Source organism: Haemaphysalis longicornis, unplaced genomic scaffold, assembly GCF_048455015.1.
Source record: "Haemaphysalis longicornis isolate Haplotype H1 unplaced genomic scaffold, Haemaphysalis longicornis Haplotype H1 scaffold_3, whole genome shotgun sequence".
Classification (NCBI taxonomy): domain Eukaryota; kingdom Metazoa; phylum Arthropoda; class Arachnida; order Ixodida; family Ixodidae; genus Haemaphysalis; species Haemaphysalis longicornis.
Window position 1 is genome coordinate 166,663,176 of NW_027526335.1, and position 72,089 is coordinate 166,735,264.

The 72,089-nt window shown below is 45.8% G+C and overlaps 2 long non-coding RNA genes across 3 annotated transcripts; one reads left to right on the forward strand and one right to left on the reverse strand.

Moving 5' to 3' along the window:
* Positions 1 to 7,091: 7,091 nt before the first annotated feature.
* On the forward strand, positions 7,092 to 32,506 carry LOC144173513 (uncharacterized). The gene is made up of 4 exons (XR_013323304.1): positions 7,092 to 7,220; positions 7,747 to 7,965; positions 9,062 to 9,243; positions 32,386 to 32,506. It is a non-coding gene; the product is annotated as an uncharacterized LOC144173513 (long non-coding RNA).
* Positions 20,904 to 24,389, reverse strand: LOC144175537 (uncharacterized). Of its 2 annotated transcripts, XR_013323650.1 has the most exons (5): positions 24,041 to 24,389; positions 22,661 to 22,802; positions 22,313 to 22,472; positions 22,103 to 22,225; positions 20,904 to 21,614 (listed from the first exon to the last, which is right to left on the reverse strand). It is a non-coding gene; the product is annotated as an uncharacterized LOC144175537 (long non-coding RNA). The 2 variants fall into 2 exon arrangements; XR_013323649.1 differs by having other exon boundaries at positions 22,661 to 24,378.
* Positions 32,507 to 72,089: the final 39,583 nt, after the last annotated feature.

A 72,089-nucleotide genomic window follows, 5' to 3' on the forward strand; every position in this document is an offset into this window, starting at 1 on the left:
GATGTACGGTTCGGGCAGCTGGTCGACCAGCGCCTCGAAGTCAGAGCTCAAAAGTGTGACATCAGGAGGAATGTATATGGAGCATACCGTTATCAACCTATTAAAAATTATTGTGCGTATTGCTACAGCCTCAAGGACGGTGTTGAGAGCGACAGGGTGGCATGCTAGGGATTTCCGGGCTATTATGGCTACACCGCCCGAAGAGTGTGTGCAGCCATCCCTGTCCTTTCTGAAGACCATATACCTATTTCAGAAATTTGTGTGCTTGGAATTCAAATGCGTCTCCTGAAGACACATCACACTTGGCTGATTAGCATGCAGTATTTCGTATACATCGTCAAGATTTTTAAAAAGGCCTCTACAGTTCCATTGAATTATGTTTTCTCTTCCCATTATTTAGTGTGAGAGCTACTGGAGTGTGTGTGTTTGTTTATGTGTCGTCTTTCGGGGCTGTGACTCTCGCCTTTTTTGGCTTGTCGGGAGGCTTTGGCGTCGGGACGCGTTCCTTGCGCTGCGTTGCAGGCAGGAACGGCCCGACATCCATCTCGTCGTCGGATGTCCAAGGGGTGCCCGACGGACCGGGCCCCCTGGACTTGGCCCCCCCTCGGGAGCCTTTCGTTTGAGCCGCCACCGCCGAGGGCGTCCGGGGCGCCAGAGGTGGCACAGGCGGTGCGGTGGCGGTGGGAACCGGTGCGGGGCCCGTGGTGTCCATCACCTCTGTACCCTCCAACGCACTGGAGGGCGGGGAGACAGAGGCGGGAGCGGCACCGGTCCCGACGGAAGAGGTTGCCACCACAACCGCTGGTGCCTCAGCAAGCGGCGTGGTGGCGGGTTGGGCTGCCAGAGGCAACCCAGGGGGGGGGGCGGGCGAGGGACCAGGTCAGACTCGCTGAACTGGGTCCCTGTGGAAACGAGACGCCGCTCCGCCCCCCGGCGAGCCGCGTCGGCGTACCTCCCCAGGGGGAAAGAGGCGAACCTCTTTCGCGCCTCTGGGAAGGTGATGTTTTCAGTGACTTAGATGTTGATGATTTTCTTTTCTAGTTGAAATTTTTCGCACTTGCGGGAGTATGCCGCATGCGGCCCCCCGCAGTTTACACAAGTGAGAGTTTCGACTGAGCAGTTCTCGCTCGGATGATCGTGCGCCGCAGTGTTTTGCACACGTCGTTCGGCCACGGCAAGAGTTCGTACCATGCCCGAACCGCTGGCACTTAAAACAGCGCCGCGGGTTCGGGATGTACGGACGGATGGAGCAACGGATAAAACCTGCATTTATGTATTGTGGAAGAATTGCGCGGTCGAAAGTCAAGATAATGTGTTTGGTGGGAATCTCCTTGTCGTCTCTGCGGATGGTGATGCGTCTCACGGCAGTGACGCCCTGATCCTTCAAGCCGGCAAGGAGATCCGCATCCGTTTCGTTCAAGAGATCCGTCTCGAATATCACACCTTGCGAGCTGTTGAGGCTCCGATGGGGTGTGACCCTGATCTCTAGATCAGCCAGTCTAGTCTGAGCTAGAAGCTTCGTGGACTGCTGCTTGTCATTTACCTCGATTAGTAGTTCACCAGACCTTTGTTTTTTTGCACTTATATGATTTTCCTATTATGGCTTCAAGATATTTTGCGATCAAGAAGACTGACTGAGATGCAAGAGGGTGGGTTGGATTGAGGGACTCCATGACAAGAAATCGAGAGTAATGATCTGTTTCAGGAAATGTCAAAGATGGCAATGGAGGAAACGATACTTCGGTGCGGCCCCTTTTAGGGGGCCGATCACGTTTGGGGGGGGGGGTTTGAAAATGCCATATAGCATAGTATAAAAGCAGGGAGACGGGGGTACTTTCTTCTTTGACCTTACCCTGGTAGCCAAAGAGGTCCCGGAGCTCCCTGCCTGGTGAACAGACGGGAGCCCATCCGCCGGAGCTTGACCTGGGCTCCGACGGCCACCGTTCGTGGTTTCTAATCCTCCACCTATAAACACATCGCCACGGTTGGATCCAGCTTATGTTTGGGGGCTCGGGGTCCGCGGTATCGCCAGTACCGTCACCAAGATTGCTCAAGGTGCCCCGTGCGGGGTAAAAGAACATTTTAGTAAAATAAACAAAGTAAAACACAACGTACTGAAGGTGACTCGTGTAAAGGGCCAGGTTGTCAACATGCATGATAAGAAATGAGATGTACAAATTTTACGTCGGTGAGAAACTCGAAAACGCGTTTGGTTGAAAACAGGGCTTCGTCTCCTAAGAAGTATGACGGGTGTGGTGGAATATGCCGTGTGTGTAGTTGAGGGAAGTGTTTGCGTCGTGTAGTGTCGAGTGCATTACATTGTATGAGGATGTGCATCACGGATAGGGCCTCTCCGCACCTGCTGCACAGAGGTCTTGGGGATCCAGTGAGAAGGTGCGAGTGTGTTGCATGAGTGTGCCCTATCCGTAATCTAGCCAAGGCGACTTCAGTGTATCTATTGCGTGTGTCGGTGGTGTATGGTCCCAAGTGTGGTTTTATTACGTGTAAATTGTTGTCTGTTTGTTCGCTCAAGTGTGTTTGCCATGTTTTGCGAAGTTATTGTCTGATGTGCGGTTTCACGTCGGTGTAGGGTAATGTGGTTATGTCTACTGTATTCGAGAGTGTAGCAGCAGCAGCCATTCGATCCGCTGCTTCGTTCCCGGCTATACCACAGTGGCCAGGGACCCAGCAAAGGACTAGTTCAAATTTGTGGACACACAGACATAATACCCTTGACTATTAAATTTACAACGTGATTTTTTGAAGACTTTGTTGACGACAAAGCCCGCACGACACTGAGGGAATCTGTATATATAATGGATTGTGGGATGTGACTTTGAAGGATATGATTAACGACAAGAAGTACACCATAAGCCTCTGCCGTAAAGATACTGGTATTAGTGTTAAGAGTTCTAGTGACATTAAGGCCGGGCCCATGCGCCGCGCAGGACACAGAGGTGGCAGTTTTAGAGGCGTCCGTATAAAATTCAGAAAATTGATACGTCTGCTGCAAATACAAGAAGTGCTGCAGAATTGCACATGTGGGAGCTCGGTTTTTATCTACATGTGTGAAAGATGTGTCGCATAAGACAGGGCGGAGATGCCATGGTGCTATAAAATCTGTTTGAGAACTTTGTATGGTGTGTAAAAAGGAGACAGAAAGCTCTGACGCTTCCTCTCTAACTCTGTAAGAGAAGGGCGCAGAGAACGATGGTCCGTTTAGGAGTAGTGCAGTCATAGACGTATCATAAAAAGCTGATTTAAAAGGATGGTGTGGCATAGATGACATTTTAAAAGCAAAAAGGAGATCTGTGTATGCTCGCTGACGTTGTAGGTTCCACTTGTTATACTCCACATAGAGGCTTTCGACCGGGCTAGTCCGGAAAGCGCCACATGCCAACCGGAGCCCCAGATGAAGCACTGGGTCCAGCATTTTGAGGGATGTCTTACTTGCTGACCCATAAACAACACTTCCGTAGTCCAATCGTGAACCTATCAGGCTAGTAAAAACACGTAAAAGAAGTTGTTTGTCAGCACCATATGAAGAGTGGGAGAGAACCTTGAGTTTATTCATGGCCTTTAAGAATTTATGTTTAAGTTGCTTTATATGTGGACTGAACGAGAGCTTTTCGTCAAGGACCACACCTAAAAACTTGTGTTCATTTCTGACTGGAATTGAGACACCATTGAGTTTGATGTCTGGATCCGGCCGAATGCCACGCCTTTTCGAAAACAAAACACAAGTACAGTTCACTGGATTAAATTTAAAACCGTTGCTATCTGCCCAGCCAGCTAGCTTGTTAACACCAAGCTGGACTTGGCGCTCGCAGATAGACAGGTTACAAGACTTAAAGGATAATTGCACGTCGTCTACATAGATTGAGCAGGAAATGGTTGGTGGAAGAGCCTTCCGAAGAGAGTTCATTTTTACAATAAACAAAGTGCAACTCAAAACTCCACCTTGCGGAACACCGTTTTCCTGCACATGAACTCTAGAGAGTGCAGTTCCAACACGCACGCGAAACGTTCTTTCAGAGAGGTAACTGGCAAGCGTGTTCCACATGTTACCCGACATACCAAAGGACTTCAAATCGCTGAGGATGCCGTACCGCCAAGCAGTGTCGTACGCCTTTTCAAGATGAAAGAATACTGTCATACAGTACTGCTTGTGGATGAAAGCATCTTTAATATATGACTCTAACGCAACGAGTTGATCGTTCGTAGATCGCCCCGCCCTAAAGCCCGCCTGGCAGCTCTCGAGAAGACCGTTGTACTCTAAGAAGTACACGAGTCTCCTGTTTACCATCTTCTCGAAGAGCTTACACAGGCAGCTTGTCAGGGCAATGGGGCAATAACTGGCGGGAGAGGAAGGGTCCTTCCCTTCCTTTAGGAAAGCCACTACTATGGCCTCCCTCTAAGAGCGTGGGAAGTGGCCCAAAATAACCTGGGGTTGACGAGCACATACTTTTACAGACAAACAAATTGGAAATGGACACGTAAATCTCCCTACGGAACAAAAACAAACGATATTGACTTCATTTTAGGCGACAACCCAGGTATTGTGCAAGAGGTAGAGGTGCTAAGTAAGGCCTGGAGCAGCGATCATGGGAAGGTTAGATGCAAGGTAAGGCTTAATCTCAAAAGAAAAAAGAGGAATCCCGTGAAAACAAGGAAATCCCGCCTGCGGTCAGTCGGAGCCACATCGCAGGAAGTTCAAATAACTCTGCGAAAAAAATTCTTGCTTATATACGAGCACAGCAAGGTCACTGCATACAGGCTAAAAGAGAACCTAACATCGGCAATAAGTGAATCAGCATCAGCTGTGCTAGAAGCAACATGTAAGGGAAAAGTGGAAAACTCACTGAAAACAAAGGATAAATAATTGCCAAACATAAGAACCTGAAGGTGTCAAGTACGGCACATCAGATTGAACTAGCCGAGCGGTCGAAACTGATAACCATCTGTAAAATAAACGACACTTCTCATATAAGAAGGAAGTGATCGACGAAACGTTGCAAATAGGGAGAAGCTTCAAAGCAACTGAGAAAGATAGCCATTGGCAAAGACAGGATGCAGTATTTAGAGAAGAGAAGGGTAAACTAACGCACAAAGTGGGCGAGGTAATGAAGGTAGCAGAACGACTCTACACGAGGCTGTATGCCAGCGACGTTATGCCAGGGGAAACTGCGGAGGTTACAAGCTTAACTTGTGCTGTGTGACTAGTAACTAAAGGGAAGGTAAGAAAGGCTCCCAAAGTCATCAAACGAAGTAAAGCTGCAGGTGACGACGGCATAACCGTATATCTTTTGAATGAGGGAGGAGATATTCGTCTGGAAACATCTCGCTTTGCTTTTTTGGTAGTGCTTGAAGGCTCAAAAAAGCGCATAGCCTGGAAAAACACCAACGTTATTCTTATCCACAAGACGCGAGATACGAAGATCCTCAATATTTACACTCTTCAGCCTACTCTCTGTTGTGTACAACCTTTTAACCAAAGTTATAATTAGCCGCATAGCTGGCAGTCTAGATTTCCAACAACCGAGAGTACAGGCTCAGTATAGGAAAGGGTACTCAACTATGGATCACACTCATGTTGCCAATCAAGTTAGAAAAATCCGCAGAATACACTAAGTCCCTTGACATGGCATTTATATAGTATGAGAAACCGCCTCATTCCGCACTCACCACCCCCGTGCCAAAAGCACTAAAAGGCCAGGGAATAGGAGAAACCTACATAACACTTCTAGAAGACATATATAAATATTGCCACACACGATAAACCTGCACAAGCTAAGCGCTAAATTCCTAATGCGGAGGGGAGTAGACCGGGATATACCACACCGACAAAACTATTCACAGGATGCCTGTAGGGGGTGTTTAGAAATCTTGACTGGGAAAATGTATTATTAGGATAAACGGGGAATACCTCAGCCATTTCAGGTTTGCGGAGGACATAGTAATTCTAAGTGAGATTGCAGAACACCTGCAAACATGGTTGAGCAACTACAATAAGAAAGCACGGCCGTGGGCTAAAAATAAATATGAATACATCAAAAGTAATAAGAAATTAGCATGCGAAAAATGTCCTCTTCAGCTTAAGAATCGAAACGCTAGAAGAAGTTAAAGAAACAACTACCTCGGTCAGATGGTTAGTGCTGAACCCAACCTCGAAAGAGAATGCCGGCGCAGAATAGCTATGGGTTAGGGAGCACTCGTCAAGCACTCCCAAATAATGAAGCATAAGCTGTATCTGTCACTCAAACTAAAAATGTACAACCAGTGCATACTGCCCGTTAAGACGCACGCAGCTGAAACTTGCCGCCTTACTAAACAACGAGAAAATCTTACGTCGGCTCAACGGGCCATGGAATTACTCATCTTAGTATTAACACTCAGGAACAGTAAACGAGCTGCTCTCATCAGCGAGCACACTAGAGTGGAGGATATCATATTTGAATAAATTAAACAGAAATGAACTTGGGCTGGCCATATAGTGAGGCGAACCGAAAACTGGTGGACAATTAGGGTAACAGAGCGGATACCAAGATATGAGTCTGGAAGAAAAGGAAGGCCAGTAATCCTTTGTAAAGATGGAACAAGGAAAGCGGGGATAAACTGCGGATTCGAGAAGCAGAGGACAGGAGCAGTTTGAGCTCAATGGGAGAGGCCTTCGTCTTACAGTGGACCTGAGTAGTCTGATGATGATAATGATGATATATGTTCTTCCGTCTAAGTTCATTGCAACTAGAAACCATGAAATTGGTAGAACAAAGCGGTCGCCTAGACTTGGTAGAGTTGTTTTTTTTCTAGCATAAATCTCGGCATTCATCGTACACTTCATGGTGTTGCATCCTAATTCCACAGCGACAAGTACACCGATCACTGTTTAATGCATGGATGTTCGACAGTTAAGATAACACGTCAAAATAGAACGCTGATGCGGTTACATAGTTAGTCTTCAGGGAGGTGTACTGTCATCTGTCCCACCGATAATTATACGTAAGAGGTTGTTTCACAAGAAAATGATCATGAGCCGTTTTATAACGAAAGCTTCAATTTTTCTCATTTAATTTGCTTTTCTTTTCTTTCAAAGGCCGTACAACAAATTCTGCAAAACAGAACAGATATTGTTGATGACAAAAAACAAGCAGAACGTGACAGCCCTGTACATGGCTGTGTCCAAAAATCTGTACGAAATCGCAAAATCCCTTATAACTCAGGTATGCCGGTGAAGCTTATTTTGGACGTCTGCCTGTTTGAATGCAGCTACCAGTAATTTGCCCTAACGTTTAAATTTTTGATTTAATTGCACTTGACTTGCGACGTTACTAAATATTTTTGAAATTCGTAGGTCTGTGTGTGTTTCGAAAGGCAGATATTCAACCAACCAACGGTACGAAACCAACAATTCAGTTCGGAGAAATATTTCGATAGGCAGGGTACATAACCTTAGGCTGGAGGAGGAATATTCCTGTCGTTCTTTTCTTTTTCTATGCCACCTTTTTTCAGTACAAAAAGAGGTAAATAAGCCACATTACGCGCGTTTGCAAACCTTTTTTGCCATAAAAGAAGAAATTTCTCATAGTTTTTTCTTCTTTTTCTTGTAAAAAAAACTTTTTTTTAAATATTCGAGCGGCCACACTTAGGAAGCAACGCTTGTTTCCTCATCCAGCCGACGAGAGCAGTAGCAAGTGTTTTGAATTCCGGTACCTCAAACGAATTATACTAAGTTTGGTCAATCCTTAGGGTCACTGTAACGTCAACATCCAGTGTGGCAGCGGCTTGAAGACGGCTCTCGCAACTGCTGTTGCTTCCGGCTTCTGCGACCTTGAAGAGCTTCTGGTCGAATCAGGTGCAGATATCAACACGCCAGACAGCGAAGGGAATGCATCTCTGCACCTCTGTGTGACCACTACACAACCGCTAACCCTCCCGAGCTAATCCGAGGCTCCCAAAATGTCATTGGTAGGTATTTTTAAGGTTCTCAGTTGTGCCTACTTTGTGTACAAAGCGTAAATGTTTTAGCGTCTTGTAGGAGTATATACGCTTATTAGGCAGATGCCGTACTCATACAGGCAGCAGTAACGTTATCTATGTTGCCTTTACTTTGTAAGAGAGTAACAAATTGTTGCGGTTGAAAAACGTGAGAGCAGTGAACTAACTTGTGCTGCACAATCCACAGCAAAGAAAGCAAGTGAGGGAAGTTTTGCGAATGGGGAGCTTTTGTTTACATCGGCGGTTTTAGTTGTAACTAAGTCATGTTTTGCAGAGCCGAGTCTTCGATCCGGGAGCCGCGAGTTGGCTTGGAGCAAGATACAAGGTATTATGCAGACCGTAATTTTTATTAGCTGAGCACTATGCACTCGATTTTAACGCCACATTTCGTTCCCCTGTGATTACGAGCCCGACAGTTTCTCTTCGCGCACGGCGGCATCTACTGTTTTCTTGGAACCCGCCTATTCTTTTCATCACCTACTGAAACACGTCCTGTCCTCCGCTCGATCTCAATAGCTTAGGGGTAGACTCGCGGGTTTTTGAGCAAACATCTATGAGTTCGAGCAGCAACAAATATTAATTTCTTGCAAAGATCAGCATATTCTTTACTGTAAAATGCTGTCTTAGTCATTTGTGTATGCTATTTTTGCAAATAACAGTAGTTTGAGATCCCTGGATAGATCTGTGGTCGGTGCACAGCTTACGAGAACATTGTTTACCGTTCTGCATCGCACCAGAATTCCCGGGCTTGTGCTATCAGGGAATGGAATAACTAGATAATGGAACTGGATAATGAAACAGGGAATGCTATATCATCAAAACAGAATTTGTTTCTTTAATCGTATGTTCCCGCACCCGCATGTTTGAATATATGCTTTGAGAGTGATCGTTATAACACCGATCTTACAATATATCTTATCTACCAATAAAAAATGCTCCTTAATTCAATCGCTTTAATGAGACGTTACTACCTTTAAAGAGGAATATTTGATAATACCTAAAAGAACAAAAGGCATTTTATGCTTGCTGTGCGTCGGACAACGATGCGGTTCTCGTGATCACACAGATGGCGCAAAAACTTCAAGAAGCCAATTCGCAGCTTCAGCTGAATGGGCTGGCCATGGCGGGCTTACTGGCCAGTAAAGGTGGTGACCTTCAGCAGAAAAACAAGAAAGGATTGGCGCCTCCCCAATTGTGCGATGCTACGGCTCTGGTTGAAACGCTTCTGTTCTGGAACACGCAAGAAAGGTAATATTTTGGGAGCTCTCTTAGCATATTCTGGCCACATTACCTTAAAACTGCTCCGGCTGTTCAACAAGCAATTGATATAATTGGTGGCACTGACTATTTTTCACTTACTTCTTGCTTCCTCTGTAAGGCCGAGGAAACTTTAAAATTTAGACCAATTTCTGAGGCAGAGCAATGCGGTCATGTCGCTCTAAGTTCCTGGTGTCACAAAGTGGCGAGTCTGTTAAACGAGTGCTCGGCTTGTACGTTCTATAGCTGTGCGTCCTTGTTAAAAGGTAGGCTGCAAATTCAGTGAAAACAATGGGCACTTTAAGGTAAATAGCTTATCCTCCCGACTTGACTGGCCGCTATTTTGATCTTTGTGTTTTTGCCCATTTAGGAAGCTGCTTTGATCGATGCCGAAACGGATGCGCTAAACGTGGAACCGACCGTAAGGTTCGCCACAGGGTTGTTCCATGGTTGAATGCGTACGTGGAGGTCAGCAAGCACATCGCGAAAGGTCACGTTTGCCCGTACATGGATGAAACATCGTCTATCGCAAGTAAGGAGGTTGTCTAGATAGACCTGGGAGAAAGTTGTGGCACCACTAAAAACTACAGTCAGCTGCACCTAAAGTCTGTACTAGAAGGGACGATGCGAAAGATGGCAGAGTTGTAACAAGTCATTGTCTGCGACTGACGTCATCGGAACACCCTATTTTTATTCAAGAAAATGTCGGATATCAGTGCGAAATGGAGGGAATGCATCCTTACATATTTAGTCTCAATATATAGGCCAAATCTAACGCAAGCTTCCGGGCATAATTCTGGGGGGTGAGTAACATGAGTTGGATGATGATGATGATGGTTGGATGTTAATAGCGCAAGGCCTTCTAGGGCAAAGAGCGCCAAAACAGTGGTTAAATATGAGAGGTGAGAACTTAGACACTGAAATCAGTAAGCAAGGTAACATGGGTTGGTATCTGCACTCAAAGCGCTTAAAACCAAACCCTTTAACTCTTTTAATAAAAGTGAATGAATGAGAAATTCAGTTTGGCGCACATTTTTGTTCTGCACTAGTGTATGTGCCTACGGTACATACGACAAAACCATAAAGCCCTAAATAAGCATAAATGGTTCAGTATTGAAGTTTAAGCACGCACTACGCGCATTAACATGGCGCAGCAATCTTTGTAAAGTACACGTCCAGCCAAGACCGTGTAACGCCCTGCATTTCTAAAAAACTGTATAATTCACAGAAGTAAGACATTTAATCGTTATAATAGCGTAAATGGAGGAAACATTTCGAAGATAATTTAAAAAAAATCAAAATACCCGTAAATAAACAAACAATTTACCAAAATGAACATACGAAATCAAGCTATCTACCTCAGAGATCTACAAAAACCGAAGGTGAAATTACTAAAGCCAAATAAGTCAACACATGAATACAAATTGAAAACACAGCCAACCTTTTGATTTCCCGCTTTCCAATAAATATGCCCACTAATTCACGTAGATAACGCATTTGATCATTATAATAACGTAAATGAACCTAATTCATCCAACAGAATAGGGTTAAGCAAACAGAAAACAAAAATTGGAATTTTACATAAAAAATTGTAATCAAAAATATGCATCTTATACACAACATCGAAATACCGATGGCTAAAGAAAGCCAGGAAAAGGACGAAAACCAACCTTCCGCTAAGCCTTCCATCTAAGGAAGGCTTAGCTAAACAATTCTAAAGAATTCAACGAACGAATAAAACTAAAGAATTCAACTAACTGACCGAACCTATTTGGCTGCTTATACATTTACAAAAGTACTTCTGCCCCTTTTTAACTGAAAACTGATAAGTTTAACTGAGTGTTTTTTGCTTCTGGTGATTTGTAAGCAGTTACCTCGTTGTGTCTGGGTTCCCTCATCATACCTTGCGATATCTAATTGGAATTTTCGATTCAAAACGTCCTCTCGCCTCCATAACGCACCCAGCGGGTCAGTCCGCCGTGAGGCGCTTAGGGGCCCGTTACTAATTCCCCTCTAGAAAACGGAGAAATTATTTTGCTTCAAGTTTTTATTAATGGCTATATGTTTACAAGTAGTGTAAAGTGCTACTAAAATAAGGTCATAATTTTTTTTAATTTGAGCGAAATGACAATGGCATTACGGAAGATTCGTATGCAACAGCCATTTCTTCGCTTAATTTCTCTCTTGGCTTTGCAACGTTCCTACTTTTATCTGGCAAAGTGAAAACTGTTTCAACACGTCGGTAAAAGCAGAAGAATAATTTGCGCTTCCTTAAAAAAATTTGGTTTACCCACTTGTTTGTTTGCATATTACCTTCCATATTTTTATCCTTTTTTTTTTCAAGCGTAATACGCTTCTAATTTTTCGACCTGCTAAACCCTAACCTTATTCCCTCGTTTCTACTTTGTTTATTCTTGTCTCCCGACTATACTTCGTTTTTCCTCTTTTAAAACCTTCTATGTTTGTTGCCGTGTTTTCTATAAGCATATTTTTCTACTAATCTTATGTTCGCACCGCCATTCCACCTTTTTTATGGACTATTTTTCATTTTTCCATCTTATTTTTCTCTCTTTTCCCAAACCCCGTTTTTTCTGTATTGGCTTTCGCGCCATGATACCGAGATCATTGAATACCGGAGTAGTAATTAAAGAAAAATTGGAAGACAATAGAATTCACTTGAAGCAATGCTCCTAACGCAGGCATCGGAGATTTTAAAAAAAATTGTCAGTAAATTGTGTGTTGCAACGTTTATTTTTCAATGAAGGCTGTTATCGCACATGTAAAAGCTTTGATAATTTCTTAATAGTATCCTTACCAAAAATGAAAAGAAACAGCGTAAGAAATTGGGCGCTAGATAGGACTGCTTGATGCGTTGGCTTGCTTTTTATAGCTGCTTATTGCGGAGATTGTAAACACGTGTTGTTAAAGGGCCCCTGAGATGGGGTTTTTTGGGGGGTCGATGGTATCGGAGCGCAACGGCTATTTCTTGAACTAATCGTGACGTGTTTGTGCGCTCTTGATTTAATCAATTTTTTACGAGCGTAAAAACATCAGAAAGCTACAAAAACATCTTTTGTGTGTGGGTGCTTTTACACAGTCACACATATTTGTTTTATACCGGAGTGTAAAGCACTTACACACCGGGCCAAACCGGGCTTGACGCTCCTCCGTTCTCGGCAGAAGGATACAGTGAGCGCAGGAGCAACGACGCTTGCAGCCAGCGTGATCGCTCAGCTATGCTCAGCGCTCCGTGTCTGGTGTTAGAGTATCATCAGTTTTATTTGCATTTGCTTTCTTGGACGCTGTACCCGAATAGATTCTTTGCACCATCTGTGTTTCGAGCGTAGCCTCGACGTTGTTTCAGAGGTGGTAACGAACGGCGCGCCAAGGGAGCGCCGCGCCGACGACGAAGGAGGAGCTCCGCACGCAGCGCTTGGACGACGCCGGCCACTGCTCGTGATCACGAGGCGCACGCTCAAGTGCGCTCACGCGGGCTGAATAAATCAGTTCAAGCCCAAACGCTGTCGCAGCTGATTCTCTGCGGCGGTCGCGACAAGGGCAAGATCATGCTCATCCCGTCACGACAACTGCCAAAGAGTTTCATTTCATTGCTTCCCTTCAAGTCATGATCGCAGGAAAGTGTGGTTTGCTGCACCGGCCTTCTGAATGAACCTGTTGCCTAGTGTCCTTAGCGCGCTTTACCGTTTACCGTGTTAAATGAAGCAAGAGTAGCCGTTTGCCGCTGAAAACGAAAGGATTGCACTCTGCGGTTTCTGCATTCCGGCTTACCGGCTCTGCCGAGTAGCGACATCTGGCGAATTTGTCGCAAAGCAAATGACACAAACGTTTGTTGCCCAGAACTGTTCGCTTACGCTTGAAATGTCTTGAATCTTAGACGTCTTAGATTGAACTCTCACAATACAATAATTTTTTTTTTAAAGAGCCGTATACTTCTACTGTGGAGCTTAAAAAATCGAAAACATGACGTTGACGCCGCCATCTAGTGGGAAGAATTAGGACCAAGTATTCCATTAACCAGAATTCACGCCACCGCTAAATATTTCGATATAAAATGAGTAAGATATATTGTAATGATTCCGCAGTTACCTATATTACCTTGCCCAAGACGATTTTGAAAGCATAAAAGAGCTATGCTAGTTCATAAAGGCATCTGAACCATTGGAAGCGTGGGAAGCTGGAGTAGGGGCGGAAATTTTGCTCGCTCATTCTAAAAAAAATTCTCATTTATCGTGCTCCTGATCATCATTTAGCAAGAATGTAGTAAACAGCATCAACTAAGATTGCTTGCATGAAGCGCAGAGCACAGCGCATTTGCTGTGCTGTAAAGTTCCGGAAGAACGCACACCCAAATTTAAGCGATTTAAGTACAGTGATATCAAGTGAAAAATACGAGATGGGCGATATTTCGGGTCAAGCGCGGAAAGGACGAATAAGTGACCGCATCTAAACATGAAGAGATGATTAGGGTTTTTTTGTTCACTCATCGGCGCTAAAGCCATGGATTTTACGGGGTGGGCGCGCGTCTTTCAGTAAATTGAATATTTCACCCGTAAAAGGGGGTGGGCGATGTTTCGGGGGAGGGCGTTCACTCGGAACTTTCCGGTAATCTAATCAAAACGCGAGCGTACATTTCGCCGGCGCAGGGGGCTCGCTACTACAGTCGGTAGAAATTCTAGCCTCTGTATCGCTATGTAGCGACGGTAAAAACAAGTTACCGTTGACGGAAACTCTCGCGCATGCAAGGTCGACTTCCGCAATCACCAGTATCTCCTGCTCAAAGTCCGTAAAGACTGAAAACGTAGCTTAAAAAAAAAAAAGGACGTCGTCGTCTCATGTGCGACCCACTCGCTGAAGTAACCATGGTAACGACGACGCTCTAAACCAAACCGCCGCCGTCAAAAATCGCGGACATTCCGGCGGCCAACCATGAAATGAATGCTTCGCCTCGGACGAGGTCGGACTATGTCGTCATCGCAAGCCGCCGAGCCAACAAATAGTTCTGTCTCGTCGGGGTAATAACTTTTGTTAGCGTGAGCGAATATGCTTACTATTTTTGGATTTGTTTCTACAAGAACTATAGAGTAGATTTCTGACACAAACAAAAAACACTTTGAAATCCATCTCAGGCCCCCTTTAAGTTGCACCATTAAGAGAAATTAATATAGTTGCACAATGCGGTGTGCCAAAGCAGTTCCAAGGCAGTTCCAAGGCAGTTCAAGGACTGCCCTCGCATTCAGACTATTGTGCAAAACTAACACATAGTTTATTCAGCAGCTCGGGATAATTGATCCACAGATCAAATAGACCTGCTTTTCGCCGAAACCTTGATTCCCGACTTGTGAACTAGTGATTCCCGACTTGTGAACTTTTCTGATGGAGGCGAAAAGCAAAAACGCCCGTGTGTACGAGATTTCGGCGCACGATAAAGATCCCCAGGTGGTCAAAAAAATCCGGAGCCCTCCACTACGGCGCGCCTCATCGCCTGCGTTGCGTCGGCGCGTTAAACCCTACAATCAGAATCAGTGTATGAAACCGCCGTCCCTGATGTTGCATGCTTGAATTAACTTTATTGGCGCAACTTAAAGGGTTGAAACGTTGCACCATCACATTTTTCTCACAAACTGCTAAAAACACAGGCGGCTACAATTTTCATCGGATTCAAAAACGCGTGCAGAATATGTTTGAACATAATTGAAACATTGCGTGGACTGTTTTTATTTCCCACGAAAGTTGCTTTTTCCGTATCGACCCTCACGGGGCACTGAATCTTAACGACACACAGACGATTGCTCATTGTGGGGTTTAACGCGCCGACACTGCACTGGCAATGATGTGCGCCGTTATCGAGGACTCCTGATTAATTTTTACCATCTGGGGATCTTTAACGTGCGCCGAAATGGCCGGGAATGGAACACGCGCCTGTGGGCTGAGCAGCCCACCGCCAAAGCCAATGAGCCACCATGGTGGGTTTACGGCATGGAGGAAAGAAAAGCTTAGGAGAGGCCCTGACGTCACACCCAGCGCAGCCGGAAACGCCATTTCTGTAAGTCGAATGGCGGACCATTGGCCCTCCATGCCATTGGCGGACTCTTTTTGCCTCTCTCTCTCGGTGCACCTTCTCCGCCTCCTCCGTCCTGTAGCGCCTCTCTTGTCGTCTGCATCTGCCAGCGCCGAGGCGGCGGAAATCAGCTGATAGGCAGGTAGAAGGCCGTTTTGCAGCGCGTGACCGTGAACCTAAACGCGCGGTTACACTGTTACACGTCTTCAGTGTGGCCGCAGCAGGTTTGCGAAGCGGCTCGCTCTAACAATGCCGCAATGCTCGGTGCCAGGCTGCAAGTCGCGATCGGTACCCAAGGAATTGGGCGTCACTTTCCACCGGTTAGTGCATCATTCCGCTGACAAGTATTGCTGTACATTGGTGTGCATTCATCCTTTGTTTGCAATCGCCGCCGTTTATAGGTTCCGAAGCGATGGAGAACGCCGCAAACAGTGGGCGAACGCCGTGCGGCTACCGGACTGGAAAGTGCCCAAGTTTGCGTTGCAGTTTCACTGGCAATCCCAGAGATGACTAGTCAATTAAACGGCCGTTCTATATATATAGGTAAGCAGTACTTCATGCAGATTTCACGCTAAAAAATTGTGGAATGTTTTACCGTTGTTCGCGTGCCTTCGATAGAATTTTTTTGCGGAGGAAGAGGAGAAGGAGGAGGCAAAACGTTTTATTGAGTAAAAAAATGAAAGGGTGGGTGGCGTCAATAAACTTTTTTTCGCCAAGTTTCAACTTGTCTCAGTGTCAATAAATTCAAGGTGATATCAGTTGAAAACGTTCATACACTAACCTCGCAGTATGAAGCGTTGAAAAGCGAAATCCAGAGCGAGACCACAAAAAGATCCAGATTCCAGATCCAGCACTCTTCCAGTCAACAGACGGACACCTACTAAGGTAATAGGACGATGGAATTATATCAACTGGGAATCTACCTTGTAACAGTTGCAAAAGCACTGCCGCGCATTGCCGGCCTAGCAAACTATATATTGCAGCGGCGATAACCAAAAAATTGAGTTGCGAATCGTTCGGTTGCAAGTCGCCTACGTACTGCACACCGTGTATCACTTTCCCAAAATCTACCTGACGGGTGTCCGCGCGTACGACGGGACGGCGCGTTCACGATATCTGCACTTCAATAGGCGCGTCGTGATCGCGACCGGAGCAGTAGCTTGACGCGGTACAAGGTGCACTCGCAAGTAGAAATTAAATGACATATTCACATCGGCGCAGCTGTCGCAACTCGCTGCATCCTTTTCGAGTTCCGCAAGACCACAGCGCAGCAAAGCGAAGCAGCAATCTTCGCAATCGGACGACAAGGCAGGCGCTGCCTTTCCTCCATGACAGGCGAACGGCGGGCGGGCTGTTGCTAGGACGCTGTTGCTAACGCGACTTCCAATAGGCCGCCGAAAACACGTGACTTCCTCCACACTTTTGCCAATGCGCGGGGATAGCTGGGGGCCTCTCCTAAGCTTTTTTTTCCTCCATGGTTTACGGTCAGAGAATCAATTCAAAAACGTTGTCAAGTTGATTTAGTGCAAGACGTTGTAGAATTTGTTGGCGTTTTAAGGCGCAGCCCTTTGTCGGCCTTCTCTGAGCTGAGCAACGTCGTCGTCGTAACCGAGTGATTGATTGATTGCACGGTTTAACGCACCGACGCAATGCAGGGGATGAGGCGCGCCGTAGTGGAGGGCTCCGGATTAATTTTGACCGCCTGGGTATCTTTAACGTGCGCCGAAATCTCGTACACATGGGCGTTTTTGCTTTTCTCCTCCATCATAAAAGCGGCCGCCGCGGCCGGGAATCGAACCCGAAATCTCGTGCTCAGCAGCACAACCACTTAGCCACTGAGCCACCGCGGCAAGTGAACAATTTTAAGACCGAATAGCGAAATAAAGCAAAAGAGGAGAGTGTCGCGAAGACCGAATAGTGGAACATGATGATGATGATGGTTGGGTTTTTTATGGCGCAAGGCCGCCTAAGGACAAAGAGCGCCAGAGGGAAGTTTATTTAATGAAGTGGTTACAAAAAAAAAATGTCAACCGAACATAATAAAATCAGTTACAGATAATGGTGATGGCTGGTGTATAGGGCCAGATTTCATTATGAGTGATAGGAAATGAGGTTTAAAAACTTAACGTCTGACAAATACTCAAACACACGTTTAACAGAAACAATGGCTTCGTCACCTAGAAACTGCGATGGAAGTAGTGGGATATGTTGTCTGTAGAGTTCTCTGGAGTGTTTGTATCGTGTTGTGTGAAGTGCCTTGCATGTGAGTAGTATGTGCACTACGGGTAGGGCCTCTCCGCACCTGCTGCACTGGGGTCTAGAAGATCCCGTCAGCAGATAGGAGTGCGTGGCATGGGTGTGCCCTATCCGTAATCTGGCCAAGGCGACTTCAGAGTATCTATTGCGTGTGTCGGTGGTGTATGGTCCCAATTGAGGTTTTATTACGTGTAACTTGTTGTCTGTTTGTTCACTCCAGTGTGTTTGCCATGTTTTGCGAAGTTGTTGTCTGATGTGTGGTTTCACGTCGGTGTAGGGTACTGTGGTTATGTCTACTGTATTCGAGAGTGTAGCAGCAGCAGCCATTCGGTCCGCTGCTTCGTTCCCGGCTATACCACAGTGGCCAGGGACCCAGCAAAGAACCAGTTCAGATTTGCGTACATACAGAGACATAATACCCTTGACAATCAGATTGACAACGTGGTTTTTCGAAGGCACTGTTGACGACAGTGCCCGCACAACACTGAGGGAATCTGTATAGATAATGGATTGTGGGATGTGGTTTTGAAGTATATGATTGACAACAAGAAGTACATCGTAAGCCTCTGCCGTAAAGATACTAGTATGACCATTCAGTGTTCGAGTGACACTAAGGCCGGGCCCATGCGCCGCGCAGGACACAGAGGTGGCAGTTCTAGAAGCGTCCGTATAAAATTCAGAGCACTCATACTTCTGCTGCAAATACAAGAAATGCTGCAGAATTGCACATGTGGGAGCTCGCTTTTTATCTAGATGTGTAAAAGATGTGTCGCATGATACAGGGCGGAGCTGCCATGGTGCTATAAAATCCGTCAGACAACTTTGGATTGTATCTAAAAAGGAGACAGCAAGCTCTGACGCCTCCTCTCTAACTCTGTAAGAGAAGGGCGCAGAGATCGATGGTCGATTTAAAAGGAGTTCAGTCATGGACGTATCATGAAAAACTGATTTAAAAGGATGGTGAGGCATGGATGAAATTTTAAAAGCATAAAGGAGATCTGTGTAAGCTCGCTGACGTTGTAGGTTCCATTTGTTGCACTCCACATAGAGGCTTTCGACCGGGCTAGTGCGGAAGGCGCCACACGCCAGGCGGAGCCCGAGATGGAGCACTGGGTCCAGCATTTTGAGAGATGTTTTACTTGCTGACCCATAAACAACGCTACCATAGTCCAATCGTGAACCTATAAAGCTGGTAAAAACACGTAAGAGAAGTTGTTTGTCAGCACCAAAAGAGATGTGCGACAGAACCTTCAGGATATTCATTGTTTTTAAGCATTTATGTTTTAGTTGTTTTATGTGTGGGATGAATGTCAGCTTTTCGTCAAAGATAATACCCAAGAACTTGTGTTCCTTTTTTACAGGAATAGAGACACCGTGGAGTTGAATGTCTGGATCAGGCCGGATACCACGTCTCTTGGAAAACAAAATACAAGTGCACTTCCCGGGATTAAATTTAAAACCATTGCCATCTGCCCAGCCAGCTAGCTTGTTAACACCAAGCTGGACCTGGCGCTCACAGACAGACAGGTTACAGGATTTAAAGGAGAGTTGAATGTCGTCTACATAGACTGAACAGGAAATCGACGGTGGCAGCGCCTTCCTACACTCTTAATCTGGATCCACATAAGATCCACTTAGTAACTGGAACTTTTTTGCAAAAAAGTTCCACTTATATATTTGGAACCGTGTTCCACATATCCTGAAAATGTAAGTGGAACAGTGCACCACATATTTTTGCAGCTATGTTATCTGGATCGGCGTTCCAAATAAAAATATACGGATCACTGTTCCAAATAAACTGGTAGTGTAAGTTACTGGAACACTGATCCACGTAAAATGATTATGGATTTATCCGGTGCGCCGTTCCAGGTACCTTCAGACCAGCTGTTTATATAAAACGGTGTTCCGATAGACGTTGAGAAGCTGTGTATGGGACTCCACTTTTCCAACATATCTGCTTTCCTGTTGGTATAAACTGAGGTCATTTGCCAGGCTGGCGGATGCATTGGTATCAGAAGGAAACCGCAAGCACCATTCTAACGCAGCCTTGACATATGGCCCACAGTGATACCAACAATTGGAAAACCGAAACCGCCGCAGCAGTGTGGTCCCTGACAGTTCCCAACAGTTGCCTATCGGAGCACAGTTCTATATAAAAGTTGGTCTGAGATACCTGGAGCGGCACACAGAGACTTTGGCTTCATCCGCCGAATCCTGTTCTGGGTTTTGGCTGCATGTAAAAAAAACAAGACTCGCATTAAAATACACATCAAACCAACTATTAGCACTGATACAATGCTTTTAAAAACACTAAGGAAATTTTATTCGCTCGTATTATTGCGTACATTTGATACGGAGACATATCTGTTTCCACTTGGGCAGAAAATGACCAGCGTACAGGATCAAATACCAAAACGATATCAAGTGGCCAAAACGATCTAAGTGGCATTTTCCTATTTTTGCTAATAGTTACCATTTTTTTTTTGCTAAAAACACGTGGGTAATAAAGATGCCTTTAAGCGCAACCGCGTCACAAACAGACTTGTACATCTACCCTCGCAGTAACTCAAAAAGCATTACACAACAGTAAGCATAAAATATGCTGTTTTATGACATGAAATCAGGTACCGCAAATGCGGAAGTACCCACAGTGCTTGCCATACCATGTTTACGCATCCCGGTTCCAAAAAAATGCAGTTTGCTATTAAAGTGTAGGGAAAAGCCAAAAATACAAGCCATACACGGTTGGATTATCACAAGACCTGCAAGAGTGTAGGAAAAGAACACCGGAGCCAATACTAACAATTTAACATTTGCGCAGAAAAAATTACCGGAAGCATGTGGCACTATTGCACAACTAAAACATACACCATATATCAATATCAAGCTAACTGTAATATCAAGCTAACTGTAGCCAAAACCGACTATATACGCGCCCTGAAAAAGCCTTTCACTGAAGCCGCGTTCTTTCCCCGACAATTTGTAGCTATTTAAAATAACTTATCCAAAAAAAGCTCATAGCACCCAGTGTGAATCTTACAAAATTTTACAAACCAGATAGCTCGGAGCATGTTACGCATTTTAAAATTTATCAAGCAGCCTAACTCTAAAGACGTTATTAGGTCCCTCAAGAACAATTCAGACATCCCAAATAACCAAGCCAGGTAGCGTTGAAACATACAGGTGACCAATTTTACCAAGCGAACTTGGAAGCATTTTTCCAGCCGAAACATTTATCTGAGGTAAAATTCAGTTGCGTGCTATACAAACCCTACTATCATGACCACAGTATGCTTGTGACCAAAGCACTGCCTCTAACAAGCGAGAAATGCAACTTCGTCCAAAGTAAACAACTTTTTCAAGCCAAATATGTATATTTCGCATTCTTCTAGGGCTTAGGTGTCAGCTAAGATACAGTACAAAAATTGATTAATAAAACCCCAAACCGTCTGTGTAAATAATTATTCTCACGTTTGCATCCATCAACAGCAGCACTGCCATGGAAAAAAATTTCGAGCTGCACTTGAATAATAAAAACGTTACAGTGCAGTGCCATTAGCTACATTAACAGAGTAACAGAGCAGCGGCAAAGGCAGCCTGCGCTTTGTGCCAATAATGAAAAATTGCAAAGGAAAGCACGACTTCACTTTTGCAGTTGACATGCCGCTTGCATCTACCAATCATTTGAACCACGACATATCTTTCCGAATAGGCTTAAACGTCTAACAATAATTTAAAACCCCAAGTAGAGTGACCACATCAAGTCTTTCAACAGAGCTTTAAACTTAAATGACACCAGGCCACTGTTAAATGGCCAAGAACTCTCTGCAAAAGTCCCAAGAACTCTCCAAAGTCGCATAAGTTTCAGGAGATTAAGATGAAATATACGGCGAGGAGGATGACCACATCTTGATGCGAGAACGCAGGCGGAAAATCCATGACGTGTTTCTTGCAGACAATATTTACGCTGCCATTCTCTTCTCTCAAAATAACTGGACGTCGAGAATAACTGGACCACGTCATGTACCTTTAAGGAAGGAACAAGAAAATTTTGTTAGACGATGGCTTTAAATGAGTGAGTTGCTTAGGATACCCCTTTTATAGCACAGTAATTGATTGAAATATCAGCGATTTCTTGGTTTCTTTTCTGGGAATGCTGCTAACAATGTACAAAAAATATTAGCACAGACTGTCAATGGCAGTTCTCTAATTTTGGAAAGCAACCGCATTGGGCGTGGCCGTGGCGCCGTATTATCACAGCAGCAACTCTCAATGTGAAAGCAAAATGTTTGCAAAACTTGAATGCAAAATAATAGTCTTTTTGTCCACATGTTGCAGCATCCGAAACAGGCTGAATGTGAAGGTATTTCCCAATTTGGAGTTCACGATTTATTCTTAACAGTAAGATTTTGCTACAAAGAAAACTACCACAAATTCAGTCCCGCAAAAATAAAATGCCAGCTTCAATAAACACTACCATAAATTGAGTCCCACAAAAATAAAATGCCAACTTACCCAACTAAAATTAAGATGCAGGCGTTCCTGGCAGGGCCTCCTCGGAGTGATTTTCCAGGAAAGTTTTGCCAACGTGTTCCCAAAAGCTCTTACTGTCGTTTTCACCTACAGGTCAAGTTGTCACTGAAATGGTGTTCCTAAGCCATTACGTATAATGCAACTTCCTAAAAAGGGACCATCAAAGTTCCAGAACTGGGAGTGCGTACTTACTTGTAGAATGCAATGATTTCATCCCGTACAACGGCTTTCACGTGTTTCCTTTTTGTGAACACACGACTTCAAGAACGGTGAACACACGCCTTCAAGAATCAGGAAAATGGCAGTATGCATTCCTTGTTCCATTGTTTTAAGTCCCGGTCCGCCCTATTTCCTAGAAATAAAAACAGTATAAAAATATCGAAGCATAAATTTACGCTTCCCTCTAAGAAGGGAGTACTACAAGATCTCCTACAAGGCCTGATTAGTTGTGCTAAAATTTATTTTGCATCATGAGCCCTGGTAACGTTTTCAGGCGAAACAATTTTAAATATAAAAATATTTGAACATTTTTAGGCTCACCTGTCATTGCTCCATGCGGAGTGGTGAACGTCTGTATAATACGCAACACTCAAGAGGCACTCTTTCGTGGCTTTATGACTTCCACAATGCATTCACAATCTGTCACACTTGCCACGACGACGCCTCGGCGTGCTGAAGATGTCTTCAGCCACAGTGAATGCCACAGCCATGATTTCACAGGTATATGTAAGGAATGGAAATAATTCGTTTTAATTTCTGTTCTTCAGACAAAGGAAAACAATTGTCGCAAACTACCAGTGTAGAGACAAATTTCTCCACAGTCAGCCATAGTCTGCATCTGGACAGGTTACACAGATCGAATACAGAATGTAGCAATCTGCTTTCGCAGTATATTTTCTAAGTTCAAGGAAGCACAGAAATGGGTTAATGTTGGGTGCACATAGTGATGCAAGAACTTATCACCGGAGCGTTGTCGGAAATTATTTCGACTCTAGGGTTACCACCGACATTGACGGCATAAAAATGCAAGAGTGGCTTATTTATAACGCGGTTCGTGAAGTAGCAACCACTAATTATGGATATTGGATAATTATCCTGAAGTCTCAAGTTACCACTGACATTAACAGCATAGAAACGGCAGCACACTTTCTATATACCCGCTGCGTGTTTCCACATATTTCTTCCCCTCTACAAAAGAAACGTTTGTTACTGCGGTACTGCTAAGACAACCACTGTCCCTTCCATTTCTCTACACTTCAGGCAATGTAAAATAGATCATCTGAATTGGTCAAAGGAATTGGAAGAAACATGGAACTACATAACACACTGCACAGATAAACGTAAGCTGACGCCTTGAAAGCACATCAACACAACTCGAAATAGCGTCTACCTTGCGCGCAACGGGCAAGGTCGAAGACTCCCGGTCTGGTAAGCACAGTAAATGGCATTCTACTCATCAGACTAACACAACGCCGCAATTACCACGCAAGTTTTAAAAATACCAATAAATCTAAGGACGGACGCTCCGACAAACTTGCTTGGAAGTTGTACACGTGTGCACGCGCGATTATCGCGAGCGACTAACCCGAGAAGATTCGCTACCGCAGACATACACAGCTATCGTCAATATACAACTAAGCAAAGCCACACAGTAAGGGAACATCCACTCATGAAACGCGCAAACCAGGAACTTCTGACGTACGCAGTCAGAAATGTCCAGCCGACTCTGACCCACGAACACGGGAGTTTTGGTAAATTACGGCTGCAAACGTTTCTCCAACACAAAATGTTACACGCCGCGACCACAAGCATGAACGACACACGAACAACGGGCATAGACGCGGTATGTTTATCGGACGCAGTTAACAAGGATGTCACTGAACAACAACCGTTACCAGCAGATAAATAAGCAGCACTGACCTTTTTTGCGCCTCCTGGCAAAACTCCACTTCGTCGAGCAGGAAATACAGCCCAGGGATATGAAAAAATTCGCAGTTGCACGCCGCAATCAACCCAATTTAAACCGTTTAAACTGCTAACGGCGCTAACGGTTCTCGCCAGCGTGACCGAGAATTTCTTTAGTAAATATCACGCGCATCGCGCGAGCAATTGAGAAACCCGCTTGGGAGTGCCACTGGTGGCGCTGCATGCGGAAGACCGTAAAATTAGCGGAGGGAATCCTGGAAGATGGGAGCGCTGCTGTCGTTTAAAGTGTTGACGCAGTCCCGATTTTCATCCGTCGTCATCGTACCCGTTGCAGCCCCACTGTACCATGAATCAACGCAAAAACAGCTCTGCCGTGCTGCTGCTGACGCATGCGCATTGAATGCGCTACTGGAGTGGCGGTCTTTTCCTCATGGCTTCAGCGTACTTTCGTTCTCGCGGAGGCTTTGGAGCAGGCGGGTAAAGCTGGCTCAAAAATGTGTCTAAACACGGATGCCGCCATGATGCCACGCTGTAGTTGCCAGATCAGTAGTTGAAGATATGGCTAACAATTTTTCTTGAAGATGAGGCACAAATTTAGGGCCCTAAGCTAAAATTAGGCAACTTTTATGGCAATAACTGAGTTTCTTTACGAGTTTGTATGCTTTTTATTAGTTTTCTTGAAGTATTAATGCTTGACGAACAAAAATAAATGAAATTATAAGCAAAAAGAAGTCGTCGGGACGTCGGGCTGAGGCGCCAAATTCAGTTTCGGTATTTTGTGAGGAGCGTCAGTGGTGTGGGGCTAATTTACAAAGGTTCACTCAAACACGCCTTAGTGTCTGCTGTGTCACTTCGTTGCTTGCGAAGACAAGCTTGCGAAGACTGCCGACGATACGGAATAACGCCGCCGCCGCCTATCTTCAAGGACACTTTCTCTACATGTCCGTAGTGGCTGCTGCCGATTTGAACTCGCCGTCAGCCGGTCATATCATGTTACGCGAAACATGGCTGGCAGATCGGCTCCTTTTAATCGTATGTGATTCGTAAATTAAAAACAAACAAATGTACGAACCATTTTACCATGCCTAGCGTATAACTAGGCTCTTGTTTACGGGCGCTGTTATACTTTCACTGAACGGTGTTTTACTTGAGTCAGAGATAAAACAACCGCCAACTAATAATAATAATGGTAACTTTATTTGCACGATAAGGTGGTTTTCTAGAGGAGGACAAGGCGAAGCCGAAAGGTAATCCCGAATGTAGGTGCAGAAATCTCCTGTATGGGTGTGTGCGATTGGTGCATGCTCCTTCGATCGCTGAAACACGCAATCTGAAATTTTCGAGAATATATTTCATGCTTTGCATGGCACATTTCTTAAATTCGGCGGATCAGCGACGTTGTTTAATTACGTATACTTGCACCTCTGCTTTCATATGGCCCATGTATATATATATATATACCTGCACAGAGGAGGTGGAGGAGGAGTAAACTTCGTTCATGTGAGGTGGGCACCCGTGTGGTGGGGCGTTAAGAAAAATTATTCTGTCCTTCCCTGGGTGCCTTCGCCAATGAACGGAAACGGCCACTTCTGTTCACGCCCACTTATGAGGACCACCCCGCCTGCAGGCGGTTTTGCCTGAAATGCCTGCGGGTTCCGCGGAAATCTGTCTGTCAACAGAAACCACCTAGGAAGCATGTTGAGGTAACACACATGCGCTTCCTTGGGTCGCGATGGGACCGTCATGTATTTTGTGCAAGGCGAAGTCGACGAAGGATATACGTCTCCCTTGAAAAGTAAATTAATTTGAGTGCACCTATAAATTGTTATTGCCGCTCATTAGTTCAATCATTGCGGTTAATTTTGAAACAGCTGCCAAACATAACTATAGCAGGTGAATTAGACTGCCTAGCATGAGACTATCAATCGCTAATATACAGTATTCAGACACTTAATGTGCATTGCATATGGCAGTCATTAAGAAAGCCGACAATAAATTGAACTCTCAATTTTATTATTTGCGACAGTTACATCTGCACGTATCGGTTCAGCCAGGGCCATCTGGAGACGTTCTTCAGCTGTATACACTAGATAAAAGGAAGGAATGCGATATGCGAATGCGATACGCGATAGAACGAAGGGATTCGATATGTGTAGCACAGCCTTCTCATTTATGCCAACATCAAACCGGTGGCCACAAAGGTGCCACACCAGACTTTGTAGAATTTCCACGCTTCCATTCCAGCATGTTCACAGCAACAAGGATGATGACGAAGTTGCATTACCGAAGCTGGGTTCCAGTAATGCTGTAGCTGGTTATGAAAGTTCTGGCTAATGCTCGTTCAGATTGTGGTCATCAGCATGGTCATCAGGTGAGCTCTCATGGGAGCTCACCTGCATTTAACACAGTCCGGGAGCGGGAATAGTTGGGGAAATAGGATAGGAGAAAGAAAAGTAGATTAGAAAGGTGAGGAAAGAGTAGAGAAGAGTAGTTCCACTGTGGTCGATTCCGTCGCACACAACACACCACGAACACTGTTGGCTGGCGTAATGCTGCGTCTGGGAGACGAGAAACCTCGAAGGGAACAGTGAAGTGCGGAGGCGAGCATGGTGCGACGAAGAGCGAAGTCTGCGGCGGTCCCGACCGCTTTGGAGACGGGTACTGGGGGGGTGCGGGAGCTGGCACTCGACCGCCCACACCAGCAGAGCGAAAGCCGGGCGACGTCCAACGGCCCGCGCTTGCAACGGGCCGCGGAAATGAAGCCCCTCCGAAGCACAGGAGCACGAAAAAACACGTCCGCTCAACTCCGAAGCGACGACCGAACTCCCCTGACGCACCCGCAAAAGCTACCTCTTCGAGCGTACGAAGTACCCGCTAATCTACGCGCTACCCTTCTCAGTTGCGGAGAATGCAAAACTGCATCTAACGCGGCAGCATGGCACAAAAGTTCGCTACCTACCACAGGAAAAACTTCACACAACGTTTCTGCACAGCAAAGTTTTCACGGCGCACTCACAGCAACGGTGGCTGCCATGATGGAAAGCGTTGGTTACTAGGTGAATACCGACTACTGCCGCCAACTCTAGTAGGCAAAAAGGCAGCGGGCAACGCTGTGAGGGTGGCATCATGTCAGCGCCCGGGTGTAGCACGGTTTCAATGCATGGGCTGGCCGGGCAGCTTTTCCTCTAGAGTCAGTAGTATTAACTCTATGCTTTGGAGATGCGCCCGCATAAGAACTCATACAAACTCGGCCCACGTGATGGCTTTTATTGGATTCGGAAAACGGGCGTATGCCTCTAAGCGGACGTTTACGCCCGCTGAGGCCGAAACAAAGCTCAGATAATAGCCGCGTTAGCGCGTTAGTACTGGCTAAAGTTGTTTCTCGCGAAGGGCCGTGAGTGCGTGCGATATCCGAGCTTAACTTTGCATGACAATTTCTCCGTTACTGTTTACAATGAATGCAAAAGGGCGTGGCTTCATTTACTGCTTTTCTTGACAACAAGCCTTTCCTTAGTCAATAAAATATACTGCGACGCTCTTAGATACCCACGTTATATAAAGCTACTTACAACTAATTAGTAAGTAATAATACATCGGCCCGTTTCCGAGCCCTTTTCCCTCCTGAACACCAATACTACAGGAAAACAGCAACTGGGGAAGCAGCTGGAGAAGGCGGGTCATTCAATGAACTTCAATTACTATGACAAGACACAACAACAGCAAGTTAACTCTGCGTATTTTTGCCGTTACTGTACAGCATAATTAGGAATTACAATGTCATTTCAGCATTAATACATACAAAATAATGCAGGTATAACGTGGTATATCTAGGTTTAGTTCCGTTCACCCAGTCAACCGCTCTTTGCAAAGAGGCTCTTGTTTTTGCTTGTGGAAATTAAAAGGGACTCACATGTTAGCATTCCTATCGGACTCACTACGTCATGACCAACGGACTTAAAAAAATCGTGCACCAATACGAATAGGTTTACAAATACATACCGATATTCACAACGGCCTAGTTTGCTTATTTTAGATATATGTCGCTTCTCTACTGAAACAAAGAAATAAAACTCTCGCATGGTGAGACCGCTAGCACCTTCCAGTGAAGACTGGATAAACCAAAATGCGTTTCTTGTTTTTTTTTATCTCTTCAAAGAAATGATATACAGCAGACTCCCGTTAAGACGAACCCGAACGGACCGTAAAAATGTATGCGTATTATCCGAAATTCGTCTTAAGCGGAGGTGCATTGCATTGTGGACGTTACAAGAGAAAAATGTTGTGGTTCTTAATCAGTGTTCGTTTTAACCAAGTTCGTCTTAACGAGGGTCTACTGTATTTCTAGAAGAAGCAAACCAGGTCGTTAGTGTCATTTCTGTGAATTTGTAAAACTTCTTGTATCGGTACATGGTGCTTTTGAATTAGTAAGTCTCATGAATTTGCGTCATGAATTAGTGAGTCCCATATGAATTGGATCAGGTGAGTCACCCTTAATAGCATGCACGAGACGAAAAATGCTAACGAACATCCAAGCATATATAACTGCATTCGTGACTTACTGCGTGCAGTGTAAAATGCGGCACAGTCGGTTAACACTATGTATATACCGCATCAGGGCATAAATAAAGTGGACTAAGTACCTATTTTACAGCAGATTGTAGCCATTCATACGTTCCTGTAAAGCACTTAAAATTGTGCACGTACTACCACACAGCGAGCTGATGGCTGAGCATTGAGCAAAAAACAATGTTTCTGCGACGCTTTGTGAACCAAATGCAGAACTTGCAATAGTCTCAACAACTATATATATTTCTTTATGAGGTATCCACAAAAGCCCAATGAATTCTTCAGCACTACCACGGCTATATCCCAAACGCAGAAGGAGAACCTGGGGACATCTGGTCCTTCTGAAATTCAAGTCATTGGTGATTTCAGACGTACTGCGCGTCTGCAATTAGCAAAAGACGATATTCACTAAAGCGGTCTGAGCGCCGCAGACAACCTGAAAGGGGTTCGTGAAATTTCTATTTTCGCTAAGATACCCTTTTCTCGCACCTTTCATGCTTTGTACGGTGTTGTTATAGCAGTGGACATATTGTTTTCTGTCAAATAACGTCACTAAAAATACGTCTTAGCCGTCTTATATAAGTAAACTGCTCTAAGACAGTTCGATAGATATCGACAAAGTTTATTAAATTTTATGTGGTGCGTGCGTGTGTGCGTGTGTGACTGCATGCATGTGTGTGTGTATGTGTGGGTGCGCGGGTGTGCGTTCGTGTCTGTATCTATGTCTGTGGGCGTGTGCGTGCAAGTGCTTGTGCGTGCGCTTGTGCGCCAAAGCGCGTCAAATATATATATGTGGTTCATTGTTCCAGTTAATGCACGATTCAGTGCATACTTCACTGGAGCGCACAAGTTATGTGGAACAAGACACGAGCAAAAAATATACAAAAGCACTGTCCAAAATTTTTACTGGGACATAAGTGGAACAGTAACTGGAACGGCCGACAGCGCATCCCCTCATTTATTCGGTTCCACATAATAAACACAAACCTAAAGAAAACAAATGGACAGTTCCAGATAAGATCCACTTTTATCTCTCGTTCCAGGTATTTTTCGTTTGGATCCAGATAAAAATATGTGGATCGCCCCGTTTAACTGGAACTTACATGGAACCAGATTAAGAGTGTAAGGGAATTCATTTTCACAATAAAAAGGGTGCAACTTAAAACTCCACCTTGTGGCACTCCATTTTCCTGCACATGAACCCTAGACAGTGCAGTTCCAACTCGCACACGAAAGGTTCTTTGAGACAAGTAGCTGGCAAGTGTGTTTATCATGTTACCTGACATGCCGAAGGACTTGAGGTCGCTTAGGATGCCATACCGCCACGCGGTATCGTACGCTTTTTCCAGATCAAAGAATACCGTCATACAATATTGTTTGTGGAGGAAAGCATCCTTTATATAGGACTCGAGCGCGACGAGTTGGTCGTTCGTGGACCGCCCCGCCCTGAAGCCTGCCTGGCAGCCCTCGAGAAGACCATTGTACTCAAGAAAGTACACGAGTCTCCTATTTATCATCTTCTCGAGGAGCTTGCACAGGCAGCTTGTGAGGGCGATGGGCCGATAGCTAGCAGGAGAGGAAGGGTCCTTTCCTTCCTTCAGGAAAGCCACTACTATGGCCTGCCTCCAAAAGCGAGGAATGTGCCCCGAAAGCCATATGTTGTTGTATAGATGTAGGAGTGTTTCAAGAGTGTCTGGGTGTAGGTGTTGTATCATGGTGTATGTGATTTTGTCTGCACCTGGAGCTGAAGGCTTACATGTGCTCAGAGCAACCTTCAGCTCATGAATAGAAAAAGGAGAATTGTAAGAAGTGTGCGACTTGTTGTTATCACGCAGGGACTTCTTTTCTACAGATGTCTTGTGTTTCATGAAAGTGTTTGTGTATTGTGCTGAACTGGACACGTGTTCGAAGTGTTGTGCAAGTGTGTTAGCCTGGTCTTCCAGTGTGTCCCCTGTTGTACTAACCAGGGGCAGGCTGTGTGTCTGTTGTCCTTTTAGTTTTCGTATTCGTGTCCAGACTTTGTGTGTGTCAGTGTATGAGTTGACGGAAGTGAGGAAGTTGCGCCAACTCTCCCTTTTTGCCTCACGACGCACTCGCTTCCCCAAAGCCTTTGCCCCAAAGCAACCAACAACCGAGTGATTGGTTGATTGTAGGGTTTAACTCACCGACGCAATGCAGGGGATGAGGCGCGCCGTAGTGGAGGGCTCCGGATTAATTTTGACCGCCTGGGTATCTTTAACGTGCGCCGAAATCTCGTATACATGGGCGTTTTTGCTTTTCTCCTCCATCATAAAAGCAGCCGCCGCGGCCGGGAATCGAACCCGCGATTTCGTGCTCAGCAGCACAACCACTTAGCCACTGAGCCACCGCGGCGAGTGAACAATTTTAAGACCGAATAGCGAAATAAAGCAAAAGAGGAGAGTGTCGCGAAGACCGAATAGTGGAACAAAGCAAAGGAGAAGAGTGTCGCGAAATTGTGAGGGAAGGGCGGTTGTCCGTGGCAGCGCGAGCGCTCTCCAAAAGTGTGTCGCTCGGGAGGGGAGGCAGTAAACTGTAAGGACGAGAGTATCGCGAACTTGTTAGAGGATGACGGTTCGCCGTTTCGGAGCGAGTGGTCTCCTAAAGTGTCTAGTGGAAGAGGGGGACGGGCAGTGTGCTGTGCCCGCACGAGAAGCTCGTCTGCGCGACGCTGGCGAAAACGTGAGGGCGACTTCGCGCCGCCGACGCAGGGGCTTATCGCTGCCGTCGAGAGAATCCACGAGTGAGTGCTGCCTCAGCGCACTGCTGCTGCGCCTAAATATCGCATTAGAGAGTATCGTAATCGCCAGCCAGTTTTTTGTCATTTTTTCGTGGCCATGAACATTGCCATATATTAGAACAAATTTGTTTAAAATGAGCAGAATTGTTCGCACCTTGTTCTCTACCAATGTGCAAACGTCGACTGCGAATAGAAGTTAAGCGATCGTTCGCACTAAATATGTGTTAGTGCTATGGTAATTGGGCACGACTCGTGCATCTTACCTCAAAACTTGAATAAGTTCACACTACGTAAAAGTGTGCTAAGCCTCAAATTTCGAGATACGATACCCTAAAATATAGTGTGACGTCGTTGTAATGTCGTTGTAGCAGCGGCCAGAGACTGCGCAATCTTTGATCACCAGCAACAAAAAATTACATATAAACATTTTAGCTGCGACATCAGCCAGCAAGACCAGTAATAAAACTAAAAGGGCGATTGGCCTATATATTGCGCGGATTGTGACCTTTCGGAACTTTTTCCGGGAGAACCTAACGCTAAATTTCCAGTCTGTTGGGAAAGGATGCTCAACAATTCACTTGTGTAATATTGCTACTCGGCACCGCATTTTGAGAGATGGCCAATTACCTTGAATTATGCAACTTTGCAGACACTGGATTGATGACCGAATATAAAATGAATAGAAGAGGCAACCTGTATAAGCTTTGTAAATATGTCGCACTGCTTTCCGAGAGCTGAACACGAAAATAGCTGCTGGTGGAGTCATTGTTACCCTCATTCGCAAGGATAGACAAATGAATTGTTCATATTCATGCACGTTTTGCCAGCCGTTGCACTAAGTGAACATTTCGTAATATTCAATTTATTTGTAGTTAATATGGGCGTTTAGGTATACATTGTTGAGTTTAACCTCCTCTTTACAGCGCGCCATTCAGCTCGTATGACGGGCAAACTAAATTCCTAACTTAGCGTACCCTTCTTTCGCATGTTTTTATTTTTATCATTTTGCTGGCAGGGCCACAGGCCGATATTCTGAACAACTTTCAGCCCTTATAAACTCAAAGGACCAAAATGGCATGGTTCTCTTGCATCGTGAAGCAATGAGTGGAAGGCATCATATTGCTCAAATGCTTCTGGAACAGGTACTGTGTTCACAAAATGCCGTCATGTATTCTATATTGCCTATGAAATCAACGATTGTTCGTCTGTACTAAAAAAAGTCCTTGGCAGCATCGTAAACAATGATTGGGGCCGCCAAGCTGTAGACTCCTATAGTATCTCACACACTTGTCATTACTGACGCTAATACGGGTATGAACTGATTTTTAAATATTTCAAGGCCATTCCGTCTTGCAAAAGTAGTTGCCCAGCGGCGCTGAAAGGTAATTAATATTCAGTAACAACTGCCACAACAGCCTTTTTGTTAATTCTTCATGCACATACTTGAAAATGTAGGAGCCATCTGCGTACGTATCCCGTTAGGTAGTTGGTTATATACCATCGGTGTACCATCGCAGAGCAAATGGCTCTAACAGAGAACACACTATTCACTTTTGAACCCCGACTCATCCACACTGAAGTCACCGACTACGAAAACATGGGTACGAAAACCTAAGGGCTTGGGATGCCTAAGCACTGCTTTGGGGTACTAAATACGAAGCAATATATTAATTAAAAGACGGAGATGCTTCGCTTCCACCCCTCTTTCTCGGGGTGTTCGAATGGCCTCAATCTGCCCTGTACGCGTTTCACCCCTGCTGGTTCCTCTTCGCTACTGCCCAGTTAAACGCGTGCTATGTATCGCCTCACGTTTGATGATGATGGTTAGAGTTTTTTGGCGCAAGGCCAGCTGGGGCAAAGAGCGCCAACAAAAGTATCTAAAATAAAATAGTGGCCACTAAAGCCAAAACAACAATAAAATCAATTAACGGCAATGGTGATGGCTGGTGTATAGTGCCAGATTTGATTATGCGTGATAGGAAATGAGGTTTAAAAAATTCACATCTGACAAGTACTCAAACACACGTTTAACGGAAAACATGGCATCGTCACCCAGAAACAGAGATGGATGTAGGGGAATATGTTGTCTGTAGAGTTCTATGAAGTGTTTGTGTCGTGTTGTGTGAAGTGCCTTGCATGTTATTAGTATGTGTACTACGGATAGGGGCTCTCCGCACCTGCTGCACTGGGGCCTAGGAGATCCCGTCAGCAGATACGAGTGAGTTGCATGCGTGTGCCCTATCCGTAGCCTACCCAAAGCGACTTCCGTGTGTCTGTTGTGTGAGTCAGATGTGTACCGTCCCAAGTGTGTCTTTATTACATGTAGTTTGTTGTCTGTCTGTTCGTCCCAGTGTGTTTGCCATGTTCTGCGCAGGTGTTGTCTTATGTGTGGCTTGAGGTCTGTGTAGAGTATCGTTGTAATGTCTACAGTGTTCCTGAGTGCAGCAGCAGTGGCCCTCTCGTCTGCCAACTCATTCCCAGCGATCCCTGCGTGTCCTGGGACCCAGCACAGGACCAGCTCATGCTTTTGTGCATACACGGACATGATAGTGTTGAATACAAGATTAACTATGTGGTTTTTGGGGGGCTTGTGCGATGACAGTGCGCGAACAACACTCAAAGAATCTGTATAAATGATGGAATTGGGAATTTGAGTTTCAAGAATGTGTCGTACAATCAGTAAAATTCTATACGCTTCTGCTGAAAAAATTGTGTGCACGCTCATGGTTCTGGCTGCATTGAAATTTGGACCATGAGCAGCGCACGACACCATAGTGGAGGTTTTAGAAGCGTCACTATAAAATTCTGCACATGTGTATTTCAACTGCAAAGACAGAAAGTACTGCAGTATTGCAGCTCGTGGTACACGATTTTTGTCAAGTCTCATAAAAGAAAGGTCGCGCGACACAGGGCGAACTTGCCAAGGCGGTAAACTGTTAGCAAAGGATGACCTGTACACATCTAAAAACGAAGCGCTCAGATCCGAGGCTCGCTCTCTCACTCTAAATGAAAAGGGCAGAGGAACGGATGGGCGATTTACAAAAAGCACACATGTGGATGTGTCGTTAAAGACAGGATAAAAACGATGATTATTGAGTGATTTAATTTTAAAAGCATAAAGAAAGTCCATATACGTTCGTTGGTTCTCAAGGCTCCACTTATCACACTCGACATACAGACTCTCCACAGGGCTAGTGCGAAAAGCACCCGAGGCGAGACGAAGCCCCAAGTGTAGCACTGGGTCAAGCATTCGTAACGCCGTTTTGCTCGCCGACCCATCCACCACACTGCCATATTCCAAACCAGACCCAACCAAAGCAGTATACAAGCGCAGCAGGAGTTCTTTATCGGAACCATAGGATTGGTGGGAGAGAACCTTAAGGATATTCATTGTTTTAAGACATTTTTGTTTTAGTTGTTTCATATGAGGGATAAAGGAAAGTTTTTCATCAAGAATTATACCGAGGAACTTGTCTTCTTTTTTGACCGGAATCGAGGCACCATTCAGTTTGATGTCTGGATCTGGCCTGATCCCACGCCTTTTGGAAAACACAACACAAGTGCTCTTGACTGGGTTCAGCTTAAAACCGTTCTGATCTGCCCAGCCTGCTAGTTTGTTGACACCAAGCTGGACTTGGCGTTCGCAGATTGACATATTGCATGATTTAAAAGATATTTGCACATCATCTACATATATTGTACAGAAAATGGTTCGTGGCACGCCTTTCGAAGTGAGTTCATCTTGACAATGAACAATGTGCAGCTCAAAACGCCACCTTGAGGCACGCCGTTTTCCTGCAGGAAAACATTTGAAAGGGCAGTGCCAAATCTCACACGAAAGGCTCGCTCCGCCAGGTAGCTATGAAGTGTATTAAGCATATTTCCCGAGACACCGAAGGCTTTTAGGTCACAAAGTATCCCGTATCGCCAAGCGGTATTGTAGGCCTTCTCGAGATCAAAAAACACCGTAGCACAAAACTGTTTATGGACAAACGCATCCTTGATATACGACTCAAGGGCGACGAGTTGGTCGTTTGTGGATCGCCCCACCCTGAAGCCGGCCTGGCAGCTCTCGAGAAGACCATTGAACTCTAAGAAGTACACAAGTCTCCTGTTGATCATCTTCTCGAGAAGCTTGCCCAGGCAGCTTGTGAGGGCGATGGGTCGATAACTGGCGGTAGAAGAAGGGTCCTTACCCTCCTTCAGGAACGCCACTACAATAGCCTCCCTCCAAGATTTTGGGATGTGCCCCGAAAGCCATATGTTGTTGTATAGGTGTAGGAGTGTTTCAAGAGTGTCCGGGTGTAGGTGTTGTATCATGGTGTATGTAATCTTATCTGCGCCGGGATCTGAAGGTTTACACGTGCTCAGTGCAGCCCTCAACTCATAGAGTGTAAATTCAGAATTGTAACCAGATTTTGACCTGTTATTGTCATGTAGGGACTTCTTTTCACAAGTATTTTTATGTTTCAGGATAGTGTTTGTGTAGTGTGCAGAGCTGGAAACGTGTTGGAAGTGTTGTGCAAGAGTGTTAGCCTGGTCTTCGAGTGTGTCCCGTGTTGTACTGACCAGGGGCAGGCTATGTGTATGTTGTCCTTTAAGTTTGCGTATTCTTGTCCATACCTTATGTGCATCGGTGTATGAGTTAATGGATGTAAGGAAGGTGCGCCTACTCTCTCGTTTTGCCTCACGGCGCACACGTTTTCCGAACGCCTTGGCCCGTTTAACAAAATGAGGTTACCCGACGTGGGGTACCGACGAAGGATACCCCACGCCTTGTTCTGGGCCTCTCGCGCCCGCCTACAGTCCTCATTCCACCACGGCCTCCGCTGGTTGCGCGGGGCTCCAGAGGCGTGGGGAATGGACTTTTCGGCGGCGTCGAGGATGTGCGCCGTGAGGAGTTGGGTAGCTTCTTCAACGTGTAGGTGTGTTATGGATGTATGGTGTAGTTTGGATGTCTCAGTAAATGTATTCCAGTTAGCTCGTGCTTCATTGAACCTATTATGGGAAGATGGACTGCATGGGCCTTTACCTATGTAAGTTAGGGAAGTGGGGAAGTGGTCACTACCATATGGGTCCGTGCCCACGCCCCACTCAAGACATGGAAAGAGAATTGCGGAACCAATAGCCAAGTCAAGATGTGAGTATGTATTGTGTCCTAAGTTATGGTATGTAGGCTGTTTTTTGTTGAAAAGGCATGCTCCTGAAGATGTAAGGAATTTCTCTATCAGGCGACCTCGGGCATCCGTTCTGGTGGAGCCCCAAAGAGAGTTGTGCGCATTCAGGTCGCCTGTTAGAATATATGGTTCGGGCAGCTGGTCGACCAGCGCCTCGAAATCAGAGCTCAGAAGTGCAAAATCAGGAGGAATGTAAATGGAGCATACCGTTACCAACCTATTAAATATTATTGTACGGATTGCTACAGCCTCGAGGATAGTGTTTAAAGTGACAGGATGGCAGGCTAATGATTTCCGGGCGACAATTGCCACACCTCCTGAAGAGTGTGTGCAGCCAACCCTGTCCTTTCTGAATACCATGTACCTATTTAAGAAATTTGTTTGTTTAGAATTGAGGTGGGTTTCCTGGAGACACATGAAACTTGGCTGACCGGCATGCAGAATCTCATATACATCGTCAAGATTTTTAAGGAGTCCTCTGCAGTTCCATTGGATGATGTTTTCTGTTCCCATTATTTAAGTTTAAGAATAACTGGAGTGTGTGTGTTTGTTCATGTGTCGTCTTTCGGGGCTGTTATTCTAGGATTTTTAGGCTTTTCTGTAGGCTTGGACATCGGAGGCCGCTCCTTGCGCTGCGTAGCAGGCAGGAACGGCGTGACATCCATCTCCTCGTCGGATGCCAGAAGGGTGCCCGGCGGACCAGGCCCCCCGGACTTGGCCCCCTTTCGGGAGCCCTTCGTTTGAGCTGCCACCGCCGAGGGCGTCCGTTGCACCAGAGGTGGCACGGGAGGGGCGGTGGCGGCGGGAGCCGATGCGGGGCCCCCGGTGTCCATCCGGTCAGCAACCTCCAACGCACTGGAGGACGGGGAGGCAGAGGCGGGAGCGGCAGCGGTCCCCACAGAAGAGGTTGTCACCACAACCGCTGCTGCCTCAGCAAGCGGCGTGGCAACGGATTGGGATGCCTGAGGCAACCCAGAGGGGGGCAGGGGAGGGACCAGATCAGACTCGCTGAACTGGGTCCCTGTGGACACCAGACGCCGCTCCGCCCCCCGGCGAGCCGCGTCGGCGTACCTCCCCAGGGTAAAAGAGGCAAACCTCTTTCGCGCCTCTGGGAAGGTGATGTTTTCAGTGGCTTTGATGTTGATGATTTTCTTTGCTAGTTGAAACTTTTCACATTTTCGAGAGTAGGCGGCATGGGGTCCCTGGCAGTTGGCGCAGGTGAGGGTTGATGATGGACAATTGTCCGATGGGTGATCATGCTGGGAGCACTTTGCGCAGGTCAGACGGCCGCGGCAAGAGTTGGTGCTGTGCCCGAACCGCTGGCACTTAAAGCAGCGGCAGGGGTTAGGAATGTATGGCCGAACCGAACATCGAATATATCCTGCGTTAATGAATTCTGGTAATGTTGATCGATCAAATGTTAAGATGAGACGTTTAGTAGGAATTTCTTTGTCTTCTCTGCGTATCGTTATGCGCCTCACTGCTGTTACGCCCTGACTTTTCAGGCCCTCCAGCAGATCGGTTTCAGTTTCAGTCATGAGGTCAGGATCTGAGATCACGCCCTGTGAGCTGTTAAGGCTTCGGTGGGGCGTGACCGTGATGTCAAGATCTGCAATGCGTGTCTGGCTCAGGAGATTTGTTGCCTGCTGCTGGTTATTGACTTCGACCAACAGTTCTCCCGTTCTCTGTTTCTTTGCTTTGTAGGATTTTCCTATTATACCTTCTATGAACTTTGTGACCAAGAAGACGGACAGAGAGGCAACAGGCTTTTCTTTTTCAACGGATTGAATGATCAGGAAGCGGGGATAGTTGGCTGGCTTTGGGGTTGAGGTCGTTGGTAAGGACGGAAATGATACTTCAGTGCGGCCCCTTTTCAGGGACCGATCACGTTTGGAGGGGGGGTTTGATAATACCATACAGCATGTATAGAAGCAGGGGACGGGGGTACTTTCTTCCACAACCTTACCCTGATAGCTGAGGAGGTCCCGGAGCTCCCTGCCTGGTAAACAGACAGGGAGCCCATCCGCCGGAGCTTGACCTGGGCTCCGACGGCCACCGTTCGTGGTTTCTAACCCTCCATCTATAAACACATTGCCACGGTTGGATCCAGCGTATGTTTGGGGGCTCGGGGTCCGCGGTATCGCCAGTACCGTCACCAAGATTGCTCAAGGTGCCCCGTGCGGGGAGTAACCGTGTTCTTTCATATCGTAGTGTCGACCCCGTACCGGCTTCCTGTCCGCACAAGCCTACTTTCTGCTGATTTAACACTTTATTGTTTTAGTGAACCTCCAGCGGAGGAGGCGTCATTTGAGAGAAGCACAGAAGATGACACCTCTGGGGCACAAGGCGCTGCAACTTCGACGGGAAGCATTGGCGGTGAACAATGTTTTTTGCATGTCACTCCCTTAAAGGTTCTGCAATAGAAATTCGGCGTTAATTGGTGCGTTTATGCAGTCTTCTATCACACAATTACCTTAGTCAGCATTTATAAGGGCCACACACCGGTGTCGGCTGGTGGCGCTCCCTTTAGTGCATCTTAACATCGACGAGTGCTCTAAGATATAACGTATGAACGAAAACTGTAATGATATTTCAATGGGCTGAAAAATAAAAAAAACAGAACGCATACTACGAAGGTTATCTGTAAAGGCGGATTCTTATGCTTTAAACAAAGTGCGCTGTGGTCGCCAGAAATAGGCAGTCAAAACAACATTTTAAGCCTGAAACGTCGTATGGTATGGGCACCATAGCGTTTTGTTCAAATGCAACTAATTCGAAACGCAGAGGGGCGCGTACTGTAAAGGCCGACAAGAAAACCAAAAATGTCATTGCTTACCACGACGTAAAAGCCCTAACAGCTGACCATACCTGTGCAATTTTACCATTAAACCATTCAGTAAATGGCGATTTATTAGCTTCATCCAACAAGCACATGCTTACTGCATGTTCAATAGCCCCTGTCGCTTGCTCGAGCATCGCATGTAGTGAAACAGGCATGGAAACGAATACTGGAGAGCTACAAATGCTGGAAAAACGCTACTTTATGTCTGCCGGACGCAATGTAATTATGGTACGACAAAAACAGACATTAACAGCAACATCGAATGACGACGACTTATCAGGAAATACCATGCTGTTACTTTCAGCCTGTTAGGTACAACTCCAGCAATATTCTACAGGACGAGGTGGAAGAACACACAGGACTAGCGCTTTTTTTAACAGAGCTAGTTAGGCAGCGCTGGCCCCGTGTGTTCTTTTGTCTCGTGCCGCATTTCTGCGCAGTTAGGAATGAAGTCGAACAAACATGCCGTTCTGTCCCTCTTGTTTCAGATATCTGAATTATTCAGGCAAGATGTTCCAACACGGCCAATTACACTTCCATACATTTGAAAACTATTTTGAAAATTTACTTAGCAGCCGAACAATTTTTTTGATGGAAAACCGTATCTTAGAGCCCGCCGGCTGTGAAAATGTTCGAGGCGTAAGAAAATGCAGCTGCGCGGTGATGTTTCGGCGTTAGGTTTTAAGAATAGGTATGCTCTGCTAACAAAGGCGTGCTCGATGGTAAACCATTGCGTTGAAAATGGTGTTGGATTAGAGTTCTTCTAGAAATAAGGATGCGACAGGACTTCTGTATGCGGAACGTAGCCTAAGAATCACTTTGAAAATTATGCAAACCGGCGACTGTACAACGATCTCCAGAAATTTGGACTGAAAATTGTGCCTCTTGTCACTGCGTCCCATTCCACATCTAATATGTTGTTTCCCGGCCGTTGGTTGAACACCGGACGAGGCTGAACCCAGTAGAGTTTTAAACAATCAATTCTTGCTTCCTGGTAACGTGAACAACAATCTCAAACGGCACTTTCAAACGCAAGTTGGCTCTAAATAGTGTTTTCATAGTCGCCGATTTGAAAACAGTATCTATAGTCACTTATAGGCATTTATAGGCGCACACGCTTGGAGAGGCATTCATAGGCATTCAAATACACCATAAAAGCCTTTCTGAACATCAGATTCATGCTGACATATCAAATTGGCGCAATAGGGGCAGAACGAACGAAATAAAGGATGCTTTTGGACAGAGGAGTAAATTGTAATTCTTCTGCTGCCATCCGGCCAGTAACGGGGGAACGACCACATTCGCGCACATTCTACCCGTAGACCTGTGGTACTCATTTCCGATTATAGCAATCATCCTGCAATGCTACGAACCTCGCTACGAACGTCATTACCTGTTCCGTTAAAACCTTTATAAAACTGTGGAAGACAGCTTCCACCTTCCAGGCAAAATATGGCTGCTGACAACCCCAAGACATCTTGCACAAATGGCTGCACTACGGGCAGCCGTTTGTGCGAGAAAGCAAGATATGCCGATTCCCAAGACCCGCCAACATTTCTAGAAAAATTGTCTAAACATTCGTAACGATTTCAGCATTTCTAAATAAATAGCAAAGGGAATACAATTTTCAAAGGTGGCTGCCGTTCTTCGAGCAAACAATGCAAGTCTTTAATTCTGAAAGTGTATTTTCCATCCCAAGCGATACCGTCGATGCTCCAACTAGCAGACAACTTCTGCCTACAAGAAGCCTCAGGCGCGTCATGTTCGGCCACAAAAACGGACTGGCTTGGATTTTCCTTCACAGTTCAGTAACTACAAGTAACTATTCCTGGCAATAAAACAATGCCGGATTGTTTATCCAACCCACCCAAAATATATCCGTACTGTGCTGACGACTTCAAAACCGCAAAATAACTTCTGTAAGTTGAAATTGAACAAGCGCTATGCTATTCAAGGAAGCAGCGGTCGTTCACTTCGCCACCGTCATGCTACCCGTAAGACAGCAGTTGTTTGGATGACCAGTTTTTAAATGGGTAATTAACCTTTCCCCATTAGAATATGCAAATCACGTCCTTCTGGAAGCGATTACGCGAACCACTACTGCCACACCCTCATCTAGTGCAAACGAGCCTGTGATTGAACAACTATCAAATTTTCATAACTACTAACAAGAGAACACAGACAGTGAAGGCAGGTACATTTTACATTTCCGCTCAACTGTACATTTTATGTACAGTTGAGCGGAACATCGGGTCTTAGTGTTTGGCCTCCCGTTCATGTAAAGGAAGCTCTTTACGCCTCGCATAAAAGCCCTGTGTTGTAACAGGCGCCTCAGATTGTGTTGTGTAAGGCACGCAACAGGTCAATCGACCCTCCTGAGTCTCTGAATAGGAGACCGGCCAGAAGGTAGAAATATCATTTAACAGCAAGAACAAACAGGACTTCTACAAGGTCTTTGTGTACGCCACCTCGAACTAGGCTAAGTATTCCAAAAATCCCATGCAGCTGTTGGAAAGGTGCTTACACCTCAGACCATTTTACAAAGAGAAAGGCAATAAGGAAATGCTGGTTAGTTAGAACCGCGAGCGGACCTAATCTCATTTGAGATTTTTGAATGTTTGCACGAACCAAAGTGAGCAATAACAAGAGTATACTGGAATTGGCAATCAGTAGGACATGCCAACACCATTACGATTGAGAAGGCCCAAGATTGCGGCCTGTCTTTTGTTCCTAAAACCGACACTCAGCACTTTTTGCTCTAACCAACAAATGTAGCGGAAAGCCTCATCTTTCCCTTCTCCAAACCTAATGTAGACACTGGTGGCAATCCATATGACTATGACTTCTCGGCGGACGGCCACACTAGGCTTCGTCCTACCTTCTGCGCAGCTTCTCCGCTGTCAAACGGTCAAAGCGCAGCTTCTGCGCTTCTGCGCTTCGGACGCCCTCATATGATTCCCTCATTTCTCAGCACACCACCCACACTACTGCGTCCTAATCGACGCAGTTCGCAAAGAATGCGTCTTTCAAAATGTCCGCCATGTAGATTCAGATGGGTTTTACTTTAATTCTCATTCTCCGTTCGTTGTATGCAGCCTTGTCTAAGCACAGGATTCGCTTCTCTGTCCACGTTTCAGGTGCCCAGGTCCCGGCGCGGTGGTGCCAAGTTTAATTATCCATGGCAGAACCTACTCGAGTTTGAGTGAACGCGCCTCTCAATACATAGATGTCTATGTAGACTTAGCCGGACCAAACCGTGCAGTTCCAATTATCCATAAATTCGACCTATTGGACTTTGATTAATGAGCTTTTACTGTGCATGCTCTTCCGATTCTACTTCAGGGCGCAGATGAACTAACCGCAACATCATTTAATGCCATTCCACTCCACGGGACAGCGTTAAGTGTCGTGGGACCATAGTTCCTATCATCAGCGGATGAAGATTGCGATATTCAATACGAGTTTCAATTTATAACTAACCGATATTTCGACACCAGACATGATTACCCCCGCACCACCACTCCATCCGTAGCTCACCTTCAGTATCGCGGTTACATCTGATTTAAGTTCATTCTTTTTGAGGCGGGATAAGCAAAAAATTAAAACCGTTCCACTCAATGTGAAAGCTGTCGGATGTGCAGAGCTGTGATTTGCGATAATGGACTTTACCGCCGTTATCCCCTTACTGATACCACCCTATGCAATTCAAACTTCCCCCCTCGCAGTGCTCGCGCGCCCCCTGCCTGAAACTGCGCCAGCGGGAAGTCTGTTCTGTTTGTGCTTTTCTTCCCGCACGTGCCGACGTTTCACTGCTAAATTTTGCGCTGATAAAAACCAACCCCAGGGGCGTCTTAACTAAAGAAACGCGGGCGCTGCCAATTAATGAAGTATATTTTTCCTCAAATGTACCTATAGGTTTCTTTGCTTTAAACAACGGGAAGATGTATGACACGCGCCAGCGTTTCACGAGTTTCGAACACTTATGATTAGATAAACCACTCGGCTTTCGAAGCCTCTCGGGTACGCCGCGAACAACAGCGTTACCCCGGAACGCCGCCTTTCAGCTCTATATACTTGGGTCGAGCGAGCGAGCTAGGACGACAAGGCGAGCGCTTAAGTGCTCTGCCCTTAAAACCCGGTCTGCAGCCGTTTTAATTACCCACGCGATATAGCTAGCACACCACGTCTCTATTACTATCATTATGATTACTCATTTTATTTTTTAGTGATTCTAAGACCCGATCCAGAAAACGCTGGAGCCCACCCAGGAAATCCTCATTCAGTTGTGCTAAGCTTCGTTTTATCGAAAATATTTCAGTAGTTTTTTTCTAGTGACTGCAAGTCTGAGAAAAGTTCCTGAGTGTTCCAAACTATTTGACTCCTTTTCTATCGACGTAGAGGAACCTCGTTATCAAATTCCTTACTTGGGCCTTTTGATTGCCGACGTAGATGGCGTTGAACAGTGAGGGCCAGTACCATTTATTAATCCCATGTTTCTTGTAAACTGCTACAGCTGGGTATCCACAATATTGCAAGGCTCCACCACAACCTTGCAAAGAACCGGGAAGCACCACCTGTTAGCATTAAAGTTACACTGATATAAAGTCTGGGGTCATTATACGTGCAGCATGCCAATTAGGATGCAAAATCTGAACTACGTGCTCCTGTTGATTACTGAACGCGTCTGGAAGGTATTTTCAAGAGCCGTGCACATGCGGTGAAAACCGGTATTGCCTCGCGGCTGAACATTTCACGGGTTGCACAGAGCAATACTTTTGCAAACAGCTTCTTAACGGGATTTGATCCGAAACAGCCTGCATACTTAAAGTGAAGCGTCAGCCTAAGGATACAGTATTGCATAAAACACTGTTATTTGTGGCAGTTTCGCGTGACTATTTGCCTGAAGCGCGGAGCTACCTTCTAAAAACTCCGCCCCGTAACCTAGCCGATGTACGTTTCCAGAGGAAAGTACGTTCTGACTAATCAGTTTGTTTCGTTGTAGCACTGGGGCCGTCCGATAAACAACCCAGTTGCAGCCCTGCGAAGGAAGAGCCGAAGCAGGAAGACATCGACGACCACCATGCCTGCGCCATCTGCATGGAGAGTGAACGGACGGTGGCCTTCCTCTGCGGACACGGCACGTGCCAGGAATGCGCAACAAAAATTCCGCACTGCCACGTTTGCCGGGCACCCGTTGAGAAGATAATTAAGCTTTATGAAGGTTGACAAACGTAACGTACCAGCTGAAAAAAATGTACCAGCGCAATTTTTTAGTCCAAATTGCCTCAATAATACTTTTTTTTTTCATCATTCATCAAGTTTTACATATACATCAAGTTTTTACATATCATTTCCTATCACGCGAAGTTTTTTAAAGCTTTATTTCATGCCACGCACCATCACAATCTGGCCCTTTACACCAGCCATCCTCACTGTCTTTAATTATTTTACTTTTGTTCATGCTTACTGATTTCAGTGTCTACGTTCTCACCTCTCATATTTAACCACTGTTTTGGCGCTCTTTGCCCCAGTTGGCCTTGCGCCATTAACATCCAACCATCATCACACTTAATTTTTTTCGTAGCGGGTTAACTGTGTTAATGTGTAGTGAATGCTTGCAAATATATTGTTTGCCTCTATTATATCCATTCATTTGTGCACCGCATTGCAGCAAAATTTCATTTTTTTGTTCAACTTGTGTGGTTGTATGCGGATGCGCATGTTTTCAATTTTATTTGAGAATAAAGCAATTTGAAAGGAGCCAACGCCTCTTAGCGCCTTTTCCTCTTACAAACACGAAGCACGATTAGCAGTACACAGAACAAAATCGCGGCTGGAATTCGCAGGGGCGTCAGATGTCTTTTAAAAGTGCAAAACAACTGCACCCACGTGTTCAAACTTTCGCCGCGCCGTAACGATCGCCAGCTCTTCCCCGAATCAATTCGTAACACTGCTGGGCGCGCGGCCGCACAGTGCAGTTGAACCTTTGGTGTGCAAAACCTCAAGTGTAAGATGGTTGAGATACAGTCAGTACTGTGGATGTTTCACGGCTCTGAATCTGCGAAACAAACGCATGTACGTATCTACCTCGCCGTGATATGCTACTGAGGGCGGCTCAAGAAAAGTGACAATAAAAGTTGTTTAAAAGCATGGTTATTAGTGCAAATAGATATAACAGAAGAAAGGGCCCACGGAATGGCGCTTGCGTAGATTCTTGTGTTCAGTTTATTTGCCCTAACAAGCATGCTTTTAGACCGTAACCTAGACTCCCAGCAAAACGTTCTTTTAAAATGGGCGCTGTGACGTCGAAGGGGCACCCAGTCCCCCCTCCCCTCCCCCCCATCCCGATGTCGACACAGAATTCCATGGCAGGCCTCGTAGCTTTGACCGTGTTGAACGAAAACTGGGTAATTAACATCGTCGATAACATTTTGCCCAATGAAAAAACCGCCGTTTTCTCCCACGGTCAAGCGCCATTGCTTGACGCTTTGCGATAGTAATTGCTGCTTTGCACGATAACAAAATACAGTGCACACTTACCGACGTCGTGTTCTTTGTGCATAAATAGTCTTGAGCGCTAAACTAGAACCCTCTTTTTATTATCTTACCACACTTCTGTTACGCACCAGTTTTCACACACATTTAGCTTCATCCGAACATAGTTGGGGCTACACTGGAGCCGGGGGCAGTTTCCGTGATACTCTGGTGTAAAATGAGTTGAAGTTCTAGCCTGTGTTCCGACGCTGTACAGCTCTGTCGCTGTGTAATTTTTCTTGTACAATGAATTCCCTATCCTACTTTTTGTTTAGAAGCGGAATATTTACTAATGATTTATATTTATTTATAGAATTAGGAAGTGGAGAAGGTTTTAAAAAAATTAAATAATTCGGTAGTTTAACGAAGGGACTCCTTGGCTATAAGGCGCGCTGTAGTGGAGGGCTCCGGAATAATTTTCACCACCTGGGGCACGTTAACCTGCGGCGAAATCTCGACACACAGGCGTTTTCGCTTTTCCCTGGCATCTGAAAAGCAGCCACCGCTATCGGGACCGAACCCGCCTCCTTCGTACAGGCGGGTTCGATACCGGTAGTGGCCTGAGTAATCGGGGAAAGTTAGTTCATGGGGTATATATGACGAAGTAAACAACGCGCTAAGTGCATGGCTACGAAGGCTACTAAGTGCAACGAACGACACAGCAAGTAGACGGGACACTTCGTTGGGTAAACAAAGCACAACCACATTTTCATGCAAGCATTCACCCGCACTGAGTACAGACGTTTTTGTGAACATCAGAGCTCCCTAACAAAATTTATCAAGCTGAAGTGAATGAGCCAATTCTATATCCCGTCCGATATTGTGAAGGTCAAGGCGCTTGAAATACCGAACGCTTTAAACGTTCCCACTCCGTTACTACATCCAGCGAGAGCTGTCACAAATGCGTGCGTCGACTAAAGTGTCTTTTGCCAGGTATCTGGTGCCATTGATGATGATGATGATGATGGTTGGATGTTTATGGCGCAAGGCCAACTGGGGTAAAGAGCGCCAAAACAATAGTGATATATGAGGGGTGAAACCTTAAACACTACGTAAACTCAGCAAAAACAAAAGTAAAATCACACAACGACAATGAGCATGACTGGTGTATAGGGCCAGATTTCATTATGCATGATAGGAAATGAGGTTTAAAAACTTGACTTCTGACAAAAACTCACACACACGTTTTACGGAAACAATGGCATCATCACCTAGAAAAAACGACGGATGTAGGGGAATATGTTGTCTGTAGAGTTCTCTGAAGTGTTTGTGTCGTGTTGTGTGAAGTGCCTTGCATGTGATTAGTATGTGCACTACGAATAGGGCCTCTCCGCACCTGCTGCACTGGGGTCTAGATGATCCCGTCAGCAGATACGAGTGCGTCGCATGGGTGTGCCCTATCCGCAGCCTTCCCAAGGCGACTTCCGTGTGTCTGTTGTGTGAGTTGTGTATCGTACCAAGTGTGGTTTTATTACGTGTAACTTGTTTGTTTGTTCGCTCCAGTGTGTTTGCCATGTTTTGCGAAGTTGTTGTCTGATGTGCGGTTTCACGTCGGTGTAGGGTAATGTGGTTATGTCTACTGATTCGAGAGTGTAGCAGCAGCAGCCATTCGATCCGCTGCTTCGTTCTCGGCTATACCACAGTGGCCAGGGACCCAGCAAAGGACTAGTTCAAATTTGTGGACACACAGACATAATACCCTCGACTATTAAATTTACAACGTGATTTTTTGAAGACTTTGTTGACGACAAAGCCCGCACGACACTGAGGCAGTCTGTATATATAATGGATTGTGGGATGTGACTTTGAAGGATATGATTAACGACAAGAAGTACACCATAAGCCTCTGCCGTAAAGATACTGGTATTACTGTTAAGAGTTCTAGTGACATTAAGGCCGGGCCCATGCGCCGCGCAGGACACAGAGGTGGCAGTTTTAGAGGCGTCCGTATAAAATTCAGAAAATTGATACTTCTGCTGCAAATACAAGAAGTGCTGCAGAATTGCACATGTGGGAGCTGGGTTTTTATCTACATGTGTGAAAGATGTGTCGCATAAGACAGGGCGGAGATGCCATGGGGCTATAAAATCTGTTTGAGAACTTTGTATGGCGTCTAAAAAGGAGACAGAAAGCTCTGACGCTTCATCAGTAACTCTGTAAGAGAAGGGCGCAGAGAACGATGGTCGGTTTATGAGTAGTGCAGTCATAGACGTATCATAAAAAGCTGATTTAAAAGGATGGTGTGGCGTAGATGACATTTTAAAAGCAAAAAGGAGATCTGTGTATGCTCGCTGACGTTGTAGGTTCCACTTATTGATGATGATGGTTTGATTTTATTGGCGCACGGCCAACAAGGGCAAAGAGCGCCAAACACAAAGTGATTTGATGAGGAGAGAACAAGAAATAAAATCAGTTAAAAGCTATGAGCACGGCTGGTGTAAATGGCCAGGGTGAAGAACAAGAGTGGTTAAAAATAAATAAGGTGGCTGGTGTATAGGACCAGGGGTAAAAGCTATGGGTGGTATGAGATGAGTTGTAAAAAGTGAACTTCTGATAGGAACTGAAAGGTGCGTTGAACAGAAAACATGGCACCGTCTCCTAAGAAGTATGACGGGTGTGGTGGAATATGTCGTGTGTGTAGTTGAGGGAAGTGTTTGCGTCGTGTAGTGTCGAGTGACTTACATTGTATGAGAATGTGCATCACGGATAGGGCCTCTCCGCACCTGCTGCAAAGAGGTCTTGGAGATCCAGTGAGCAGGTTCGAGTGCGTTGCATGAGTGTGCCCTATCCGTAATCTAGCCAAGGCGACTTCTGTGTATCTATTGCGTGTATCGGAGGTGTACGGTACCAAGTGTGGTTTTATTACGTGTAACTTGTTGTCTGTCTGTTCGCTCCAATGTGTTTGCCATGTTTTGCGAAGTTGTTGTTTGATGTGTGGTTTCACGTCGGTGTAGGGTAATGTGGTGATGTCTGCTGCATTCGAGAGTGTAGCAGCAGCGGCCATTCGATCCGCGGCTTCGTCCCGGCTATACCACAGTGGCCAGGGACCCAGCAAAGGACGAGTTCAAATTTGTGGACATACACCGACGTAATATCTTTGATGATAAGATTTACGACGTGATTTTTTGAAGACTTTGTAGAAGACAATGCCCGCACAACACTGAGGGAGTCTGTATAGATAATGGATTGTGGGGTGTGGGTTTGGAGTATATGATTCACAACAAGAAGTACACCATAAGCCTCTGCGGTATAGATACTTGTATTACTGTTAAGAGTTCTAGTGACACTAAGGCCGGGCCCATGCGCAGCGCAGGACACAGAGGTGGAAGTCTTAGAAGCATCCGTATAAAATTCAGAATAATGATACTTCTCGTGCAAATACAAGAAGTGCTGCTGAATTGCACATGTGGAAGCTCGGTTTTTATCTACATGTGTGAAAGATGTGTCGCATGACACAGGGCGGAGATGCCATGGTGCTATGAAATCTGTTACAGAACTTTGGATGGTGTCTAAAAAGGAGACAGCAAGCTCTGACGCTTCCTCTCTAACTCTGTAAGAGAAGGGCGCAGAGAACGATGGTCGGTTTAGGAGTAGTGCAGTCATGGAGGTATCATGAAAAACTGATTTAAAAGGATGGTGAGGCATGGATGAAATTTTAAAAGCATAAAGGAGGTCTGTGTATGCTCGCTGACGTTGTAGGTTCCATTTGTTGCACTCTACATACAGACTTTCCACTGGACTAGTCCGAAAGGCACCGCAGGACAAGCGGAGCCCTAGATGAAGCACAGGGTCCAGCATTCTGAGGGATGTTTTAGTGGCTGACCCATAGACAACGCTACCATAGTCCAGTCGTGAACCTATCAAGCTGGTAAAAACACGTAAAATAAGTTGTTTGTCAGCACCAAAAGAGATGTGCGACAGAACCTTCAGGATATTCATTGTTTTTAAGCATTTATGTTTTAGTTGTTTTATGTGTGGGATGAATGTGAGCTTTTCGTCAAAGATTATACATAAAAACTTGTGTTCCTTTTTGACAGGAATAGAGACACCGTGGAGTCGAATGTCTGGATCCGGCCGAATGCCACGCCTCTTGGAAAACAGAACACAAGTGCACTTTCCTGGATTAAATTTAAAACCGTTGCTATCTGCCCAGCCGGCTAGCTTGTTCACACCAAGCTGCACTTGGCGCTCGCAGATAGACATGTTACACGATTTGAAGGAGAGTTGAACATCGTCTACGTAGATTGAACAGGAGATCGATGGTGGCAGTGCCTTCTGAAGAGAATTCATTTTTACAATAAACAAAGTGCAACTCAAAACACCACCTTGCGGCACGCCGTTTTCCTGCACATGAAACCTAGAGAGTGCAGCTCCAACTCGCACACGAAACGTTCTTTCAGAAAGGTAACTAACAAGCGTATTCATCATGTTACCCGACATGCCAAAGGACTTCAAATCGCTGAGGATGCCGTACCGCCAAGCAGTGTCGTACGCCTTTTCAAGATCAAAGAATACTGTCATACAGTACTGCTTGTGGAGGAAAGCATCTTTAATATATGACTCTAACGCAACGAATTGATCGTTCGTAGATCGGCCCGCCCTAAAGCCCGCCTGGCAGCTCTCGAGAAGACCGTTGTACTCTAAGAAGTACACGAGTCTCCTGTTTATCATCTTTTCGAAGAGGTTACACAGGCAGCTTGTCAGGGCAATGGGACGATAGCTGGCGGGAGAGGAAGGGTCCTTCCCTTCCTTTAGGAAAGCCACTACTATGGCCTCCCTCCAAGAGCATGGAATGTGCCCCGAAAGCCATATTTTGTTGTATAGGTGTAAGAGTGTTTCAAGAGTGTCTGGGTGTAGGTGCTGTATCATGGTGTATGTAATCTTATCTGCGCCCGGAGCTGAAGGTTTGCACGTGCTCAGGGCAGCCCTCAACTCATAGAGAGTGAATTCAGAGTTGTAGGAAGTTTTTGATCTGTCTTTGTCGTGTAAGGGCTTTTTTTCTGCAGATGTTTTGTGTTTCATAAAAGTGTTCGTGTAGTGTGCTGAACTGGACACGTGTTCGAAGTGTTGTGCAAGCGTGTTAGCCTGGTCTTCAAGTGTGTCCCCTGTTGGGCTAACCAGGGGCAGGCTGTGTGTCTGTTGTCCTTTGAGCTTGCGTATACGTGTCCAGACTTTGTGTGTGTCCGTGTATGAATTAATGGATGTCAAGAAGGTGTGCCAACTCTCTCGTTTCTCCTCACGGCGCACACGTTTTTCTACGCCTTGGCCCGTTTGAACAAAATGAGGTTACCCGACGTGGGGTACCGACGAAGGACACCCCACGCCTTGTTCTGGGCCTCTCGCGCCCGCCTACAGTCCTCATTCCACCACGGCCTCCGCCTGGGGCATGGACTTTTCGGCGGCGTCGAGGATGTGCGCCGTGAGGAGTTGGGTAGCTTCTTCAACGTGTAGGTGTCCTATGGATGTGTGGTGTAGTTTGGATGTCTCTGTCAATGTGTTCCAGTTAGCTCGTGCTTCATTGAACCTATTATGGGAAGATGAACTGCTTGGGCCTTTACCTATATATGTAAGTGAGGTGGGGAAGTGGTCACTGCCATATGGGTCAGTGCCCACACCCCACTCAAGACATGGAAAAAGAACTGCGGAACCAATCGCCAAGTCAAGACATGAGTATGTGTTGTGTCCTATATTATGGTATGTAGGCTGTTTATTATTGAAAAGGCATGCTCCTGAAGATGTAAGAATTTTTTCTATAAGGCGACCTCGGGCATCCGTGCAAGAAGAGCCCCAAAGAGCGTTGTGAGCATTAAGGTCGCCTGTCAGGATGTATGGTTCGGGCAGCTGGTCAATCAGCGCCTCGAAGTCAGAGCTTAAAAGTGAAACATCAGGAGGAATGTATATGATGATGTTTGGAGTTTAATGGCGCAATGCCGATTAAGGGCAAAGAGCGCCAAACAATAGTGATTACATGAAAGTGGCATGGAAGTAAAAGTAGAACAATTCAGTAAAAATAAACAAAGTAAAACACAACGTAATGAAGATGACTGGTGTACAGGGCCAGGTTGTCAACATGCATGATAAGAAATGAGATGTAAAAATTTTACGTCGGTAAGAAACTCGAAAACGCGTTTGATTGAAAACATGGCTTCATCTCCTAAGAAGTATGACGGGTGTGGTGGAATATGTCGCGTGTGTAGTTGTGGGAAGTGTTTGCGTCGTGTAATGTCGACTGCCTTACATTGTATAAGGATCTGGATCACGGTTAGGGCCTCTCCACACCTGCTGCACAGAGGTCTTGGAGATCCTGTGAGCAGGTGGGAGTGTGTTATATGAGTGTGGCCTATCCGTAACCTAGCAAGGGCAACTTCAGTGTGTCTCTTGTGTGCGTCAGTCGTGTATGGTCCCAAGAGTGGCTTTATTATGTGTAGTTTGTTGTCTGTCTGTTGATTCCAGAGTGCTTGCCATGTTTCGCGAAGGTGTTGTCTGATGTGTGGCTTGAGGTCAGTGTAGGGTACTGCTGCTATGTCCGGTGTATTTGTATGTGCAGCAGCAGCGGCCATCTGATCAGCGGTCTCATTTCCCGCAATCCCAGAGTGGCCTGGAACCCAACACATGATCACGTCGAGATTTAATGCATATGCTGACATAATGGTTTTATACACTACATTAAGAACATTGTTTTTAGAAGACTTGTTGGATGACAATGCATGTACAACACTCAGTGAATCTGTGAAAATGATAGACTTGGGTATTTCATGTTGCACTATGTGATTTAAAACAAGCAAAACTCCATGGGCTTCCGCCGTAAAAATGCTGGTCTTCGCGTTCAGGGTCTTAGAGACTCTAAAATCGGATCCGTGCGCCGCACACGACACAGTAAGGGCAGTTTTTGATGCGTCACTGTAAAACTCTGCACATTCATACTTAGACTGCAGGGACAAGAAGTGCTGCAAAATAGCAGTTTGTGGTACCCTACTTTTATCAATTTTCACGAAGGACAAGTCACAACACACAGGTTGAAGCTGCCAGGGTGGTAACACGTCAGTAAAAGAAGATGTGTGAATGTCTAAAAAGGAGACGTCGAAATTTGGAGCTTCCTGTCTCACTCTAAGTGAGAACGGCAAAGGAACAGACGGGCGATTTACAAACAGTGGCGATGTGGATGTATCATTAAAAACAGGTTTAAAAGGATGGTTATTCAAAGATGAAATTTTAAAACAGTAGAGAAAGTCAACATACGTTCGTTGGTACTCAAGGCACCACTTATTACATTCAACATATAGACTCTGGGTCGGGCTAGTGCGGAAGGCACCCGACGCAAGGCGCAGACCCAAGTGGAGTACTGGATCAAGACTTTTTAGGGTTGTTTTCGATGCCGACCCATACACGACACTGACGTAGTCTAATCGAGACCCGACTAAGGCGGTAAAGACCCGGAGAAGTAGTTCTTTGTCTGCCCCATAAGATTGGTGGGAGAGGACCTTGAGTATGTTTAGTGTTTTGAGGCATTTATGTTTAAGTGCTTTGACATGAGGTATGAACGTGAGCTTGTTATCAAATATGACACCTAAAAACTTGTGCTCCCTTTTAATAGGAATAGGTGCACGGTTAAGTGTAATCTCAGGGTCCGCGTTAATCCCGCGCTTGCGGGAAAACACAACACAAGTACTTTTGGCCGGGTTTAGTTTAAACCCGTTAAGGTCCGCCCAGCCAGCAAGTTTCTTAACACCGAGCTGTACTTGACGTTCGCATATTGACAGGTTACAGGATTTAAAAGATATTTGCACATCGTCCACATAGATGGAACAGGAAATGGTCGGCGGCAATGCCTTTCGGAGGGAGTTCATCTTAACTATAAACAACGTGCAGCTTAGAACTCCACCTTGCGGCACACCATTTTCCTGCAAATATACATTGGAAAGTACACTGCCAACCCTCACTCGAAAGGTTCGTTCAGCCAAATAACTACAAAGAGTGTTCAACATGTTGCCGGAGACACCAAATGACTTAAGGTCCCTGAGGATGCCATAGCGCCAGGCTGTATCATAAGCTTTTTCAATATCGAAAAATACTGTAAGGCAGAACTGGTTATGGACAAATGCATCTTTTATGTAGGATTCCAGTGCAACAAGTTGATCATTGGTACATCGCCCCACCCTGAAGCCTGCCTGGCAGCCCTCGAGAAGACCGTTGTACTCCAGAAAGTACACGAGCCTACGGTTTATCATCTTCTCGAGGAGCTTACACAGGCAGCTTGTCAGGGCGATGGGACGATAACTTGCGGGAGAGGAAGGGTCCTTCCCCTCCTTCAGAAAGGCCACAACTATGGCCTCCTTCCAAGATCTTGGAAGCTGCCCCGAAAGCCATATTCTGTTGTAGAGGTGTAGGAGTGTCTCAAGAGTGTCTGGGTGTAGGTGTTGTATCATGGTGTATGTAATGCTGTCTGCCCCTGGAGCTGAAGGCTTACAAGTGGCAAGAGCAACCTTCAGCTCATGAAGTGTGAATTCAGAGTTGTAAGCAGAATTCGACTTGTTCTTGTCTCGTAAGGGCTTCTTTTCTGAAGATGTTTTGTGTTGCATGAAAGTATTAGTGTAGTGTGCTGAGGTGGACACGTGTTGGAAGTGTTGTGCGAGTGTGTTAGCCTGGTCTTCCAGTGTGTCCCCTGTTGTACTAACCAGGGGCAGGCTGTGTGTCTGTTGTCCTTTTAGTTTTCGTATACGTGTCCAGACTTTGTGTGTGTCTGTGTACGAATTGATGGAAGTGAGGAAGGTGCGCCAACTCTCCCTTTTCGCCTCACGGCGCACTCGCCTCCCAAAAGCCTTAGCCCGTTTAAAAGAAATGAGGTTATCTGACGTGGGGTACCGGCGAAGGACACCCCATGCCTTGTTCTGGGCCTCTCGCGCCCGCCTGCAGTCCTCGTTCCACCAGGGCCTCCTGGGGCTGCGGGACCCACTGGAGGCCTGGGGAATAGACTTTTCGGCGGCGTCGAGGATGTGCGCCGTGACGAGTTGGGCGGCTTCCTCCACGTGTAGGTGTTTTATGGATGTGTGGTGTAGTAAGATGTTTGTGTGAATGTGCTCCAGTTTGCTTGTGATTCATTAAACCTTTTATGGGAAGATGGACTGCTCGGGCCTATACCTATATACGTTAATGAAGTGGGGAAATGGTCACTACCATATGGGTCTGTGCCCACACCCCCCTCAAGACAAGGAAAGAGAACTGCGGAACCAAACGCCAAGTCCAGATGAGAGTATGTATTGTGTCCTAAGTTATGATATGTAGGCTGTTTTTTGTTGAAGAGGCATGCTCCGGAGGGTGCAAGAAACTTCTCTATCAGGCGACCTAGGGCATCCGTTCTGGAGGAGCCCCAAAGAGAGTTGTGCGCATTTAGGTCGCCTGTTAGTATGTATGGTTCGGGCAGCTGGTCGACCAGCGCCTCGAAATTAGAGCTCGAAAGTGCATGATCAGGAGGAATGTATATGGAGCATACCGTTATCAACCTATTAAATATTATTAAGCGTATTGCTACAGCCTCAAGGACGGTGTTCAAGGTGACAGGGTGGCATGCTAAGGATTTGCGGGCGATTATGGCCACACCGCCAGAACAGTGTGTGCTGCCAACCCTGTCCTTTCTGTATACCAGGTAACAATTCAACAAATTTGTGTGCTTCGAATTCAAATGTGTTTCCTGAACACACATTACACTTGGCTGATTAGCATGCAGTAGTTCGTATACATCGTCAAGATTTTTAAGAAGGCCTCTACAGTTCCGTTGAATGATGTTTTCTCTTCCTATTATTTAGTGTGAGAGCAACTGGAGTGTGTGTGTTTGTTTATGTGTCGTCTTTCGGGGCAGTGACTCTCGCCTTTTTTGGCTTGTCAAGAGGCTTTGGCGTCGGGACGCGTTCCTTGCGCTGCGTTGCAGGCAGGAACGGCCCGACATCCATGTCGTCGTCGGATGTCCGAGTGGTGCCCGACGGACCGGGCCCCCCGGACTTGGCCCCCCCTCGGGAGCCCTTCGTTTGAGCCGCCACCGCCGATGGCGTCCGGATCGCCACAGGTGGCACGGGCGGTGCGGTGGCGGTGGGAACCGTTGCGGGGCCCGTGGTGTCCATCACCTCGGTACCCTCCAACGCACTGGAGGATGGGGAGACAGAGGCGGGAGCAGCACCGGTCCCGACGGAAGAGGTTGCCACCACAACCGCTGCTGCCTCAGCAAGCGGCGTGGCGACGGATTGGGCTGCCTGAGGCACCCCAGGGGGGTCGGAGGAGGGACAAGGTCAGACTCGCTGAACTGGGTCCCTGTAGACACCAGACGCCGCTCCGCCCCCCGGCGAGCCGCGTCGGCGTACCTCCCCAGGGGGAAAGAGGCGAACCTCTTTCGCGCCTCCGTGAAGGAAATGTTCTCGGTTACTTTTACGTTTATGATTTTCTTTTCTACTTGGAATTTTTCGCAGGTGCGGGAGTATGCTGGGTGGGGTCCCTGGCAGTTGCCACAGGTGAAGACCTGTGTGTTGCAATTATCAGTGGGGTGATCGTTCTGGGCACATTTGGCGCAGGTTAGTCTTCCGCGACAAGCGTTAGTGCTGTGACCGAACCGCTGGCACTTGAAGCAGCGGCGCGGGTTCGGAATGTATGGACAGACTGGGCAACGGATGAATCCTGCATTTATGTGTTCTGAAAGTGTGGATCGGTCGAATGTTAGGATGATGTGCTTCGTGGCTATTTCTTTGTTGTCTCTCCGGATTGTGATCCGCCTCACTCTCGTCACACCTTGATCTTTGAGGCCCTCGAGGAGGTCGATGTCTGTCTCGTTTAGGAGATCCGTCTCAGAGATCACACCCTGCGAGCTGTTGAGGCTGCGGTGGGGTGTGATCCTGACATCTAGATCGGCCATGCGGGTTTAGTGAGAAGACTTGTTGCCTGTTGCTGATTATTGAGTTCTACTAGGAGTTCACCAGTTCTTTGTTTTTTAGCCTTATAAGATTTGCCCACAATGTTTTCAAGGAATTTCGAGATCAGAAATACAGACTTGGAAGTGATGGGGTTTTCTTTTTCTGTTGATTCGATTATTAGGAAGCGGGGGTAGTTGTCCGGTTTAGGGGCAGCGATTGCAGGGAGTAGTGGGAAGGAAACTTCGGTGCGGCCCCTTTTCAGTGACCGATCGTGTTTGGAGGGGGGTTTTGAAGAAGCCATGAAATAATAAATGCTATTCGGCTGTGGTGCATCCGCCCACCCCGGTGCCCAACAAGGGGACGCGACAGGTACTTGCAAGCAAGGCCTGCCTGCGCCAGATTTACACCACAGCTATAACCACATATGGCATAACACAGGGTTGTTAGCCACACCAGGTTAACCCTAGCCGCCAAGAAAAGAAGAACCAAGAAGAAAGAAGGTGACAGGACAGTTGTTAGAAAGAGGATAGGAAAGTAAAAGATGTAGAGGAGGACAGGAAGAGGCGACTGCGGATTCCCTCCGGTCGGGTCAGGCCGGAGGTGCCGTCTACGTGAAGCGTGGGCCAAAGTGGTGTGTTGCCTTTGCCGAGGGGCCTTGAAGGTCCAAACACTCGGCATTGGCTCAACCACCAGGTTCCCCTTTTCCCCGGACACGGCTCTGCCACGCACGGCTAGACGTGGGTGCACGGGGTCCGTGGTGTCGCACATACACCAAACATCTGCTTGCGCAGATGCCCCCTGCGGGGTAGGTTCCACTTATTACACTCCACATAGAGGCTTTCGACCGGGCTAGTCCGGAAAGCGCCACATGCCAACCGGAGCCCCAGATCAATGCATTGGGTCCAGCATTTTGAGGGATGTCTTACTTGCTGACCCATAAACAACACTTCCGTAGTCCAATCGTGAACCTATCAGGCTAGTAAAAACACGTAAAAGAAGTTGTTTGTCAGCACCATATGAAGAGTGGGAGAGAACCTTGAGTATATTCATGGCCTTTAAGCATTTATGTTTAAGTTGTTTTATATGTGGAATGAACGAGAGCTTTTCGTCAAGGACTACACCTAAAAACTTGTGTTCATTTCTGACTGGAATTGAGACACCATTGAGTTTGATGTCTGGATCCGGCCGAATGCCACGCCTTTTCGAAAACAAAACACAAGTACACTTCACTGGATTAAATTTAAAACCGTTGCTATCTGCCCAGCCAGCTAGCTTGTTAACACCAAGCTGGACTTGGCGCTCGCAGATAGACAGGTTACAAGACTTAAAGTATAATTGCACGTCGTCTACATAGATTGAGCAGGAAATTGTTGGTGGCAGAGCCTTCCGGAGAGAGTTCATTTTTACAATAAACAAAGTGCAACTCAAAACTCTACCTTGCGGAACACCGTTTTCCTGCGGAACACATGAACTCTAGAGAGTGCAGTTCCAACACGCACGCGAAACGTTCTTTCAGAGAGGTAACTGGCAAGCGTGTTCCACATGTTATGATGATGATGGTTGGTGTTTTATGGCGCAAGGCCAACGAGGGCAAAGAGCGCCAAAACGGTGGTTAGGTATGAAGGATGTAACCATAAACGCTAAAACCGTTCAACAAAAACCAAAGTGAATTCAGTAAAAGACAATGAGGATAGCTGGTGTAAAAGGCCAGGTTGTTATGGTGCGTGGCATGAGATCGGGTTTAAAAGCAACTACGCGTGATAGGAAACCAGGTGTAAAAACTTGATGTCTCTAAGAAACTTAAACGTGCGTTGTACAGGAACCATGGGGTCATCCGCTAAAAACAATGCTGGGTGTAGTGGAATGTGTTGTCTGTAGAGGTCGGCGAAGTGTTTCTGTCGTGTTGTGTGGAGTGCTTTGCATTGAAGTAGCACATGGATCACGGATAGGCCGTCTCCACACCTGCTACACAAGGGTCTTGGAGATCCCGTGAGCAGGTATGAGTGTGTTGCATGCGTGTGGCCTATCCGTAATCGAGCCAGGGTAACTTCATTGTGCCTGTTATGTGTGTCAGTGGTGTATGCTCCCAAGAGTGTCTTTATAACGTGTAGCTTGTTGTCTGATGATGATGATGATGATGGTTGGTGTTTAATGGCGCAAGGCCGACGAGGGCAAAGAGCGCCAGAGAAGTTATTTAATGAAAACAAGTGATTACCACAAAAGGTAGGTATAAAATGTGTAAACTGTACATAGTAAGATCAATAAAGATAATGGTGATGGCTGGTGTATAGGGCCAGATGTGATTACGCATGATAGGAAATGAGGTTTAAAAACTTAACATCTGACAAATATTTAAAAACGCGTTCCACAGAAACCATGGCATCGTCACCTAGAAACAGGGATGGATGTAGGGAAATATGTTGTCTGTACAGTTGTCTGAAGTGTTTGTGTCGTGTTGTGTCAAGTGCCTTGCATTGTATGAGTATGTGGACTACGGATAGGCCCTCCCCACACCTGCTACACAGGGGTCTTGGAGATCCCGTGAGCAGGTGCGAGTGCGTTACATGCGTATGGCCTATCCGTAACCTAGCTAAGGTAACTTCAATGTGCCTGTTGTGTGAGTCAGTAGTGTATTGTCCCAAGTGTGGTTTTATTACGTGTAGTTTGTTGTCTTTCTGTTCGCTCCAGTCTGCTTGCCAAGTTTTACGGAGTTGTTGTCTAATGTGTGGCTTGAGGTCTGTGTAAGGTAGTGTTGCCATGTCGACTGTGTTTCGGAGTGCAGCATTGGCGGCCATTTCATCCGCCACTTCATTACCGCCAATGCCAGAGTGGCCTGGCACCCAACACACAGTCACCCCAAGGTTTGAAGAATAAGCTACCATAATCGTTTTCAAGACAAGATTAATGACATGGTTTTTTGATGACTTTCCGGATGATAATGCACGGACGACGCTCAACGAATCTGTATAAATGACGGATGTAGGAATATGATGTTCAACTATGTGACTTACAACCAGAAATATGCCATATGCCTCTGCCATAAAAATACTTGTATTGATATTCATTGTCCTACATGCTTCGAAATTGGGACCATGCGCAGCACACGACACTGCAGTGAACGTTTTAGATGCATCACTGAAGAACTCTGCAGCCCTGTATTTATTCTGCAGATGCATGAAATGCTGCAAAATCCCACTTCTTGGTGTCCTGTTCTTATTGTATTGTACAAAAGACAAGTCACATGCTACAGGACGAAGATGCCATGGTGCTACAAGATCAGTGTGAGATGATTTGAATGTGTCTAAGAAGGAGACCTTATGAATAGTCACCTCGTCCCTCACTCTCTGCGAGAAAGGAACAGCAATGGATGGGTGGTTTAAAAAGAGTTTAGTTGTGGACGTATCATTAAAAACCGGTTTAAAGGGATGGTTATTCATTGATGAGATTTTGGAGGCATATAGGAGGTCAACATAAGTTCGCTGGTACGCTAAGCACCATTTGCCGCACTCTGCATAAAGACTGTGGACAGGACTGGTACGGAACGCCCCACAAGACAGGCGAAGCCCTAAGTGAAGCACTGGGTCGAGCATTTTAAGTGCTGTTTTTGTGGCTGAACCATACACAACGCTTCCGTAGTCCAACCGTGACCCTACCAACGCGGCATAAAGTCTAAGCAGGAGTTGTTTGTCTGCACCGTACGATTGGTGAGACAAGACTTTTAGAATATTCATTGTTTTTAGGCATTTTTGTTTAAGTCGTTTTATGTGGGGTATGAATGAGAGTTTCTCGTCAAACACCACACCCAAAAACGTGTGTTCTCTTTTTACTGGGATCGAGTCACCAAAGAGTTTTACGTCGGGATCGGGCAGGATGCCCCGCCTTTTTGAGAATACAACGCAGGTACTTTTAGAAGGATTAAGTTTAAATCCATTTTCATCTGCCCAGCGAGAAAGTTTATTTACCCCAAGCTAGACCTGACGTTCACAAATGGATATGTTACATGACTTGAAAGATATTTGAACGTCATCTACATACATCAAGCAGGATATGGTTGGCGGCAGTGCCTTTCGGAGAGAGTTCATCTTAGCTATAAACAAGGTGCAGCTCAATACGCCACCTTGAGGCACGCCATTCTCCTGCACGTGAACGTTTGAGAGTGCCGTACCGACTCTGACACGAAATGTTCGTTCAGACAGGTAACTGGAAAGAGTGTTCAGCATGTTACCTGTTACACCATAGGATTTTAGGTCTGCAAGAATGCCATAACGCCATGCCGTATCACAAGCTTTCTCGATATCAAAAAATACGGTCATGCAGTACTGTTTGGGTATAAAATGTAAGATTCCAGTGCAACTAATTGATCGTTTGTGGATCGCCCTGCCCGGAAGCCTGCCTGGCAGCTCTCGAGAAGACCATTGTACTCAAGAAAGTACATGAGCCTCCGGTTAATCATCTTCTCGAAGAGCTTGCACAGGCAGCTTGTCAGGGCAATAGGTCTATAGCTTGCGGGAGAAGAAGGGTCCTTCCCTTCTTTCAGAAAAGCCACAACTATGGCCTCCCTCCAAAGCCTTGGAAGGTGCGCCGATAGCCATATTCGGTTGTAGAGGTGTAGGAGTGTCTCAAGGGTGTCTGCGTGTAGGTGTTGAATCATAGTATATGTAATGTTGTCTGCACCTGGAGCAGAAGGTTTACAAGTGGCAAGAGCAATCTTCAGCTCATGGAGTGTAAATTCACAGTTGTATCCAGACTTTGACTTGTTCTTGTCGCGTATAGGCTTCTTTTCGGCAGATGTTTTGTGTTGCATAAAAGTGTTTGTATAGTGCGCAGAACTAGACACGTGTTGGAAGTGTTGTGCAAGTGTGTTAGCCTGATCTTCCAGAGTGTCCCCTGTCGTGCTAACCAGGGGCAGGCTATGTGTGTGTTGTCCTTTTAGTTTACGTATTCGGGTCCATACCTTGTGGGTGTCCGTGTATGAATTTATGGATGTGAGAAAGGCGCGCCAGCTCTCCCTTTTTGCCTCACGGCGCACACGCTTACCTAATGCCTTCGCTCTTTTGAAAGAAATAAGGTTACATCTTGTGGGGTGTCTACGGAGGATGCCCCACGCCTTGTTCTGGGCCTCCCGCGCACGCTTGCAGTCGTCATTCCACCAGGGCCTTCTCGGGTTGCGCGGGGCCCCAGAGGCCTGGGGTATTGACTTTTTGGCGGCGGCGAGAATGTGCTCCGTGACGAGCTGTGTTGCCCTCTCTACAGGTAAGTGTGTTATGTCTGTGTAGTGTAGTTGAGATGTCTCTGTGAATGTGTTCCAGTTTGCTCTTGCTTCTATAAACTTGCAATGGGAAGGGGAACTGCTAGGGCTTTTATTTATGTATGTTAGTGAGGTAGGGAAGTGGTCACTACCATATGGGTTAGTGCCAACATCCCACTCAAGTGATGGAAAGAGTACTGCAGAGCCAATGGCCAAGTCGAGGTGTGAATAAGTGTTGTGTGCTATATTATGGTATGTAGGCTTGTTTTTGTTAAATAGGCATGCTCCTGAAGATATTAGAAATTTTTCGATTAGGCGACCTCGGGCATCTGTGCGGTGAGAGCCCCAAAGAGTGTTGTGTGCATTGAGGTCACCTATAAGAATGAAAGGTTCTGGTAGCTGATCTAGAAGACCCTCGAAATCAGAGCTTGATAGCTGGAAATCAGGAGGGATGTAGATGGAGCACACTGTTATTAGCCTATTGAAAATTATGGTTCTAATGGCAATAGCCTCAAGGACAGTCTGTAATTGGATAGGGTGGCATGCCAATGATTTTCGGGCAATGATGGCCACACCACCTGAAGATGTACCACCACCAGCCCTGTCCTTCCTAAATACCATGTAACTATTCAAGACATTTGTGTTTGGAGTTTAAATGTGTATCTTGTAGACACATCACACTTGGCTGATTGGAATGCAATATTTCGTAGACATCATCAAGATTGTTAAGGAGGCCTCTATAGTTCCACTGGATGATATTTTCTGTTGCCATTATGTACCTTTAAGAGCTACTGGAATGTGTGTACGGGTTCATGTTTTGTCTATCGGGGCTTGTATTCTTGGAGCGGGTTTCTTTGGCTTTTCTGTTGGTTTGGACGCCGCAGCCCGTTCCTTGCGGAGCGATGCAGACAGGAACGGTCCGACGTCCATTTCCTCATCAGATGTTCGGGGGGTGTCCGGCGGACCGGGCCCCCTGGACTTGGCACCCTTACGGGTGCCTTTGGTTCCAGCCGCAAGCGCCGCGGGCGGGGCAGGCGGCGGGGCTAGGATGGGCGCTTCTGTGGGCCCTACCGTGTCCATCTCCTCCGTGCCCTCAGGTGTCCCTAGGGCCTGTGGAGAGGACACAGTGAGAGCGGCAGAGCTCCCAGCGGCGATCGCACTCGCCACATTCGCTGGAGTCGCCACACTGGGCGATTCCTGACTACTCTGGACTACCGAAGGCAGTCTGGCAAGAGACGGGGCCCCCGCAGCCTCTACAGGTGTTGTAGAGGCAGCAGGTGGCTGCTCAGCTGGGGGTTGGGACAGCAACACGTCAGCAAGAAGGCTGCACTGTGTTGCCGTGCTGACCAAACGCCGCCCCAACCCCCGGCGGGCGGCGTCTGCTTACGATGTGGCCGAAAGCAGCTTGTGCTTGTGGCGCACTTCTGGATAGGTGATGTTTTCATTTACTTTTATGTGAATTATTTCCTTTTCGGCCTTGAATTGTGTACACGCACGCGAATAAGCAGCGTGCGGTCCGCTGCAATTCGGGCACTTCTGAGTGATGCTTTCACAAGCTTCTGAGGAGTGACCTGTCTCAGCACAGTTCGCACATGTCAACTTCCCTCTGCATGATTGGGTTCCATGGCCGTATCGTTGGCACATAAAGCAGCGCCTCGGATTTGGGACATACGGTCGTACGTTGCAGCTAAGAAAACCCACTTTGACCTTTTCTGGAGGCGTTGTGCGATCAAACGTTAGGATTAGATGCTTTGTCGGAATTTCTTGGTTTGCTCCCCGAATTACGATTCGTTTTACTGCAGTTACATGTTGAGGTTGGAGTGCCTCAAGAAGATCTGCTTCCGTCTCAGACTCTAGTTCTTTCTCTGATATGACTCCTTGTGAGGAGTTGAGGGTCCGGTGTGGTGTCACAGTGACAGTCAAGTTGGCCAACGTCGTCTGTTTCAGTAGGTTCTCACTCTGATTTTTCCTTTTTTCTTCGACCAGTACATCACCTGAGGCGAGTTTCTTAGCATCATAGTCTGAACCAACAACAGACTCAATGCACTTTGCCAACAGAATGACAGACTTCTTTGCAACAGGAGTGGTTTCTGCAGAGTGAATGACAAGAAATTTGTGGAAATGTTCTGGTTTACCTTTAGCTAGTACTTCGGTGCGGCCCCGTTGAGGGGGCCGATCATTGGATTGGAGGGATAAAGAAAAAGCCATGCGATATTGAAAAAAGCAGGGGACGGGGGTACTTTCTTCTCAAACCTTACCCTGATAGCCTGAGAGGTCCCGGAGCTCCCTGCCTGGTAAACAGACAGGGAGCCCATCCGCCGGAGCTTGACCTAGGCTCCGACGGCCACCGTTTGTGGTTTCTGCCCTTCACCTTACAACTCGTAGCCACGGTAGATTACAGCAAGAGTATGGGGGCTCGAGGTCCGCGGTGTCGCCAACACCGTCACCAAGATTACTCAAGGTGCCCCGTGCGGGGGTGTTCCACATGTTACCCGATATACCAAAGGACTTCAAATCGCTGAGGATGCCGTACCGCCAAGCAGTGTCGTACGCCTTTTCAAGATCAAAGAATACTGTCATACAGTACTACTTGCGGATGAAAGCATCTTTAATATATGACTCTAAGGCAACGAGTTGATCGTTCGTAGATCGCCCCGCCCTAAAGCCCGCCTGGCAGCTATCGAGAAGATCGTTGTACTCTAAGAAGTACACGAGTCTCCTGTTTACCATCTTGATGATAGTTGGGTTTTATTGGCGCAAGGCCGACTATGGGCAAAGAGCGCCAAAGAAGAAGTTACTGAATTATGATGAGACCGTACATACTAAAACATGTGACTAAAAGTAAAGGTGATGCAAAACAAAAGACAATGGAGATGGCTGGTGTATAGGGCCAGGGTGATTACACAGGCAGCTTGTCAGGGCAATGGGGCGATAACTGGCGGGAGAGGAAGGGTCCTTCCCTTCCTTTAAGAAAGCCACTACTATGGCCTCCCTCCAAGAGCGTGGGAAGTGCCCCGAAATAACCTGGGGTTGACGAACACATTCTTTTACAAACAAACAAATTGGAAATGGACACGTAAAACTCACTACGGAACAAAAACAAACGATATTAACTTCATTTTAGGCGACAACCCAGGTATTGTGCAAGAGGTAGAGATGCTAAGTAAGGCCTGGAGCAGCGATCATGGGAAGGTTAGATGCAAGGTAAGCCTTAATCTCAAAAGAAAAAAGAGGAATCCCGTGAAAACAAGGAAATCCCGCCTGCGGTCAGTCGGAGCCAGATCGCAGGAAGTTCAAATAACTCTGCGAAAAAAATTCTTGCTTATATATGAGCACAGCAAGGTCACTGCATACAGGCTAAAAGAGAACCTAACATCGGCAATCAGTGAATCAGCATCAGCTGTGCTAAAAGCAACATGTAAGGGAAAACTGGAAAACTCACTGAAAACAAAGGATAAATAATTGCCAAACATAAGAACCTGAAGGTGTCAAGTACGGCACATCAGATAGAACTAGCCGAGCTGTCGAAACTGATAACCATCTGTAAAATAAACGACATTTCTCATATAAGAAGGAAGTGATCGACGAAACGTTGCAAATAGGGAGAAGCTTCAAAGCAACTGAGAAAGATAGCCATTGGCAAAGACAGGATGCAGTATTTAGAGAAGAGAAGGGTAAACTAACGCACAACGTGGGCGAGGTAATGAAGGTAGCAGAACGACTCTACACGAGGCTGTATGCCAGCGACGTTATGCCAGGGGAAACTGCGGAGGTTACAAGCTTAACTTGTGCTGTGTGACTAGTAACTAAAGGGAAGGTAAGAAAGGCTCCCAAAGTCATGAAACGAGGTAAAGCTGCAGGTGACGACGGCATAACCGTATATCTTTTGAAGGAGGGAGGAGATATTCGTCTGGCAACATCTCGCTTTGCTTTTTTGGTAGTGCTTGAAGGCTCAAAAAAGCGCATAGCCTGGAAAAACACCAACGTTATTCTTATCCACAAGACGCGAGATCCGAAGGTCCTCAATATTTACACTCTTCAGCCTACTCTCTGTTGTGTACAACCTTTTAACCAAAGTTATAATTAGCCGCATAGCTGGCAGTCTAGATTTCCAACAACCGAGAGTACAGGCTCAGTATAGGAAAGGGTACTCAACTATGGATCACACTCATGTTGCCAATCAAGTTAGAAAAATCCGCAGAATACACTAAGCCCCTTGACATGGCATTTATATAGTAGGAGAAACCGCCTCATTCCGCACTCACCACCGCCGTGCCAAAAGCACTAAAAGGCCAGGGAATAGCAAAAACCTACATAACACTTCTAGAAGACATATATAAATATTGCCACACACGATAAACCTCCACAAGCAAAGCGCTAAATTCCTAATGCGGAGGGGAGTAGACCGGGATATACCACACCGACAAAACTATTCACAGGATGCCTGTAGGGGGTGTTTAGAAATCTTGACAGGGAAAATGTATTATTAGGATAAACGGGGAATACCTCAGCCATTTGAGGTTTGCGGAGGACATAGTAATTCTAAGTGAGATTGCAGAACACCTGCAAACATGGTTGAGCAACTACAATAAGGAAGCACTGCCGTGGGCTAAAAATAAATATGAATACATCAAAAGTAATAAGAAATTAGCATGCGAAAAATGCCCTCTTCAGCTTAAGAATCGAAACGCTAGAAGAAGTTAAAGAAACAACTACCTCGGTCAGATGGTTAGTGCTGAACCCAACCTCGAAAGAGAAATCCGGCGCAGAATAGCTATGGGTTAGGGAGCACTCGTCAAGCACTCCCAAATAATGAAGCATAAGCTGTATCTGTCACTCAAACTAAAAATGTACAACCAGTGCATACTGCCCGTTAAGACGCACGCAGTTGAAACTTGCCGTCTTACTAAACAACGAGAAAATCTTAGGTCGGATCAACGGGCCATGTAATTACTCATCTTAGGATTAACACTCAGGAACAGTAAACGAGCTGCTCTGATCAGAGAGCACAATAGAGTGGAGGATATCATATTTGAATAAAATAAACAGAAATGAACTTGGGCTGGCCATATAGTGAGGCGAACCGAAAACTGGTGGACAATTAGGGTAACAGAGCGGATACCAAGATATGAGTCTGGAAGAAAAGGAAGGCCAGTAATCCTTCGTAAAGATGGAACAAGGAAAGCGGGGATAAACTGCGGATTAGAGAAGCAGACGACAGGAGCAGTTTGAGCTCAATGGGAGAGGCCTTCGTCTTACAGTGGACCTGAGTAGTCTGATGATGATAATGATGAGATATGTTCTTCCGTCTAAGTTCATTGCAACTAGAAACCATGAAATTGGTAGAACAAAGCGGTCGCCTAGACTTGGTAGAGTTCTGTTTTTTTTTTCTAGCATAAATCTCGGCATTCATCGTACACTTCATGGTGTTGCATCGTAATTCCACAGCGACAAGTACACCGATCACTGTTTGAATGCATGGATGTTCGACAGTTAGGATAACACGTCAAAATAGAACGCTGATGCGGTTACATAGTTAGTCTTCAGGGAGGTGTACTGTCATCTGTCCCACCGATAATTATACGTAAGAGGTTGTTTCACAAGAAAATGATCATGAGCCGTTTTATAACGAAAGCTTCAATTTTTCTCATGTTAATTTGCTTTTCTTTTCTTTCAAAGGCCGTACAACAAATTCTGCAAAACAGAACGGATATTGTTGATGCAAAAACAAGCAGAACGTGACAGCCCTGTACATGGCTGTGTCCAAAAATCTGTACGAAATCGCAAAATCCCTTATAACTCAGGTATGCCGGTGAAGCTTATTTTGGATGTCTGCCTGTTTGAATGCAGCTACCAGTAATTTGCCCTAACGTTTAAATTTTTGATTTAATTGCACTTCACTTGCGACGTTACTAAATGTTTTTGAAATTCATAGGTCTGTGTGTGTTTCGAAAGGCAGATATTCAACCAACCAACCGTACGAAACCAACACTTTAGTTCGGAGAAATGTTTCGATAGGCAGGGTACATAACCTTAGGCTGGAGGAGGAATATTCCTGTCGTTCTTTTCTTTTTCTATACCACCTTTTTTCAGTACAAAAAGAGGTAAATCAGCCACATTACGCGCGTTTGCAAACCTTTTTTGCCATAAAAGAAGAATTTTCTTATAGTTTTTTCTTCTTTTTCTTGTAAAAAAAACTTTTTTTTAAATATTCGAGCGGTCACACTTAGGAAGCAACGCTTGTTTCCTCATCCAGCCGACGAGAGCAGTAGCAAGTGTTTTGAATTCCGGTACCTCAAACGAATTATACTAAGTTTGGTCAATCCTTAGGGTCACTGTAACGTCAACATCCAGTGTGGCAGCGGCTTGAAGACGGCTCTCGGAACTGCTGTTGCTTCCGGCTTCTGCGACCTTGAAGAGCTTCTGGTCGAATCAGGTGCAGACATCAACACGCCAGACAGCGAAGGGAATGCATCTCTGCACCTCTGTGTGACCACTACACAACCGCTAACCCTCCCGAGCTAATCCGAGGCTCCCAAAATGTCATTGGTAGGTATTTTTAAGGTTCTCAGTTGTGCCTACTTTGTGTATAAAGCGTAAATGTTTTAGCGTCTTGTAGGAGTATATACGGTTATTAGGCAGATGCCGTACTCATACAGGCAGCAGTAACGTTATCTATGTTGCCTTTACTTTGTAAGAGAGTAACAAATTGTTGCGGTTGAAAAACGTGAGAGTATTGAACTAACTTGTGCTGCACAATCCACAGCAAAGAAAGAAAGTGAGGGAAGTTTTGCGAATGGGGAGCTTTTGTTTACATCGGCGGTTTTAGTTGTAACTAAGTCATGTTTTGGCAGAGCCGAGTCTTCGATCCGGGAGCCGCGAGTTGGCTTGGAGCAAGATACAAGGGATTATGCAGACCGTAATTCTAATTAGCTGAGCACTATGCACTCGATTGTAACGCCACATTTCGTTCCCCTGTGATTACAAGCCCGACAGTTTCTCTTCGCGCACGGCGGCATCTACTGTTTTCTTGGAACCCTCCTATTCTTTTCATCACCTACTGAAACACGTCCTGTCCTCCGCTCGATCTCAATAGCTTACGGGTAGACTCGCGGGTTTTTGAGCAAACGTCTATGAGTTCGAGCAGCAACAAATATTAATTTCTTGCAAAGATCAGCATATTCTTTACGGTAAAATGCTGTCTTAGTCATTTGTGTATGCTATTTTTGCAAATAAGAGTAGTTTGAGATCCCTAGATAGATCTGTGGTCGGTGCACAGCTTACGAGAATATTGTTTACCGTTCTGCATCGCACCAGAATTCCCGGGCTTGTACTATCAGGGAATGGAATAACTGGATAATGGAACTGGATAATGGAACTGAATAATGGAACAGGGAATGCGATATCATCAAAACAGAATTTGTTTTTTTAATCGTATGTTCCCGCACCCGCATGGTTGAATATATGCTTTGAGAGTGATCGTTATAACACCGATCTTACAATATATCTTATCTACCAATAAAAAATGCCCCTTAATTCAACCGCTTTAATGAGACATTACTACCTTTAAAGAGGAATATTTGATAATACCTAAAAGAACAAAAGGCATTTTATGCTTGCTGTGCGTCGGACAACGATGCGGTTCTCGTGATCACACAGATGGCGCAAAAACTTCAAGAAGCCAATTCGCAGCTTCAGCTGAATGGCCTGGCCATGGCGAGCTTACTGGCCAGTAAAGGTGTGACCTTCAGCAGAAAAACAAGAAAGGATTGGCGCCTCCCCAATTGTGCGATGCTACGGCTCTGGTTGAAACGCTTCTGTTCTGGAACACGCAAGAACGGTAATATTTTGGGAGCTCTCTTAGCATATTCTGGCCACATTATCTTAAAACTGCTCCGGCTGTTCAACAAGCAATTGATATAATTCAGTGGCACTGACTATTTTTCACTTACTTCTTGCTTCCTTTGTAAGGCCGAGGAAACTTTAAAATTTACACCAATTTCTGAGGCAGAGCAATGCGGTCATGTCGCTCTAAGTTCCTGGTGTCACAAAGTGGCGAGTCAGTTAAACGAGTGCTCGGCTTGTACGTTCTATAGCTGTGCGTCCTTGTTAAAAGGTATGCTGCAAATTCAGTGAAAACAATGGGCACTTTAAGGTAAATAGCTTATCCTCCCGACTTGACTGGCCGCTATTTTGATTTTTGTGTTTTTGCCCATTTAGGAAGCTGCTTTGATCGATGCCGAAACGGATGCGCTAAACGTGGAACCGACCGTAAGGTTCGCCACAGGGTTCTTCCATGGTTGAATGCGTACGTGGAGGTCAGCAAGCACATCGCGAAAGGTCACGTTTGCCCGTACATGGATGAAACATCGTCTATCGCAAGTGAGGAAGTTGTCTAGATAGACCTGGGAGAAAGTTGTGGCACCACTAAAAACTACGGTCAGCTGCACCTAAAGTCTCTACTAGAAGGGACGATGCGAAAGATGGCAGAGTTGTAACAAGTCATTGTCTGCGACTGACGTCATCGGAACACCCTATTCTTATTCAAGAAAATGTCGGATATCAGTGCGAAATGGAGGGAATGCATTCCTTACATATAGCCGAAATCTAACGCAAGCTTCCGGGCATAATTCTGGGGGGTGAGTAACATGGGTTGGTATCTGCACTCAAAGCGCTTAAAACCAAACCCTTTAACTCTTTTAATAAAAGTGAATGAATGAGAAATTCAGTTTGGCGCACATTTTTGTTCTGCACTAGTGTATGTGCCTATAGTACATACGACAAAACCATAAAGCCCTAAATAAGCATAAATGGTTCAGCATTGAAGTTTAAGCACGCACTACGCGCATTAACATGGCGCAGCAATCTTTGTAAAGTACTTGTCCAGCCAAGACCCTGTAACGCCCTGCATTTCTAAAAAACTGTATAATTCGCAGAAGTAAGACATTTAATCGTTATAATAGCGTAAATGGAGGCAACATTTCGAAGATAATTTAAAAAAATAAAAATACCCGTAAATAAACAAACAATTTACCAAAATGAACATACAAAATCAAGCTATGTACCTCAGAGATCTACAAAAGCCGAAGGCGAAATTACTAAAGCCAAATAAGTCAACACATGAATACAAAAGGAAAACACAGCCAACCTTTTGATTTCCCGCTTTCCAATAAATATGCCCACTAATTCACGTAGGTAACACATTTGATCATTATAATAGCGTAAATGAACCTAATTCATCCAACAGAATAGGGTTAAGCAAACAGAAAACAAAAATTGTAATTTTACATAAAAAATTTTAATCAAAAATATGCATCTTATACACAACATCGAAATACCGATGGCTAAAGAAAGCCAGGAAAAGGAAAAGAATTCTAAAGAATTCAACGAACAAATAAAACTAAAGAATTCAACTAACTGACCGAACCTATTTGGCTGCTTATACATTTACAAAAGTACTTCTGCCCCCTTTTTAACTGAAAACTGATAAGTTTAACTGAGTGTTTTTTGCTTCTGGTGATTTGTAAGCAGTTACCTCGTTGTGTCTGGGTTACCTCATCATACCTTGCGATATCTAATTGGAATTTTCTATTCAAAACGTCCTCTCGCCTCCATAACGCACCCAGCGGGTCAGTCCGCCGTGAGGCGCTTAGGGGCCCGTTACGAATTCCCCTCTAGAAAACGGAGAAATTATTTTGCTTCGAGTTTTTATTAATTGCTATATGTTTACAAGTAGTGTAAAGTGCTACTAAAATTAGGTCATAATTTTTTTTAAATTTGAGCGAAATGACAATGGCTTTACGGAAGATTCGTATGCAACAGCCATTTCTTCGCTTAATTTCTCTCTTGGCTTTGCAACGTTCCTACTTTTATCTGGCAAAGTGAAAACTGTTTCAACACGTCTTCAAAAGCAGAATAATTGTTTGCGCTTCCTTAAAAAAATTTGGTTTACCCACTTGTTTGTTTGCATATTACCTTCCATATTTTTATCCTTTTTTTTTCAAGCGTAATACGCTTCTAATT